Here is a 72,089-nt window from a genome sequence, read left to right on the forward strand (position 1 = left end):
TTGTCATGTTTTCAAGGTCAAAATGGTTTAAATCCTGATTATATGGAAGAGTCGATTATCCCCAAGGATTCTGTCCATTCATATAAGACAAGGTCATGTAGTAGGGGTGCCTTTTGCAATTCCAAAGGTCAATGGTTTTGGTTCCAAGTTCTTCTGCTGTCTTGGTTGTTCTTTGTGGAACAGCTACCAGCTGGCATACCCAGTATTGGAAGGTAACCTTCCTTCAAAATAGCAGTTAAGAAGTACCTGATGGACAGTTGATAATATTCTCATTTTTAGCTCGGCTGTTTTCGGATAAAACCCGAGGTATTGTCATAGCCAGCTTGTAGTGTCGTCCCCTGTTCGCGTCTTGCTAAAACCCTAAACATTGGCTCTAAAATCAAAGTGCTTCCACCTACAACTTTGAAACTTCAATTAGCTGCACCTTGATGAGTTTTACATTTCACACCCATTTTTAGGTCACTAGGTCAAAGGTCAAGGTAACTGTGACCTCTAATATAAACAAAAAATAATTCTTCTGACAAGCTTTCATTTATTCAAAACTGCACCCGCAGCCGAGCGTTGGCACGTGCTATGCGGTGCTCTTGTTATATCATTATTATCTAATATGTATCATTATTGTTTCGGTTCTAAAGGAATAGCTTAATCAGTTCATCTAGATCTTGATGATTTTAATGTCCCCCACCACTATATTGTGGGACATATTGTTTTTGCCCTGTCCGTTGGTTTGTTTGTTAGCTCCAACTTTAACATTTTGCCATAACTTTTGCAATTTTGAAGATATAAGCAACTTTATATTTGGCATGCATGTGTATCTCATGGAGCTGCTCATTTTGAGTGGTGAAAGGTCAAGGTAATTCTTCAAGGTCAAAGGTCAAAAACGAATCTAATGGAAGTAATAAATTCTAAGGGGAGATAATTATCTGAAACTGCCAAATGATAAACAAATATATATAATTCAAAGAGGCGCAGTAGGGGACAGTGTTTCTGACAAACACATTTTTGTTTATAATTGCTGAAGTACAGGTTGTTAGCGTGAGGCCATGATATTAATTAGTGAAAACATCATTTTGAATGATAAAAAATCAAATTATAGCGACAAATAAACTTTTCTGAAAAATAAAATGTTCACTATCAAATATATTTATAACAAGGTATTCAACTCAACATCACCCGAAAACAGGGTGCATCGCTTTGAACAGCCATGTCTTCGTCAATTATGCAGCGATTTTCATGAACCTGGTCTTATTCAACAAAGAAATGATTTTCCTTTCTGAAAATGGGCATATATTGTTATATTTCTACAAATGCTGGGTCAAATTTTAAAAAATAACACTATACACAACTCACATGACAAAATTTAAGTCTTTTTTGCAGTGAAAATACAACTTACTTTAATTGAATCTGTTGTGCACAAAATGTATCAGCTGTCATCTAAGCAAAAAATGTCGGTTAGATTCTAGTTTGCCTAAGCAAAGGAAAGGGTTTAATGACAACGGATTAAGGCCTATTCTCAGCTATTTTAATCAAACAATCTTTAAGCATAATTTAATTTACTATTGTGGCCAATTATGTTATTAATGTTTAAAAAAAAGTATAGCTTGACAAAATTTACCTGGCTATAATAAACTTAATTAGAGTAAATAAGACACTATGATTGTTTCCTATATTTGCATATGGTTGTGTTTGTGCACATCTTCCCTAATAGATTTTAATGTATTTCACTTCAACGAATATTTATAATAGTTTTGCTTTTATTAATTCATGCATAAAGTTCACTGCCAGGTCCAAATAAGAGGAGTAAAGAAAAAAATATTATTATCTTGCTTATCTATGATAATGTAATTCCGCATTGGTCTCAACCCTTTTCCACTTAGATATGTATTTTTACGCATTTGTAGTTCTTTAGAAAGTTGCATTTAATTAAAAACCTTTCTTATTAAAATCAAGTTTCAAAGGCTTCATTTCCAAACCTTATACTGATGAGCAGCAAACAGCATGTGTTATCGCAGACTGTTCCGGTTTTATGCTGTTTCACATAGCCATTTTCACATAGTTTCTAAGTGGGAAAGGGTTTAACATCCCTGTCTTAAGGGCCCTGCCACTTTTCCCCCGTAGATGAAAGAAAAGAATAGGAGTTAGATTTTTATAATAAGCATGTTTGCTTAAGAACATCCCAATCATGACTCTGTCCAAGTTTGCTGACACATCACCAGAAGGATTTGGCTATGTTCTCCTCACTGGTGTTGGAAGAAGTTTATTTGTGAACATGTGGATGGCTTTCAATGTTGGAAAGGCAAGGAATCAGTATGAAGTGAAGGTAAATACATTAGTTATGGTTAATCTGTTTCATACATTTATTCTTTGCACACAGATTAAAGTTGAAATTGTTAATGTTTTATGCTCTCTTAGGACTGTCCGGCTGGCTGTCATTCTCTTTTCGTTTTTCCCCAAACATTTTCAGATATTTTACATGAATTTTGGCATGTGTGTCTGCCTTCATTACTAACAGATCAAATTTGAGTGTTTGCCAGTCCAATGTTTTTGGCGAATTTAAATTACTGGCTTTGGACTTAAAGATTTTATCTACATCAATTTTGTTTTTAATACTTTCTTCCAAAACACTTGCAGATATTGAGCTTAATGCTTTAATATTTTTGGTGTGTAAGTCTACCTACAGGACTTACAGATTAAGTGTGAGTTTTGTTCAGGTCAATTTATTTTTGAGGAAGTGACAGGCCTTCTACTGATGTTTTTCAGAACGTTTCAACAGATCAGCGAAACATTTGATTCTCAGTTTCTGTGACAATACACCTTGGATAAATTGGCTTTTTATTTCATCATCGTTGTTAGAAAAGGTACAGTTCGTTGCTTTTTGACGGAGACGTGCCGTGAATTGATCTAACGATTTACCTTGCTGCTGCTTCAGGTTTCGAAATTAGAATTTCTCGAATTCCGTGTTCGTGTTTGACGAAAAATGTCGTTTTAGCGCCGCTTTCGTCTCATCGAAATTTGAATCGTTGCTTTCTAGGGAAAACTCCGAGTATAACACCCGTCCATATGAAAGTCGAAAGCATTGTCAGTCAATTTATCTAGAAGAATGTGGGTCCTGAATATTACGTAAAACTGCATCCGGCTGTGGCACTTAACAGTGAGGGGTTTATTGTAGGCAGGGCTACTATGGCAGGCGCAAATAGACTAACGCTCTGGCATTTTTAGCCACGGTGGCTCGGCGAAGGATCTTGCATTAACAAAAACGGCGAGGAACCCTAGCCCAGTATGGGAACGGCGATCCCCTTCACTCACCGTAAGACTAAAGTTGGGATAATAGCTATGATATGCAGCCCCGTAAAAACCTACGTCAATATAACGTGGCTAGAAATCTTCAAGAATCCACGATAGGCGGTACCGGCAGTGCGCAGTCGGTAGTTACCGGGCTTGGCTTCCTCTCGGGAAGGGTCCGGTCATCTCGACAAATCAAGTAAGCACCCAACCAAGTTCAGTGTCGCCACCTGGAATGCGGGTACCCTGAAAAGAAGAGGAGGAGAAGTTGTAGAGACACTGTCTCGTAAGAGAGTGGACCTGTGTGGCATTCAGGAGCACAGATGGGCAGGTCTGCTTACCTCCAACCAAACAAGATTCATCAGAGGAAAAGACACAACATACACGTTCTTCTTGTGTGGAAATGAGAAAGGTCTAGTTAGAGCGGTTGTTCTTTTTGCAGAGCGCTGGATTGAGAATGTCTCTAATGTCCAGCGTATCTCTGACATGATCATCTTTTTGAAGGAGTGGAGTGGGAATGAACTCGATTGAGCGTACCCAGTGCGAACTAATGGTGCACAAAAATTGCAGTGGCATCAAGGGAAGAATCACCCAGGCTTTTTCCGCCCTATGCCACGGGTCCGAAATTCGGCCCCATTCCCAATGCAAATCTGGTTGTTTTTTTCCCAATTGAAAAAAAATCCCAATTCTAAAAAAAAAAAATTTTTTTTTTTACCCTTAAAATATATAAGTTGACCTGATCAGGTGTAGAAAAAAGAAAGTATTGCATAACAAATTAACTGTTGCCTTGAATTTGTTTTAAAAACTGTAAAATATGTTAATGATTATTTAAGACTGTCCTTATTTTCCTCAAAATCCGGCGCTTCGCGCGATTTTTTTCACCTAAAAAAGGCCAAGCCTTTTCCCCAAATTCAGATTAAAAAACCTGCACTCATCACACATGTTCATGATATTTTGTAAAATTTTAATAATAAGTTATCCAAATAGTTGTTTTTTACCAGTTAACGGCTTCTTTGAAATATAAGAAACACTATTTACATGCGATAATTTTTCCCAATTGAGCCAATTTTGCGATTAATTTTTTTCCCAAAATGGGGGTTTTCACGACGCGAAATTCCCAAAATTCCAGTGTGGCGTTTTCCCAAAATGGAGCGGAAAAAGCCTGTCACCAGCATCCTGGACAATGTATATGTTCGAGATGCCTGGACCAGGCACGTCCAATTGATGGAAGACCAGTTACCCAGGTGGTCGTTGATGGCTCACAGCTTGATGTTGAGGCCAACTTCTGCTATATGGGTGATACGCTATGTGCTGGGGGAGGATGCGAACTTGCCATCATCACCAGATGCTGCACCGCCTGTGGAAAGTTTAAGAAGTTCCTACCAATACTGACGTCGAATCATGTTTCCCTTAAATTCCGTGGCAAAGTGTTCAATGCTTGCGTCCGTCCTGCCATGTTACATGGTAGTGAAGCGTGGGTACCATCCGCTTCTGATCTACAACGAATTCGTAGAAACGACAGAGCAATGGCCTGCTGGATCTGCGGCGTCAAACATGACAACGGAGTCGACACTGACACGCTGTATGGTAAACTAGGGATACCAGAAGTCATGGCATCACTGAAAGTCAGACGTCTAAGGTTGAATGGACATGTCGAGCGTGCCACTTTTTGCATCAAATCACGAAGATGGCCATCCCAGGTGCTAGAGGTTGAGGGACACCAAGAAAATCGTGGTCTGACTGTGTTAAGGATGATCTGCATACCTGCGGCACCCATGGGAGGCCGTCACTAAAACGCTTACGGATTATGCATACAATATAGATAACGTTGAAAACTGCATACGATATGAACAAAGAAGGAAATTGCATACGATATGGACAAAGAAGGAAAATGCATACGGGCTTTAATAAAATGGATTTAAATCATTATTTACACGTCACTAAGATGCGCAACACTTGTAAATGTGATATTTTATTAAATATAGTAGCATTATTATCCATTATTATCCATAGTACCGATAGTTTAATCAACAAGAAAATATTTAAAACCGGTTGAAGTCCGTGGGTAATATGTTACGGGTGTAATTTTTCGGTGTTTTTTTTTCTTTGCAATTTCATATACAATTAAAAAAGACAGGAAATGTATAGGTATTTCTGCGTTTTTATATAAATGACACGCAGACGATATAGAGAACGCTAAAAACTAATATATATTTCCACTTTTTTTAAAGAATTAACGCACACAATCCATGTTCTTAGAAACAACACAAAACATCTAACTTAATGATTAATATCCGGTCACACGTGTCATATGGCTCCAACAGGTGTTAACATTTTCTATACTGGTCTCGAAAAATATCCACAATCCCCCTGCGCGACACCATAGCAGAAGTGTAGAATATACTTACTCTGCAGTACTTGTGTTTTTATAGCAAATTTTTTTTCCCCACTTTTTGCCCTTTATACACAAGTTAAGTGTCAGCAGAGCTGGCAGGTGGACTCCATAGTATTCGAGTTAAGACACCCCATGCTAATTAATATCCATCAATTTCCGCAACAATTATCAGTTTGATGTGACGATAATCTAGAATGTGTTACAAATGCTGTCGTTTTTTAACAACTCGATTTGTATCTAAGAACAGAGTTTAAATGTATAAATAACTGTAAATCATTGTATTTATTATTTAAATAAGAACATAAATTAATTTTGTATATTACTCGCCGACGGGAATAAGTTAGATGTACATTGCTTATACATCTTCTCATTATGTATACACACACAATAACATTTATCTGTCAACAAAATAATTGGTTAGATTTACAGCCACTAAAAATAAAATTTTAACACAAAAAGAGAAGTGCCGTCTGTTCGGAAGTGTGTAATGACCGTACAATATGATTGTTTTGTTTAATAAAAAAATATGTGGTAAGAATCCGAGCACCTAGGACTATAAAACAACAGAACAGCTACGAGAATTTAAATTCCAGTTAGAGCATTATGTGCTATATGTTATAAGATATATGTATAATATAATATAACATTTTTAGCAGTATAGTTCTTACCCCGCACATTTAAAACGACAGTCAATATATATTTATTTAATGAAACAATATTAGAACGTTGGAATAAAATACTAGAGACTCGATCTGTGAAAAGGGGTTTAATGTACATGTGCGTAAAGTGTCGTCCTAGAATAGATTGTGCTGTCCGCACAGGCTAATTAGGGACGACACTTTCCACATAAACTCGACTTTTGCTTAGAAGAGACTTTCGTTAAACGAAAAATGTCATAAAAGCGGAAAGTGTCGTCCCTGATTAGACTGTGCGGACTCCACAGACTAATCTGGGACGAATCTGTACGCACATACATTTAAACTCATTTTCACAGAGCAGGGCTCATTATGTATTTGCTAATATTTATTTCAAATGTTTCGAATGTGCATTTTCCTGTTGCTCATATGGAATAATAAATATAATTCAAAGTTTTCAAAGTATATAGGCAAGCTGTTAGTTAACATGGTAACTAATAAGGGCGGTATCCGGAGAAGCGCCCCCCCCCCGGAGAACTGCCCCCCGGAGAACTGCCCCCTTATTTTAAAGGTGGCGGAGAGGTGCCCCCCTCCCATCAAATCGGTAGGGGCGGAGAACTGCCCCCCTGTCAGAATTTAGTAGGCGGATATCTGCCCCCCCATCAAATCTGTAGGGGCGGAGAACTGCCCCCGGTGTCATATTAGTTATTAGTTACGTAGTGAAAACAATACTTACGGGTAATTTTACGTTATCGCCGTACACATTTTATCCGGTAACAATTGAATTTCAGTACAACAATATTACCATTTATCGAACTGAATAACACAAATTGTCTAGAGGCATGTGATAATACTGTTTAAGGCCCTTGGTACGCATCTGCACCACTCACTATACATGAATGCCATGTAAAAGTCGTGTTTTAATAAGAGCGCGAAACATAGTCGAGATCCACACAGGAAACGCGTGCGTGTTAATACTGGCCAAGTGTCGCAACTAAATATAGACGTGCAACTCAGTACTTATGGAGGAAAAGTTACATCGGAATTAATTTACATTATAAAGATAGTATTGACCCATGGAAAAAAAACGTAAATTTACGTATAAAAAAGGAAATTAATAGGCAAAGCAAAGGCATTTTGACTTGAAGAAAAAAGTAGAGTGAAGTCGAATTTATAATCAATTTATTTATGTTGTTTAGTTAATTCATGTGTCATACAAAATAACATACATAAATACACACATTACACATATTACGGCAACAGTTTGCATTTTGAGCAGATCATGTCGACATGCCAAACAAACAAAATCGGTAACAGTTGCTTTAATTAGCAGCTAATTAGGCAGGCAGAGAACTTGTTACCGTTAACGATAAGCACCGCGATCGTTTAATCTTTTAATTGGTAGACCGGACCGACCTTTATTGTTAAGAACTTGTTAGCTTTGAATAAAGCCGCATACGGGTTTATTATATTGAACCGTCCAAATCTGTAATTGGCGAAAACAAACAAATAAATTATTGTTTTCAGCTTGCATAAGGATGGATTAAATTGCATGCTTATTGTTTGTTTTAATTACGGGGAAAACATCGAATAATTCAGCCGCGAAAACTTTTTATTAGCAAAAAGTGATTTGTTTTTCTTTGTTCACATAGACGAAAATCGCGTGATTATCAAGATGGCGACGTCCATGCCGAGGCAGGTATTTTTTTGCCGTTTTATAACTTTTATTACTTGTACAACTTTATATAACTTTTGAAATTTCACTCAATTTCCATACATAATAGCAAGAAAGTTACTGGCGTTATTGTCATTATAATACTCGCTGCGAAATTTCTTTAATTAGGGGGCACTTCTCCGGGTCATCAATTCTGACAGGGGGGCAGTTCTCCGCCCCTTATTAATCAGCAGGGGGGCAGTTCTCCGCCCTATAAAAAAACAGTGAGGGGGCAGTTCTCCGCCCAGTGAAAAATCTTTTGGGGGGCAGTTCTCCGGGGGGGGCACTTCTCCTAGAGCCAATAAGGGCATACTCGAAATGGTAAATTTTTTTCTTCATGTATCTACTTTAAAACGTTAAGCATTTGGTGTAAACTTTTATGTAAAAATGAGATAATTAAATAATAACTTGATAGAACAGTATCTTATTAGTGTTCACAGTTTACAAAACAATAACAATTTGTGATAACTTGTGAGCTTACTTATAAGAGAATGTCACAAATATCAAACAAACAGTAGTCTATACGATAAATCATCGTATATTGTGAAAAAGAGTTGTTACATGAAAAATCTCCAGTATAGGGTAGGTAACATAAAGGTGGGATAATGATAGTGATAATGATAATACTAATAATGATGATTATATCAATCACGGTGATAATGATAGTGATGATTATACAGCTAGGAAGGGCAAATAGTACGATAACACTGAACATTAGGGGTGGTACCTAAGTCATAAGTCTACAAATTCAGTTTATTTTACACGCTATGGCATTTCCTATGTACAATACATACATGCACATGCACTTGTGTAGTGATTAAAAACTATTGCAATATCCGTTTCAAAAGTGTAGTATGATTGAACGTACGTAGGTCCCCATACTATAAATAGGGTACTCGCCCATCGAAAGTTTGGGAAGGTAACCGTAGAGAAACGTTTAAGCGATTAAATAGTACGATTATACGTTTTATCGAATTCAGTTCATAAAATTGCTAAACGCTAATGTGTACAACTCTTTATGATAGAAAAAGTTTTACAAAATTAAACAAACATCTATATTATAGAACTATTCCGACAATTCGTAGAAATTCTGATGGGTATTTAGGCCAATCAATGTTATTAATTTCCACTTACAGAGACAAAAAGTAGGAGAGATAGGTCGTTAGCTTGTTTTACTATTCAATTGAATAAGAATTATTTATTAATATACAAATGACATGAATTCAACTTTCAAATCTCTGTATAATCTCTTTCGTCACTTGTTGGCAAATTACAATTATTAAATTTAGATAATTTGATCGCAAAATATACAGCTGGTTAATTAAGTGTAATAAGCAAAAATGATGAAAACTTAACATGGAATACCAAAATAAACTTTGGGGTTCGTTGGGGAACCAGTAACTTGTTAACCTCTTATACTCCTCGTAAAATTAGTGATAATTGACGTTTTTTAGGGTTCACTAGAAATAATGTTTTATCTGTCTAATTTGCAAATGTAATACTTTATGTGTATTAAACTTATTATAAACGTAAATGTTACCATTTGATATATGTATATAAAGTTTTAGTGTGTAATAGTAAAAGTAATTACCAATAATTGTGGCAAAAGTAATTTTTATGTACCTTATTTTGATACAACCTTAAACGATATGTATCTAGTGTCTTGTATTATTTTAATACTATTTTAATACCCGATATGTATCAAAAATAGACACAGCGTTTTTAAAGAAGACAGATAAATAAGCAGGAGATCTATCAAATTCAACTACAACATTTATTTCAGCAATGAAGCTTACAATAAAGCTTCTAGCATACAATAGTAAATGTCTGTTTTTAGATATATTCCGTAATGGAAAAAAATACTGATTGATAATGCTACAAAAATCAAAAAGTAAACTCACTGATCGCCTTCCCTAAATAATTCTGTAATTGTTGTTTTGAGAAATAAAATTTTGTGAGCTAAATGCTGTTACAACTTATGTACTGTTTTATGTGGCCTGTGAAACAAATTAAAATATATTCTGTTCCGTTCTATAAATATACCTCTGGTTAAGTTGATTGTATTTATTATTTGATAAAGGAGTCAGCAAACTATTAAAATAAAATTGGTAGATTTTTGTATGAGCGTTTACACGCCAAATTCGATTTTTTAAATACACGGAATAAAATTCTCATTATATTATTCATTTGAAAATGAGCAAATAAAGAAATATAGAAATGTAATTATAATTGTATATTTGGTAAAGATATTTCATTCTCCATTTATGTAATACCACTTATGATGTTGTGGTTGTTGTTGTTATAAAACCACTTGTTTACAATGTATTTAATATAAGAGAGACGGACATACTTTATTAACTTATCGTGTTAATCAGTTTTCAAAAATACAATTTGAAGATCAGACGCAATGGTAATATCGATTCTTTAAGCATTCTTACGTGATTTACATATCATCAAATATTTTATAAAAATATTAAAGTAATGTAAAGCTGTGTGATTTAAATCAGAATCAAGATGTATAACATATTCCTGTCAGTTGATATACTTTACAAATGCTTTTATTTGCCTTTATATATATATCAGCAAAAAGAGTTAATTAATAAAGTATCAATCCTGTGTATTATCTCCGTTCATTGAAAAATACAGCGTCAATAAATGACACACCCCAGCATATCCACATTATGCGTATAATCCTCATAAGCTCTCAACGGACCTACCACTGGGTTAATGCATTTTTTTCCTGCGCACCTGTTAGTTTTGATCACCGATAATGATCGCTGCTCTGTGACCACAGCAGGATATCAATGAACGGGGATAATACACAGGATTGGGGCCAATAGTGAACCAAATAAAGTACATTATTGTTGTAACTATGAACTGCATAGCTATTGAAGATTGCAAAATGGGTCTTTCGAACTGGGATTCATGTGTATTTTACTGTAAGGTAACTTCTAAATGATTTTGGGGTTTCAGATATAGTTTTATATTATAACAAAATAAGTAGTTCTTTGTCGTTTAAGAACATGTATACTACATATACAATATTATCACATTCTATATACACTTATACAATTACTATTGCCAATTCATGATTTTGCGATATGTTGTCTGAGGAAGGACATTTGTTGCACGCTTTAGGATTTTTGCATCCTCTTTAAGTATGAATATTTTGATTTTTGCATCCTCTTTGAGTTTCACAGTGAGTGATTGACTAATTATGCGATTTACTTTTCGACGGTGTGATCGACTGACTGCGCGACTGTTTATGTAAGCGAGTGACTGACTGTAAGAATGTTTGAGGGACGGACTCACTCCGCGAATGAACATGCGATTTACTGACAGTGCGAGTTTACAAGTGCGCGATTGAAATACAGTTACACTGATTGAATAATTTGGCTATAACTTTTTTCATCAAACGCCATAAAACTGATAGAATGTAAAGAATGTATGTGATCTACCGTAAATTCGGCTAATGAAAATATTGAGCCGGAGGAAACTCACTAATCGAATTACTGTAAGAATGGGATTGATGGACTGAATATGCGAAAGAAGCTGTGAGTGAGTGACAAGTGGGGTTACTAGATTAACCGAAAGCGCGCGCTTTCGGTATCGGTACCGAAAGCGCAAAAGAATTACCGAAAGCGCATTGAATACATGCGTCCGTCCGTCCCTTCTTCGTTAAGGCCGGGTTTCCATGTCTCCGCGTCCGCATTCCGTGTGTCCGTGTCCGCGAAAAAAACGAACTGGTTGAAACCTGTTGGAGCGATTCCATGTATCCGCGTTCCGCGTCCGCATTTTTCGTCCGCGAATTGCGTCCGTGAAAAATCGCTCGGTGAGCGATTTTTCACGGACGCGACCGAGCGATTTTTCACGGACGCGGACTCAGTACACGGACGGAAGTGAACATGAATGGTCGACTTTCAAGCATAAATATTAGTGAAAAAATAATATATTTAGTAAGGGATCACTGAAATATACAACCAACGTAAGAAAGAATACAAAGACAAAGACATTGCATCAAACAATTCGAATATATATCGTCTACACTCTATAATCGCTTTTCAAAAGACACAGTATATATTTCAAACAAGATATAACGCTGTAAGAAGTCGCTATTTATGTTCTTTTTGTCTATGCGGGTTCACATTCAAGTTTTAAAGTCTGTAATACGAATAATCAGTAATGTTTATCAATCTAACTATGCTAATTGTCATTAATTCAGCCTGTCCAGAGTGGCTTATCAGCTAGTTTCGGCTTTCTGTACTGTGGTGTTGGAGAAATTAGCTGATAGCGGTATGAAACACTGAGATATTTAGGATTTTTGTATACCTTGGGTTATAACAGTATTTAAATATTTTGTTAATAATTATTAATAACTTACCAAGGTCCTAAACTCTTCATCGTTCAGCTCTAAGTCTCTAATAAGATGGTAGTATGTACCGTAATTTTGACGGTTTCTTATGATGGCACGTGACAAGTACCTATGTCTGCGTTTCCGTCTACTAACTTGCAATGCTGCCGCAGCATAAAAAATGTGTGCTCTTCTAATAACGACATCCTAATCCAAGTACCACCACGTTTGGAATGAGCTTTTTACACGGAAAGGCTTAAATAATAAGCGGATGCATGGATACACTCCGTGTCCGTATACGGAACGCGGACACGGAACGCGGACCCGGAGCGCGGACACGGATGCATGGAAACCCGGCCTAATCCGTCCGTCTGTTCATTCGTCAATTCGCTAATCCGTCCGTTCGTTCGTTCCTTCGTACGTCCGTCCCTTCGTTCATTCGTCCGTCGGTCCGTACGTTCGTGCGGCCTTTCGTTCGTACATAACATAACATGAACTTTGTTCAGTCTGTGCGTCAATGTCACCTATCAGCCTTATCGTTACTGTCTCTCATAACGCCCCACTGTGGTGTGGTCTTATGTCAAATATATCTATCTTGGTCTGATGTGCGGATGTAGTATCTTTAAATGCGGCACATGTAATACAATAATTAATTCAAGCACTTACACTTAACAAAAAAAAACACGATATTTCTTTATTTCCGTTATCAGTTTAAAAATGATGGTATTACTAAACAGTAAAACAGATTAATGCACTTGGCCGCTAGATGAATAATGTTATACAATTAGTCTGGGCAAATTTATTATTTCAAAACATTTTTAGTTGGCAATGTTATTCACGTCCAATAAATTCATCAGTTCTTCTTATCAACCAGATGCCTGTTGTCTGCTACTGTTTCTTATCATAATTGTATATATTACAATACACCATCAGCGGCCGAGCGCAGAATACTGCGCTTGGCCGCTAATTTTTGTTGTGTGGATTGCATCAAATTAAAGGTCAAATTCCGATTAAGTGCGCGTGCCATTGAACGTTAAGTTAAGCGAGAGATGGGAATTAAATTACCGTACACATAATTAAGAACTGAAACTATTCTGTCAGCTTGATTTATAAATCATGTTTCATCGCGCCAATATATTCATTATTTCAAAAATTGTGTATAAAAGCAAAACGATTGAAATTATGTCCGAAACCCAGCTTTTCACATAAAATGACCTTGAACATAACGCCAGCAGACCCGATTGAATACACCTCATTTATTCCAATCAGGTAAATAACAAATACAATAATAAAACAGGGGAAGTCTACACTGTGTATTAGCAACCTGCTGTGATGATCCCTATCTTGTCAGCTCAATACACAGGCACCTGGCTACCGTACTGGAAAAAACGATGAACTGCCAAAATAACTGATTTCATTTATTGCTAAACTGTTGTGTACATTTTAAATTAACAACGAGAATGGATCAATATCACCGTTGCACATTTTAATTAATTTCACAGTAATCTGTTCTTTAAATAGTGATAGCCTAATGAAAGACGGCGCTAATAAAGAATAAAGTGTGAAGGTGGATATTAAGAAATAAGATCCATTTTCGCATGACACTGGCAGTATAGAATGTAGTCTTATATAAATAAAACACATTTAAGACATGGATGAAAGATAAATAAGACACATTTGAATCTCTCATTTCTTAAAAAAAATAAGCACGTAGTCCAAAATAAATAAGATACGTTTAAGAAACAGAAAAAAATAAATATAACATACATTTGCATATTTCATTTCTTAAAAAAAGCTCGTAAATCTGAAGCAATACATTTATTTCTTACACATTATTCTAAAAGTCGACAGACAACATAAGTTCAATGAGGGAACCACAATTAAATAAGATCCATTTTCGCATGATACTGGTCTAACGAATTTTTCAAACATTCAATTAATAGAGAGCAATATCTGGCTGTCATCATCGAACCTAAATTTGGTTGCAATGGAAGTCAAAATTGATGTGTAATGTTTTGTTTTTCAACTTCTTGCTCCAGAAAATGTTTTTTATTTACTTTCTCCATGTACATTAGTTAGTCCGTTTTAGCGTTATGATTAACTCAACAATAATGGTGAATTGAGTGTTTTTATCAAAGTTGTAACATTATGCAGTTCATAAGGAAGACGTTATACGAAATCTAGCAAAATAACGGCGCACAGACATTTCACTTAACAAACGTAGTAGGTGTACGTTTCGGCGGCTACTGCGTCTGACTGCACTAAAATAATTACGCTTTAATATCAAATGATCAATTATATTCAAGTCACATAGAAGCCGCTCATATTTTATTGAGACGCAAGGTAAAGGGTGTTATAAATGGGCTTCAGTTATCTGAATCCGTACCTATGTTGTCCGAAGATAAGAGTCACTGGAATGTGGAAAAATTAATGGAACCAGTAACACAGCCTGCTTGCCAAATTCACTACACCCATAATTACCATTGGGTCGTGTCGATTTTGCATGATAATCAAATATTTCTATTGGACAGCTTAGGTAACGATCGTTCTAGAGACAGATTAATACCACATGGCCTTCAAATACAACTTTCAGTATTATATGGTAAAGACAAAGAATACATAGATATCACAATTCCGACCGTGATGAAACAAAACAATAATGTTGATTGTGGAGTTAATGCCATTGCCTTTGCTACCCAGTATTGCCTCAATAAGCAATTGGAATTCGAAATAATGTTTGATTCTTCTAAAATGAGATCGCACTTGATGCACTGCTTCGAGCAAGAAGAGATATCTCTTTTTCCGGTCACCCAAAAAACGTTAAGTAAACGTAGTATGCTTCACGTGAAACGCGAACGGATAAATAACTACTGTTTGTGTAATCTTCCCGAATGCGTTGACAATATGATTCAATGCGACCGATGTCCTTCTTGGTATCATAGATCGTGTATAAAAATACCATTGGATGTGTCAATGAATGATAAAGTTTTTGTTTGCATTAAGTGCAATGTAACTGACTGCTCAACTGACATACCGACCGCCTCCAATTAATCTAATACCGACTAAATAATTGTCACCGTAAACATAAAAACATCATTTTAAAACGACCACATCAGTCTAGCGCCAGCAAATAAAAATACCAAAAAATCGCGCGATCTATATACTTATACAAAATATAAGTACAATCCTATCACATAGCAGGATTTTGGTGACCGGTTGCTTTCGGTATTATGCCGTACGCCGACTCGCCAACGTCCTGCACTATCTCTACAGGCTAGTGTACATAACATGTGACTTATAATTTAATAGTTGTGCAAAATAACTGTTAATGCATTTCCTTACTAACCTCTGTGTATCTATCCAGTAGTCGAACTCAAAATATCTAGAGTAGGGCGTACCAGTAGGCATTTGTACATAATAAGGATGTTTCAAGTTATGTCAATATTGTTTCAGTATATTTTTTTACTTAATTGTATCATGACATCAAGTTATACTGAAGTCGTAATTCTGCGTAAATTTCTTGTTCTGTACAGTTTTTGAACATTGTTTTTTTTCCATAGTAACGAAGTAATGGTTAGGAGAAATACAAACTTGTTAAAACACTGTCATTTGTTAGACTTGTACTCGCGCGTTTCTGTTATGTTTTGCAGTCAAACCCATGTGTTACTGTCGTGCCATTCCAGTGGTGTCACGAGATTTCGTCAAACTACAAGAATGCTACAGCACGAAGAAAATACCAGAACATTGTGCTCATAATTTTCATAAGACAATTAAATGATTTTCACTTTTTCCATTCACCTATATTTATACTCGAACTGTTATTGTTATTGTTGATGTTTGCTTACAGTTTATACTTAACGATTGTTAGTAGCATATATTACAATATATGTTTGTACTGACCGTATATTTTAATAAGACTAATACTTAAATCCAATAAACTGTTGCTTGTTGTTTTTACAGCTTATTATTAAGTTATCTTTATTGTCGATAATGAGCCTTTGCACACACTTTTTCGAGCCAATGTTTGAAACTTAAACGGAAAAAAACGATCGCTTACATCTAATTTTACTTTGATTGTTCGTGTGTTCATACTGTTAAATGACAAATGGTCGATAAAGTGAAGTAAGATCAACAAATAATACCCACTGTAAGAACGTGACCGTCGCGTTTAAACGTGAACTCAACGAACGTTTCTATTGTGGTTCGCGAACGTTATCTACATCGTATGCGTTAAAACAATTTCTATCAATAACTGCATTAACCAAAATTAAAGTAATATTTTCATAAAATTATAATAGTTGATGACTTATTATGCATTTTTCAAAGAACAGAATTTAAAACAAAGTACATGCATTTTTCAAAGAACAGAATTTAAAACAAAGTACATTAAAAAAATCTTCGTTTATATGTTGCTTTGAACCAAAACAAGAATCATTTGTGGCTCGGCACGAGATAAGGACACCACCATCTTGTCAAGAGATGACTTCTTCATTATAAAAGTGCAAAATCTGACAAATTAAAATCCGAAATTTTAGCTCTGACTTCTCAATAGGGACGAATTTGTGACACTTTTTATGTTTACTATTTAACACCGATTTTGATTAAAAGCAAAACAAGTATCATGTGTGGCTTGGAACGAGATCAGGACATCACCATCTTGTCAAGAGATGACTTCTTCATTATACAAGTGTAAAATCTGACACATTATAATCTGAAATTTGCGCTCTGAATTCCCAGGTGGGGACGAAGTTGCGACACTTGTGATGTTTAGTCTTTAACACCGTTTTCGCAAATTTTGTCAATAAAAGCCAAACGATTTTATGATATGCAGTGCATGTAATGACCAACCTTATGACTGTTAGCCTCGCCACAAATGCCGTTGTAAATGGTTAAACTGCTTAACACGTACATTGGGCCGCAAAATGTAACAGGCAAAAAAAACATAATGATATCATGGATGAAATGAAAAGACAAATCCAGCGTATTTCATAAAAAAATAAGATGATTGAAAGGCCATTACACATAACATAACAAGGTATGTGTTTGTAAAACACAATACACAATGTCCCTTTTTGAGCGATTTTGACCCATATATTTGACCTTTGACCTTGAAGGATGACCTTGACCTTTCACCACTCAAAATGTGCAGCTCCATGAGGTACACATGCATGCCAAATATCAAGTTGCTATCTTCAATATTGCAAAAGTTATGATTTTGACCCATATATTTTACCTTTGACCTTGTCGTTTTTGTTAAAAAAGTGTGACATGTGCATAATACACCCCATTTAAAATCAATGGATGCAATGTAAAAAAGTACATTAGTCACAGGGAGCTAGAGACAGACAGATTTGGAAACTAAAACAAGCAAATTCATTGACAATGTGTAAACAGTGCTGAGTGAACATAGAATTTCTTGTATTCAAAAGCTTGTGCAGAAACAACATAACATTTCTACATTATATTCCCTTAAAATACTTTATCATGCTTAATATTCATAATTATGGATGAAAGGCTGATTAAAAAACAGACACAAGATATACATCAATGCCATTATAACCACATATTCACCCTTACAAAAAAAACTGTATTTTTAAATTCTTTGATGAAAACTGACCTCTTAAGTCTTCAATTAAATACTTGATATGTTAAAAAGGTCCATCACAAGACAATTACTAGGCAATACATGTATATAGTCCGTGTTACCACCCACACACAGCTCAAACTGACGGTTAGATGTAAACATGGTAAGGTAAGGTTGCACCAGGATCTGCCAGGTTCATTTGTGAAGATCTGCAATGAAAATATATAACAATGACTGATAATTTATGACTGCAACGTTCCACAAACACATCAATAATACATCAATACAGTGGTAACCACATGTTATTTTTCCCTTCATTGTTGTTTTTCTTATTGAACTTAATATTTGTAAAAATAACACAACACATTATTAATCAAATGATACACTGTTATCAACATGAAAATAAGATTTTTGTTTTGTACATAATTTTATTTCTGTTCCCTCCAGATATGCATAGTGAAAAGAGCTAAGGCATTTTTGTTTAATAAATTCTGTTAGTTTTTATCTAAACATCCGCATACCATGGATAAGATAATCAATAAATCATATGTTGTTTTTCCTAATGGAAAAAATAGAATAAATAGTAAACACAAATGAGGTAAACAATACATGGTGTGAGTCATACCATACCTGCTAATTACAGTGTAAGCACATCTTTTGGTACTATGTCATTATTCCCAATCAGTATGTTATGATGTGGATCAGCTTTGGACACATGCCCCTACATGTATATCATTGGAGTTCTTCACTGAAACAACAAGATACAGGCCTTAATAAAATTATTGCAAAATATATATGTGTGGTTTTAATCATATTTAAACATAATATATTACAAATAAAAAAAATGCCCGCACAAGTATTGAATCTGGTAACAATCTTACCAATATTCCAAAACATATGAGCAGACAACCTTTAAATTGTCTAAAACTGGAAACTATAGTCTCTAAAGTGACTTCCAAATTTGTGTTGTTCTACATTTTTTATTTCTTTTTTGTTTTAACGAATCATTATCTTTGCGCATCACTGCTTTAATTTCAACTTGATCATGAACACTTAATTGACATTGATAACGCATTCATTAGTCCTTTCAGTGTGGGAACCAAATTTTGAAGGCCTTTGCAAACAGTTTGGATCCAGATGAGACGCCACAGAACGTGGCGTCTCATCTGGATCCAAACTGTTTGCTATTCTGATAGAAATGCTAATTGTAGAATTTCAGCAGACGACATTTTAGCAGACGACAAATTTCCCAGCATGTAAAGGGTTAATTCTGGTGTTACAAATAGAATTGCGATTGCTTTCAGTCCATTACAGGATTGCACACAGATTTTTAACACAAATTTTATAATACATGTACAGTCAAGTTACCATTACCGGATCAGTAGCGTAATAAAGTTGTTCTGGTGAAAAGCAATAAATGTTTTGAGACTTCTTTTACATCAGTTTGATTAAATATTACCTTTGCTCGCTGATTCAGCATATAGTCTTATTTTTAAACGCAGGCAAAATGTATTTGTGATACCATTTTTTCGCTGCAGAATTCATGCATTAACAGATCAGTTGTAGCCATAACGGATCACGTGATCGAAACCACTCAGGGGGCTTCTACCACGCTATTTGAACTGTCGAAACATGAACTGTGTTGTTTACAATGCCCAAATTACATTGCCAGTTGTAAATTATATTCATTTGTTTTTGTTATAATTGTTTTCTATATGTGATTGAAAATGCTGTGTTCAAAATATCATCCAAAACTGACAAATATTTATCGGGAAGCGCATTCTTGAACATGAAAGTGATCCTCTATGGGTAATGATCCGGTAATGGTAACTTGACTGTATCTACTACAACCTAATTCCATATTCATTTGACAGTCTTTCAGCTATCAATTGATCAACAGTTCTACAATCATCTTAAAAATAAATCAAGTGAAAGTAGAAAACATTGAAAAGCATATAAGCACTAAAATGTATCAAAGATGTGTTACTACAGTTGATGTCATTATAAAATCGTATAATAAGAAATGATTTGACAGATAAATTGTGAAGCGTTTTAGATTTTGACAACTGTGTAACCGACAGAAATATCCGCTAAAATCGTCATTATGAGAGCCAATACGTCTCATAAACACGTTATGATTGATGAAATATATTCTTTTTACAGGAAATGTTTTTCCACATACTACTTCTTGAAGCAAACAAACTGAAAATCTATGAAAAAATATACCTTGGAAAAATCCAGAAAGTTTATCCGAAAATTAACAATGTTGATCTGCCATTCCATGCCCTACTGTTTTGATTGTTATATTAACTTAGGTTAATCTACACCATAAAATATCAAAATAAAAAAGGTAAACATCAATATTTAAGTATCCATCGTGTATTTTTAACATCAAAAAATAAAATTAAAATAACTAAACCATAATAAACACCATAATAACGGACAGCGATTACCGTCTGCAATTTCCTTCTTTGTTCATATCGTATGCAGTTTTCAACGTTATCTATATTGTATGCAAATTCCGTAAGCGTTTTAGTGAGACCCGGCATGGGAGACACAGACCCACAGAACAGAGGATTGTGCAGATCAGGAGTTAGACGCTCTAGCCGCCTTCTGCGTGGGTTCAAAAGGTACCGAATGCGACGGAGGTTCCGTAGTTTAAAGTTTAAAACATGCCTTCGAGTCAACTATGTGTAAGTACAGCCCTACATGAAACGATTATTTAGTATGCCGTAACCTGCACACCCGAACGTTACGAAAATTGACCCCCCCCCCTGCATTTCACTTCCGCTTGAGGCTAAATATTTTGCAATTGTCGACCTTCACAAGTAACTTGAAAGACACTCGTTTCTCGTGCTTTGTTTCTAGCTTGGGCACATGTAAGTATTAGACACACACTTTTTGCATTTAATTATAGTCCAATAATTATGTGTATGTTGGTACATAGGCTTCGAGTTTTCCTTCTCTATAATGAAAATGTAAAAGCCACTTTTGTTTTGAAATTCGGGGGAAAAATTACTTAAAGTCCTTAGGAATTTTGCCCATCATCTGCAACTGAACGAATAAACTTAGCTCTGAAACAGATTATTTCAAGCAAAAAGTAATGAACAACAATTTTAAATGGGTTTGGGAATTAGCCTCAAGGTACCAATTCACGAACGAAAACAATTCTCGAACGATTTTTATAAATTATAAAATTTACTCACGTGGAATCGATGAATTTGAAATCGGGTCCTAGTTAAAGTAAGTCCAATTTGAACACATTCTACTTGCAAGCTTCCATTTTGACAGCCTCTTCTTCTAGTTGCAATAATTCAACTCTCAGCTTTATAACCCAAGGCGTTGCTGAGAGTTGCAATGCGCTCTCTCTTGTCCATGGGTGCAAAATGTTATCAACAATGCAAGTGTTAAGAAACGCTGAAACTTCAAGATCTTATTAAAGTTTACCTGTCTCAACCACGAACCCGTCCAAATGGTACCATTAAAGCAAAAAATAATTGCTTTTTATTGACTTAGTTTTTCTTTCGTACGCTGTATCCGCCATATTGGAAAATTGACCCAATATTGGTTAGGTCCCAGTTCAACAATATTTTGTACGTCTGGTTATGTGATGGAGCCTATTAAAGTCCATAACAATGTGTGGTATTCAATACAGAAATCACTGTTTCAAATTAATTCATAAACATGTCAGCGAGAAAAGTGTGTTGAAACAACGTCGTGTTTTTATAGGGTGCATGCAAAGGATAACATCCGTAGGTTGCCATTCAAGTAAATTTAACATATTCATTATTTTCCTCAATTTGTCTCGAACGACGTCTGTTTAGTGAAGCGCACGGATTCTGTGCGCTGAACTGCACCCATGTTTAAGAAGGGGTGCATATGGACTCCAAGAGCTGCCATAGCAAAAATTATCAAAGGCTCTGGGAGTCCGTTTATATGGACTACCACTTCTTCGTAAATGCAACTGCAGACAAACATTCATTGAACCAAGTAAAATTTTAATATTTGACCAGGTAAATGTCTGATTAATTCAGTTAGATCATTATAAGTCATCAAAATGTTTTGTTCTATAAGATTCTAACAATATGAGCAATGTTTTCATTCACCTTTTAGGCTTTTTACTACCTTTCACTTTGTTAACAACTGTAAAAATACGCGAATTACATTCTTGACCTTGCCCTGTTTTCAATTTTTATTTAAATAGATTAGGTTGCAAACAACTAAGTTGTTTTATGATAAATCCGTACTGAAGCCAACTCATTACTCGGTACCATTCAACCACATTTATTGAGAATCATTTTATTCATATATACAGAGGCGTCAGAGCTGGGGGGGCAGCCGCCCCAATATTTTCGGCAAAAATGAAATTTCGGCAAAGATCTTTTTTTATTATTTTAATACCTTAATATCTTTACCATGAAGCAATGTTATCACGCTATCGCAGTTATGACACGTGTATTGTTGATTGTTATCATCCGCCCGTGGTTATGTACATGTCAATTATGTTGTTAAATGATCTTCTCTTTTATAACGATAATCCCTTTACGCCAAGTCACACATGAATTTTTCCAGTATAAGGAAACAGGGATGTCTACATTTGGACAATTTTAAGTGTGATGACCTTGTGGTACCTATATGGTTATGGCCAGTGTTCAGTATTCAATGTAAAAATGACCTTGTGGTACCTGTATGGTTGCCGGTCAGTGTGAAAATTAAAAAGCAACTATATAGACAAATTACCATAATTGATTGCGATAGTGTTGCATTTGATTGTCCTGTGATATTTTAGTTGTATGTTTCATGCGACATGGTAATATTGTTACTGTACATACATGTATAAACAAATTAAACATACATCAAATTAAACTTAATACTAGCATCTTAATTTGACTTTTAGCAGTTTAGATAGTATTGACGTTACATGATCCCTTTTGTTGTGTCGCCTGCTGCAAAGTACAAACTGCGACATATAGGGATCACTTCTCCATGGTCTGTCTGTCATTCAGAATATGCCTGCAAAAGACGTGTATAAGGTCAGGTATCAGGCATAAAAAGGACCAGAATTCGCCATTTGCTGCTAAAATTTGAAAAAATTTCCGGGGGAGGCCGCCGCCAACGGGAGGGGAATACCCCTCCCATACCCACCCCCTCCGCTGCCCCAATGTCAAGTTGCTTCCGACGCCCCTGAAATATAATACATCTATTTAGATTTTCTTTTTTTTCTTTTAGACAAATGACACGAAAAAAATCAAATAAATACTCAGTCTGTGCTCTACAAGCAGTAGTTAGAGAAGTCAAAAAAACTTTAGTATAAATCTTTTGATTAAATGAACAAAATATATTAGTAATGATTATCCACGTCAGTTGCAATGTAAATGAATTTATTTTACCAGTTTATGTGTGTGTTGCAAATGTCCGATGGCTTGCTTGAGTGAACGCTCGATAATTGGTTCCAAATCGGTTGCAAAATGTAAACAGAACCAACTTCATTTGACCAACAGTAAGGTCGAGTTATTAACACTTGTTTTCTTTACATTTTATAGTTTCAGAAAGAGAAGTCTTTTACCTGAAATATCAGCTTAAATTATTTTTAAAAAATTGAAACAGTTTGACAAATTAAATAAAATCGGCAAAAAATCGTTCAAGAATTGGTACCCTGAGGATAGGTAGATGCATCTCAGCAATTAAAAAACCCATCTACATGATATTGGTAATTTGGGGTCAAATAAGGAAAATTACATGCAAAACAATCTTAAATGGGGAACACTAGAGTCGTGAAATCTTCAGATTGGGGATTATAAAACTTTTACTGTGGCTGCCTCATGTACTTAATAAATAGCTTTAAAGGGATCTTTTCACGGTTTGGTAAATTGACAAAATTGAAAAAAATTGTTTCAGATTCACAAATTTTCGGTTTAGTTATGATATTTGTGAGGAAACAATATTACTGAACATTTGCCATGGTCTAATATAGCCATTATATGCATCTTTTGACGATTTAAAAACCTAAAAATTATAAAGCGTTGCAACGCGAAACGATTGAATAATTTGGAGAGTTCTGTTGTTGTCGTTTAAATTTGTGAAACTACGAAGATTGCATATATAAAGTATAAAATACGCGTCTTATGTATGCTTGGCAGGATAGCTCAGTTGGCTTATGCGTTTTTACTTCAGGTTTCCGGGGGTCACTGGTTCGAGCCCTGCCGCAGGCTACTTTTTTTTCCTTTTTAAAATTTTATATTTGATTTTTTACTGGAGCTTTTAAAATTTCATGTTTACATTTATCAATATAAAGCATTTAATGACAAACTTCAAAACACGCCAGGGTCACTGGTTCGAGCCCTGCCGCAGGCTACTTTTTTTTCCTTTTTAAAATTTTATATTTGATTTTTTACTGGAGCTTTTAAAATTTCATGTTTACATTTATCAATATAAAGCATTTAATGACAAACTTTAAAACATGCCAAAGTCTGTGAAAAGGCCCCTTTAATACTTAAATAGTTAGTGTCAGGTGTCAGGAGTACAATTTTATAGCTGTTGACCGGTGGTCAAACAAGCTAGCTAAGTCAACTGGACCAAACAAAAAATCAGTGGATCACCTTTTTATTGTATTTCATTTCAGTATCACCTGTATACATTTATTTGTTTCAGAACACTGAACAAACACCCATACTGATTTGTGTCAATAATTTCAATAACTCAGAGCAATATTTGTTTACTTAGATATTTCGACTATATCAGTTAGTCTTCATCAGGGATGTGCTGGTCAGTTGAGCGAGTCACGTTACGTAGAATGGTCATGTGAAACTAGGAGAGAATTGTACACTGGCAGAAGTTCCAGCCCCTCGTCCTGGTTTAGGGACAGTCTTAGTTGTTTGATGTGAATTGCCTCTTTGGCTGGCCGTTTGATGTGCGAGTCCTCGGATGAAGACTATGTGATAAAGTTGAAATATTGGAGTAAGCAAATATTGCTCTGTGTTATGGAAATTATTGACCCAAATGATGAATCCAGAGCAAGAGAACAACCTTCATAGTTGCACCCATACTAAGTTTATATGTGTTTAATATAAATTACATAAAACACGAGACAAGAGTATTTTTCATTAATAAGATTAAGACAGACTCAAACTCTGATTGACAATCTAGATGGAAACAATAGTGTCCTCAAATAAAGCCATGTAAGCATTAAACACTTAATTTTTTATTTGAAAGAATGCCTTCATGCCAAAGTATATTATTTTATGCTTGCAATTTTCATTCATTATAATAATAAATTATTGAACTCTCTTCTCACTGTAACATTAGTTTAAAAAGTTCTTAATTTGAGTATTTTTTGCAGTGAAAATAAAATCTTCTTTTATTGAATCTGTTGAGTTGTGCATACCATGTATCAGCTGTCATCTAAGCCCAAAATGTCTGGTAGAATAAACTTTGTTTGGCAAATTTAGGAAAGGTTTCCATGACAACAGATAACAGCCTATTCTGAGCTATTTTAATCAAACAATGTTTGGGCATATAATTTAATATACTATTGTTAGCCAAGTACCGTACATTTGCGGCCATAAGTCTACCTCGGCCATAAGTCGAGGGGTATAATGTGGCTAGAAAAACTTGGTTTTTTGCCTTGACTCTGCCATAAGTCGGGGGGTAAATTTCCTCAATATCTCAGACATGTTTAAGTGACCTTTTAGTCATGGTTCTGAGGGCTTTTGCACTGGCAGTTGACATTTTTTGGGATATTAATAATAAGGATATATTTAAAACGAAACATTCAACGTTTCAATTATTTATTATCACGAAAAATATATTTTATTGTTCAAAAATCATAATAACATATCATTGATTATTTCGAACTTAATTTTTATTTCACAAATCAAAATTAGTTTCCCATTTAACGTAATAACTTTCAGCGTTTATATGATGAGCAGATATTTTTGTATTAAAGTGTTAGTGCTATTGATGTGAAAATTCGTTAAAATCTTGAACGCAGAAATGCATTGTATGGTCAAAATAATTGTAACTTGCTCTCAAATAATCAAAAACGCTTTCGCCATTATGCATGAAACACGTGAATTTACCAACACTCGCATCGCTCGCTATTCGACTGTTATATACATATTCGTAAATCACGAGATACCCGAGGAATATTTTCTGCATTCTGGAAAAACGTCTTATCTAATAATACTAAGCAGCTAATCGAAAGTAATTGTGTATTTAATGTGTCCAATTACACTTTTTAATAATCCAGGGTGAGTGCGTAATATTATTATAATCAAACAATGAATGAAATCATCACTCAGATTAGATCTATTGATTTACGAAACAATTATGCATAAATTGTGGGACAGTTGTGAATAAATCAACGAAACCACACCTTCATCCAATAAAAAAATATACCATGTGAAGTTGAACAATAGCGATTGGTTAAAGGCGTATCCAACGACAGAGTAATTAATTTTGATTGGTCAGAAGTAGTTTGTAGCAGAACCGTTGTGCATTAACGGATAACTATTTTAGGTGTGACGCAATAAAGAATACACTTTACACTCTGATCTTAGTCAAAAGGCCGAGAAGCGATAATTGGTGGCATAAAGACACCTGCATCTGTTGACAGTTTGTATTTACACGGATTAACTTTAAATGGGTACAAGTGTCAGCAGTCGATTTTCTATTGTTCTTAGCAGACAACGGACGATGTATCAATAGACAAATTGCTATGTATAAATTTCGCCACTTTACCGTACGTCACAAATGTTTAATATTTTCGAAGTTATTTTTACATGCTTTAATTTGGACTTATAACGAAGATTAATGAATTAAAAACCAATGTAAACATGCAGTATTTTGTTATCGGCGGACATTTAAGTAAAAGACGAGTCGGCCTTACCGTAAACAGTCATCATTCCTCCGCTTCAGAGATTTATTACTTTAAAAAAAAACGGCACAGAAATATGTGTTTTTTTAAATTTTTATTTAGTACCTCATCCATAAGTCGAGTTGACTTTTAAAGTCAATTTTGGGAGCGTTTTTAGGTCGACTTATGGCCGCAAATTTACGGTATGTTATTTATGTTTAGAAAAAAAGTATAGTTTAACAAAATTTACCTGGTTATAATGAACTAAATTAGAGTAAGTTAGACACTGTGATTGTTTCCTATATTTACATATGGTTGTGTTTTTGCACATCTGTCTTAATGGATTTTTATGTATTTCAGTACAGAAACAAATATTTATAATATTGTTTCTTTTATTAATTCACATATAAAGGTCACTGCCAGGTCCAAATAAGATTGTTTTAGAAAATAAGAATTTTATTATGCTTATCAATGATAATGAATTCCCCTTTTGTCTCAACCATTTAGATACTTATTTTTACGCATTTGTAGTTCTTTAGAAAGTTGCATTTAATGAAAAACCTTTCTTATTAAATTCAAGTTTTAAAGGCTTCATTTCCAAACCTTATACTGATGAGCAGCAAACAGCATGTGTTATCGCAGACTGTTCTGGTTTTATGCTGTTTCACATAGCCATTTTCACTTAGTTTCTAAGTGGGAAAGGGTTTAACCTCTCGGTCTTAACGGCCCTGCCACTTTTCTCCCTTAGATGAAAGAAAAGAGTAGATGTTAGATTTTTATAATTAACATGTTTGTTTAAGAACATCCCAATCATGACTCTGTCCAAGTTTGCTGACACATTGCCAGAAGGATTTGGCTATGTTCTCCTCACTGGTGTTGGAAGTTTATTTGTGAACATGTGGATGGCTATCAATGTTGGAAAGGCAAGGAAACAGTATGAAGTGAAGGTAAATACATTAATTATCGTAAATCTGTTTCATACATTTAATCTTTGCACACAGATTTAAGTTGAAATTGTTAATGTTTTTATGCTCTCTGTTGGACTGTCCAGCTGGCTGTCATTCTCTTTTCGTTTTTTCCCAAACATTTTCAGGTATTTTACATGAATTTTGGCATGTGTGTCTTCCTGCATTACTTACAGATCAAATTTGAGTGTTTGCCAGTCCAATGTTTTTGGGGAATTCAAATTACTGGGTTTGGACTTACGATTTTCTCTAGATCAATTTTGTTTTTAATACTTTCTGCCAAAACACTTGCAGATACATGTTGTATTGAGTTTAATTCTTTAATATTTTTGGTGTGTGAGTCTACCTACAGGACTTACAGATTAAGTGTGAGTTATTTTTGAGGAAGTGACAGGCTTTCTACTGATGTTTTTCAGAACCTTCAATAGATACATATATATAGCTGCTGTGCGGCTATAACTTGTAAAGAGGGTATTGTGTTTCACAAACACAACTCTTTTTAATGACATGAACATAATTTAAGACATAATTTTGGATTAAGCTTTCAGCAAATATATATTTTACTTTTAATAGATAAGAATTAAACAATATAGGTGTTATCTCAAGTGGTTTAATATCCATGCATCAGTAGTCTAGAACAGACCATCTTTCAATAACCTGAATTCTAACATGAACTGATGAACATTGGTCAATTCAAATTAGATTTGTATTTTTCTGTGCTGTTCTCTGTTAGGGCTTTTAATTGATAGTTTGGTTCTTTTTCTTTAGCACTGTCATGTAAAAACATGAACCAAATGATGACATTAATTCATGTGCAATTCTTGTGTTGTAGTATCCACAACTCTACCACTCTGAACCGATGCACAAGTTCAATTGCATTCAGCGGGCACATCAAAACAGGTAGGTTTAGCAGGGGTTTAAACTAATAAAAACAAGAATCTCTCCAACATTGTATATCAGTACAATGAATAAATGTTGTGTCTAAAGGCTCGAAGAAAGTCATGGGTTACAAACTGTCATATTAATGTGATATAACCATGGGCGTGAATGCATGCATGTGCATTTTTTTATATGGTAGTTAAGTGTTAATCCATGTGTTTTGAATTTGCTTCACTGAGTTTCTTAAGACCTGTACATTGTGAATTGATTCATTATGTTACTGACTTCCCTGTATGTTGACCCTTCAGTCTTGAGAACCAGTCAGGCTTCCTGCTCCTGCTGTTCACCAGCGGACTACAGTACCCCGTATGTATAGCATGTGCAATAATTACAGTGGCAATGATGTTTCAATTGATTAATAAACAGCAATTGTATTACGCATGGTTCATTGGAAATATTAAACATACAGTGAATAAACAATACTAATTTAAATTGTATTTAAAAATATATATTGGATATATAACGGTATGCATAAAATTTTGAATAATTTTTAATGATGTTTGCCTAAAATACCTCAATACACATATCTTGGAGTATATTGACTATATCCTCTTAGATCTTTTGACAAGTGATACACATGTTCTCTATTTTATGCAATAAACATGAACTATTAAATTCATACAATTGTGTTCTGCAGAAAATCTCTGCAGCTGCTGGCGCTGTATATCTGGCCGGAAGGATTGTTTATGCCCTTGGATACTACACTGGTGGTAAGTGTGCTTTTTGATACTGGCCAATAGTTGATTCTCTGTCTAGATCTTATGAAAATATCAAATATAAACTTTTGGATCCTGATCTATGCTAGGGTGTGTAGAAGAATGTATGCTTGCAGATGTACATTTTTACCTTAAATACATACTTGTTTTTACAACATGTGCATATAAATTGTTTATGTTTAGAATTCAATGTTGAGAGATTTTCAGATCCTGAAAAACGCAGATATGGAGCCTTTCATCACATTGGTGAGATAGTCTTGTTAGGAGGAACCATTTCCCTGGCATTCCGTGTGCTCAAGTGGTGGCCATACCATTAAAAACATCAGGTGAGGATTGTACAGATACGAGACCTCTTACTTGTTTACACTATCTAATTGCTCGTAAACGCAATACACAGTGTACAAATACTGATTTACTTAGCATAAATGTAAACAAAATGAAAGTTCTGCTAGGAGATAGCAGGAATAAACATTTGGTCCTCTATGGAAAGGAACTATTGCCAAACGGTGAGAGAGCCAAATTAATGTACATGGTAAAAACACTGATGCATAGTGAACAAAACCCAATGCACAGTTTACAAAACCCAATTCAAGGTGAATAAAGTCTAATGGATAGTGTATTAAGCCAAATACTATGTGAACATATCCAAGTAAACAGTGCACCAAACCACAATTAACTATTCACAAATGTCTAATATCATTGTTCAAAGCTCAGTTCATTGGGCACAAATGCCTTTTTAAATGCATTGCCAATAAGGTAAAATGTTTTATTAACCAGGTTTTCCAAAGGAAAAAACTGGTTATTAGATTGGCGAATGCGGGCGGGCTGGCTGGCTGGCAGGCGGGCGGAACAAGCTTGTCCAGGCCATAACTTTGTCGTTCATTGTGAGATTTTAAAATCATTTGGCACATTTGTTAACCATCATTAGACGGTGTGTCGCGCGAAAAAATTACGTCAATATCTCCAAGGTCAAGGTCACACTTTGAGTTCAAAGGTAAAAAATAGCCATAAATGAGCTTGTCTGGGCTATAACTATGTCATTCATTATGAGATTTTAAAATCATTTGGCACATTTGTTCACCATCATGGGACGGTGTGTCGCACGAAAGAATCACGTAAATATCTCCAATGTCAAGGTCGCCACGACTAAAAATAGATTCATTTTAAAACAAACTTACAAAGGGGGTTAATTTTGTTTGTTCATTTCAAAAGTTCAGTTTGAGTTGTCTCCCTTTATCAGATTTTTTTTCACAATGAAAACCTGGTTTTGTGACAATTTTGTCCCTTGTTTTTCCTAAATGACTATACTACAAATAGCATTTTAAAGCAAAAAAATTAGAAATGGCGCGGCAGGGGTCGACGCGTATCCCCATGCTGCATGTTTGACCCAGGGGTGCACCAGGGTTGGCAATGTGGCCATGCATAGTTGAGATTGACCGTATTGTCATAAGAGATGTTCAGATCAATTTAAAGTGAATCTGTATAGAAATGAAGAAGTTAATGTAAAATAACATAAAACAAGAGATGTGTTTGTCAGAAACACAATGCCCCCTTCTGCGCCACTTTGATTTATTTAAAAAATAATTATCATTTGGCAGGTTCATTATACTTACCTCCCTTTAAAGCTTCTTACTTCCCTTGGATTTGTTTTTTTACCTTTGTCCTTGAAGGATGACCTTTACATTTCACCACTCAAAATGTGCAGCTCCATGAGATACACATGTATGCCAAATATCAATTAGCTATCTTCAATATTGCAAAAGTTATGGCCAATGCACCATACCGGGGGCATAAAAATGAGTGAAAATCTCTGACCCGGCCCCACCCCAACCACCATAATTTTTTACCCAGGGGTCAGATCAAAATTCCAAATAGTGCAGGGTCGCACATATGCTCATAGCTACCATGTGTGTAAGAATCAAGGTTCTAGTGCTTATAGTGTAGTAGGAGATAGGGGCCAGGACGGACAGACGGCGGAGATAAAAATATCCCCACGCTTTTCAAAAGGCGTGGGGATAACAACACAGTTTCCCATTTGTTGTCAAAACAAATTGATTTTTCCCAAAACTATGACCCCTGTTCCCAATCCAAAAATGGTGAAAAGAAAAGAGACAGTCTTCACCAAGTTCAATGCTCACTCAGTATACAAAGTCTAATGAACCTTTCACACAGGCCAATAAACTGTTAACAAAGCCTTATACACTGTGTACAAAGCCCAATTCACAGGGTACATAGCTGAAAGCAAAGTTTGATTAGCCCTGTGCACATGGCTAAATGTATAGTGCAAAATACTCATTTTCCCATTTGTTTTCAAAACAAAGCCATTTTTCCTAATGCCAAGGCCCCTGGCCCCAGATCAAAAATGGTAAAAACAAAAATGACAGTGCCCAAAGTCCAATGACAGTGCCCAAAGTCCAATGCACAGTGTACAAAGTCTAATGCACCTTGCACCAAGGGAAATTTCAGTGAACAAATCCCAACTCACTATGTAAAAAGCACAATATTCATTTGATTAAGCACTCATTTCAGTGTACATGCACAGTTTAAAACGCCCAAAACACAGTGTAAAAAGCCCAATAAACAGTAAACAAAGCCCAATATGCAGTGTTAAAAACCCAAACCAATGTCTGATAAGCCCTGTGCACAGTGTTAAAGAAGAATGCATTGTGCACAAATACCAATGCAAAGTGGGGCCTAAATTTGCCTTTTCCTTATCACAAAAAGTATATATTTTTCTCAAATGACTGCCTTATATTCCAAATTAAAGGTTCCCAAATATTTTTTAATTGAAATGTTCAGCTCATCTCTTTTTTCAGCTTTAGAAAAAACTTGACAGTTGCGTGCACAAACTCTAATGCAACTTGAACAAATGGCAATGAATAGTGATGAAGCCAACTACTCAGCAAACAAAGCTATATATACAGTGGTCAAAAGCTGATGCACAATGTTCAAAGCCCAAAACACTGTGTTCATATCCCAATGAACACTGAACAAAGCCCATTATGCATTTTATAGAATCTGAACCAGATAAAAAATCTTGTAAGCACTTTTGGGCCACAAGCTGCCAAATTTATGACTCAGTCTTCAGGAAATATGGTCATGTTTATTTTAAGCTCACCTGAGCATGATGAAAAACATGGCTGCCAGTGGGCGGGGCATTTTTCATTGGGCTCTATATGGCTAAAGTAAAACCTTGATAACACTCTACAGGCCACATTTATTGTCCGATCATCATGAAACATGGTCAGAAGACTTGTTCCAATGATATCATGGACGAGTTTGAAAATGGTTCTAGTTGGATGAAAAACATGGCCCCCATGGGGGTGGGGTATTTTTTCCTTATATGGCTATAGAAAAACCTTGTTAACACTCTGTATAGTCACATTTATATTCCCATGTTCATGAAACTTAGTGAGAATTTTTTTATAATGATATCTTGGATGAGTTCGAAAATGGTTCTGGTATCTTGATAAACATGGCAGCCAAGCCAGGGTATATAGCATTTCTCCTTAAATGGCTTTAGTTAAACCTTTAAACAACCTAGAGGTCACATTTATTGTACGATCTTCATGAAACTTTGTCAGAAAATTTATCCAATTGACATATTGGACGAGTTCAAATATTGTTACCGTTGGTTAAAAAACATGACCACTAAGGGGTGGGTCATTTTTCCTTATATGGCTCTATATTGATGAAGTAAAACATTGTAAATACTTTAAAGACCACATTTATTGTCAAATCTTCATGAAACTTGGTCAGAAAATTTGTCCCAATGATATCTTGGACGAGTTCAAAAAATTGTTCTGGTTGGTTGTAAACCATTGCCACGAGGGTGCGGGGCATGTTTCCTTATATGGCTATAGTTAAAACTTCTTAACACATTTAGTCGCTTTTATTTACAATCTTCTTGCAAATTGGTCAGAATATTTGTTTTAATGATATCTTGAAAAAACTAGATCACCTGGTTTTCAAAAATGTGTGTCTATGAACTCTGGTGAGTGTTAAAGGGCCATCAGACCAGCTTGTCTTGTGTTTAAAACGTTATTATTAAACAGGATTTAAGATTATAGTTTCCAATTATTGATTTTCTTTATTTTAGGAAGTGACTTTACAGATGCGGAGACGTCTCCAGTGACATTAGTTAGTGATGTGAAATTTCCAAGGTTGTTAACAACCCGCACCCCAAAGGGGCATTTTTATTTACTGTATACACATTAAATAGTGTGTGCATACATTTTGAAGAAACTCATTTACGTCGAATGCCATACTTTCATGTACTATTATCTTTATACAGTTACTACATTAAATGAAATTACTTTTGAGTGTTATTTTTACAAAGTTTTATATTAAGATATATCATTGTCGAATTATCATCCGAGCATTTGATGTTTTTATGTTTAAAATCTTCATGATCAAAAGTGCATTTTTGCACACGGTATGGCCAAAATGCAAACAATCGTATTTAGTGTAAGCTATTAAATTTACTGCATGTCGAATTTATAAGCACATGTCTGGTTTTATTCGAAACGACGATACGTTGTATTTAAAAATGTGAATATTTGTTGAATAAAGGTCTGTCAAACCATTAATTCCTACCTTTCTGAGGGGATAAACGCCAATCAAGTCTTAGATTTCTATGTTTTTGTTTAATAGAACGTTGTTACAGGCATTGTCCGTAAAACTGTAGAAATAGCAGGATTTTTTAACGCAGCAACCATTATTCAGAGCGCGTTTAATTACCAAAACTTATACTGGACAAAATACTGTGGTTATGATGATTTCCCGCTGATTAACAACCCTAGGTATAAGATCTACATCTACAGTCCCATTAAACTTACACGCGCCTTAGACTGAGGGCGTTTCGTTTACAAAGGGATAATTACATAACGGGCATATGTCTCCAATGTAACATTCCAAAACACGTTCGAGCATCTATTATTTTTTATGTCCGGAACACGGCGCACAGCATTAAGATCTAAATGTGTGTTAGTCGGGGAGGTGGATTACAGCGGCTAACAAAAAACATTAAATTTAAACCGCAACTTGTTCATGCCGCCGAACGGGTTCGCCTTGCATGTGCGGCTCCATGTGTTGAAATTCGTGCGTGACACGGGATACCTCGATGAAATAAAACCCCGGTTACTATGAGGGCGTGCGCGGTGCCTTAAGAAGTAATAGCGATATACGCGTTAGATGCGTAATCAACATCGCTACTAAAATCGTATACAGATACAAGAACACCTTTCACTCCAGCGTGTAACTAAATATTGCATATATTCTTCAAAACGTTTTGTTCTTTCGATTGCGCACAAGTACACACCGTATTACGCGTCACGTCGATGGCAGAATGTTCCGTCGATGACAGATAGCTTTACTCGACCGCGTAAACAGGTAGGTTACAAATTCGTTCGATATAATTATATAAAGCAAGTAAGGCCAAAATCGTTGCTACGAACATATTGTCCATTGACTGAGGACGCCACAAGGTAATGTTGGACTCGTAGTTCAAGTTTTTGAAGAAATGTGAACGAGTTAAAAGTGACAGTTTCCGAAAAATCATTGAACATGACTGCATTTTCTTCAAAATATCTGAAGTTTGAAATAAATGACTTGATTTCGTGTTATATGCTTACGCATTTATCCCTTAAGGATACGTAAGCCAAATATCCGCCCTTTGAGTTGTTTAATGAACATTTTACAGGCGTCCAAATTGACCCCGTCGAAAAAAAATTGGTGCCGTAGTTGGCAGATATGTATTTTAAATGATGCCGCTGATGGCAGAAACGCTGTAGAAAATGCTAACGTAGATGACAGATTGTCAAAATAACTATTTTATTTATTTCTCTCTTCTTTTTGTTCTTTTATACACAATTGAGAAGCGAAACTGTCCTTTGTAATATATTCTTAAGAAAAGAAGGTTATGTGTGCAGTAAGTGTATGAATATTATGTTCAATAAAATTGATTATGATACCTATATAATATATATAATGATGCTATAATATAATATAATGAGGGTGTTTTTTTGTAGAAAACCGTCACCATGAAGAGGTTCAGGTGTTATTACTGTGACTCTGAGTTTGATGTCCACAAAGACACTGTACACAACCTCATAGAACACCACGAATCTTTAACCATTAAGTACAGGGAGCTGGAACTGAATGAGAAAACATGTCGTCAAGGCTACTGAACAAAGGATTATGATATTTATCCGGCAGAATGTTCCGTCTTAATATGTTCTAAGATATTTAACAATGACAATGAATAAGTACATGTATATTTAATGATAGTTGGAATCATATTTAGGGCTATTAAAATATAAACTATGTATCGCTATAATGTAACTGTCCATACCTGTTATATAGAAAAGCTTATTTAAATTTTTCAGAGACCACGTCTTTGACACTACAGAAAGAAATCGCAAGAAGCAGAAACGAAAGAAAGGACAGATATCGGCTCCAGATCAACTTGCGCATGGACAAAGGGGCGTGAGACAATTTCATGCATGCGATGAATCCAAGATTTTAGCCCATATCCGCAAAGGTCTTAAAGATATTCAACAACACATCACAATTCATCTGTTAAACTTTATTTAGAACTGTAACAGTAAAAACATGTAAACAAAAACATAACATCTGAAATCTCCCTGCTACAACTGTGTTACATTATTTTCAAAACAAACGTCGACTATGGACAGTTTAACATTATTGTTACATCTCATACACTATCGGGTTCGTCATTTTTCCTATATAACGTATACTGCGACTTTAAAATTCTGAGATATAAAATAACGTGTATGTTGTTATAGACATCGTTGTTTGTGTTAGAATGGCATGTCTGTGAAAACGTATAATGTTAGAGAGGTTTAGATTGTACATCTAAATTGTTACTTCAACGAATTATTTTACTATACGTTGCATTGAGCGTCTCGTCTTTAGTCATCTGGAAACCCACCGATATAGATAAATTGAGATTTTTTTAATTTTTATCAGCGTGTTTTCGAGTCCAAAACTTTTAGTTTTACCTCTATCGCTGGCTTTCCAGACGACTTAACAAGAAACGCCCGATGCAAAAAATAACCTAATCATACGTATAAGTTACAAGTAAAACATACAAAACAAAACCTCTAGATGACTTACCATCTCCATCAAAATACGTTTGACTTGTATTTATATTTTTAAACGTACTTGTTCAATAAAAGCAATATTAGATAATTATCATGTTAGAAATACAATTGTTATCATTAAATTTTAAATCAGATTATGTGTTTTGTTTTGTTTTCACTTAAAAATTGTAATGGTTATAATGCACGGACCTACAGGACTTACTGGTATACTAATATGACTTGACGGAGTTTAAAACAGTGTGACTAGCTTCAAAAGAACATTAACAATGAAAAACAATTAAACATTTGATAATAAACAAAAAGATTTCTGAAAACTCAAAAAATCGTATAAAGATTGTTCTGAAAATCTTAAAAGAGGTAAACATTATTATGTCGACGAACATGGCCATTTGAATTAATTGCGTATATACGAAATCATGATTCAACACAGACACTTGTTATGATAAATAAGGCACTAGTAAACATTTAAAGTTCATACCGCATCATTATAATAAATATCAAATACAGTGTATGCCACTGTGATGTATGGTCACATATATTTTTAACATATGGTCATAATCCTTTGTTCTGTAGCCGTGACGACCCATGTTCTCATTCAGTTCCAGCTCCCTGTACTTAATGGTTAAGATTCGTGGTGTTCTATGAGGTGGTGTACAGTGTCTTTGTGGACATCAAACTCAAGAGTCACAGTAATAACACCTGAACCTCTTGATGGTGACGGTTTTCTACAAAAAAACACCCTCATTATATTATATTATAGCCTCGTCATATATATTATATAGGTATCACAATCAAGTTTATTGAACAGAATATTCATACACCTTCAGCATACATAACCTTCTTTTCTTGAGAATATATTACAAAGGACAGTTTCGCTTCTCAATTGTGAATAAAAGTACAAAACGAAGAGAAAAATAAACGAAATAGTTATTTTGACAATCTGTCATCTAAGTTAGCATTTTCTACAGCGTTTCTGCCATCAGCGGCATCATTTAAAATACATATCTGCCAACTACGGCACCAATTTTTTTTCGACGGGGTCAGTTTGGACGCCTGTAACATGTTCATTAAACAACTCAAAGGGCGGATATTTGGCTTACGTATCCCTAACAGATAAATGCGTATGTGTATAACACGAAATCGTGTCATTTATTTCAAATTTGAGATATTTTAACAAAAATCAGTCATTTTTCATGATTTTTCGGAAACTGTCACTTTTATCTCGTTCACTTTTCTTTAAAAACTTGAACTACGAGTCCAAAATTACCTGATGGCGTCCTCAGTCAATGGACAATATGTTCGTAGCAACGATTTTGGCCTTACTTGCTTTATATAATTATATTGAACGAATTTGTAACCTACCTGTTGTACGCGGTCGAGTAAAGCTATCTGTCATCGACGGAACATTCTGCCATCGACGTGACGCGTAATACGGTGTGAAGTAACTAAAGATGAGTCTTTATGTGAATAAATGACCCGAACTGACATAACTTGCCTTCAATTAATGTAATACTGACTACGCTTCGTAGGCACATAACATACAGCAACATGCATCCAAACAACAGTGTTTATACTAGAAAATCTAACTTAATACCAGCTAAATCATGTTCACCAAGTACAATACTAATACGGAGCAGGGTTTTGATGACCGGTTGCCTTAGGTGTATGCCGACTTCCTGCTCCAATTAAAAAACGACCACAACAGTAACAAGGTGCCTGCACCACGTGACTTTTTCGGCTATGTGTGGGACAATCGGATGTCAACAAACCATCGCTTCAGGTAACGTTTTTGATAATTTCTTCATTAATTCAAAAACATTTAAAAAAAACAAAGACGAGAGCCCGGTCAATGTCAAAATACACAACTGTGTTAAGTTTGCGCAAAATTAATTTAGTATTTTTTTCCAGAAAGTGCAACCGCGCGTTTGAAAAGACACGAATTGAAATGCTATGTGTGGTATATTTTTTATTCAATCAACAAAAACGTTAATTATAATATTGTTATATATGCTACATATATTGTATGTTTGCGCATATACATCTGATTCGGAGTCTGTGTATAAAAATGCAATAATGCTATGTGTGGGGCACACTTTTGAAATGCTATGTGTGGTATGCAAGAATTTTCCCGTCAGTTCTGCATTTAATCTGAACACAGTTTTGTAAGAATCTAAAACATATACTTCAGTCTATACTGAAAATATATCAAATTAACCAAATGTTACATGATTGAATACTGAAGTAATTGTGTAATGTTTAAACAATTTATGTTTAATTGAACATACATTTTAAATAAAATACACTGCGTAATTGTTTTCCAACCAATGGTCTTTTTTAACAAACACGTTATGTTGAACTATAATATTTTCCTTTTTTTTGACTTATTGTCTTTAAATAAATATCATGATTGATATTTCTGCCTGATTATTAAATTCGGTCCTTTTTGTAAATGAATGACAAAGAAAGTAAAAGCACTTGCTTTAAAATGGGTTTTACTTCTGTTGTTTTTCAGACTTGACAAGGATAAGTCGAAGGATTTGTTACACTTTAAGGCGCGAAGCTGTGTTAGAATTAGATGAACACCATCAAACCACACGGAAGGTGTTATGCGGCAAGATAATTATCAAACCCACAGTGACAGAGACGGACCCAGCTTCATTCTGTGATATTTACGGAAGGCTATTTCAACTAACTATGCAAACATACCTTTTAATATGTATTTTGGCATAATCAAAACAAAGTGTATGTATTGATTTTTGTATATTTATGTCTATTGTATCTATGTTATTAATAAAATTGTTTTGATGAATATAAAATCTGAGTATATATGTTAATAAAACAATTGTTTCATAACAAATAACAATATTAATCCAATGATGATTGTTTGTGGTCTATTAAGTTCATTTAGTATCCAATATCATCTTCATATGAATATCTTAAGTATATCAAAATAAACACTTCATTAATAATAACATTGCTTTATAACCAGCATGCACATGTTACAATAGAAATTAAAGCACCAAGTACATAAAGAAGTACATCAGTATTCGCAAAGTAACAAATCTTGCTATACAAACATATAAATGATCTAATTAACACGTAACAAATGATCATCGCAAAAAAGTCTTGGCTTTGGGGTTTTTATACCAACAAACATATTTAATTGTATTAATACTTCATGAACTCAATTTCAAATGAAATCTAAATAACTGAAAATAGTGTAAGATGTTTAATGAAAATACTCATTCGACCCGGTCATGAAAGGGGCTGCAAGATCTTGTTACCACCGCACCAAGTAATAAACAATACATGTTGTTCAATTTGTTGAATTGTCAAATGTGTATTTAATGTTTACTTTGATTGTTTTCTTTCACTTCAATACTTGCACCATCTGGTAACAAAACAAACAGTCTTTTAAACTTTTGAATATTAACTATGACAACTTTTCATTGATCATATTATCAGTACGTCTCTTGAAGGTGCTTCCAAAGATACTTTAATCTCCCTGAAAAGAACAAAATACACATGAAATAAACTGTAAAATTAAAAAAAAAATGTCATGCGTGATATATAAGATAGCTCAATAGGATTAAGATACGAATACATGATTATACAGAAAAATAAGTTATTGATCCTTTTGTCTATGTGTTTAAATAATGCTGTTTTATCTCTTTATGCTTATTTAATAACTCTCGTTACGGTCTAATATGTTTACACATTCCTGATAAAAAGCACACAACCATAAGTTCGATAACACTTTTTGTAATTTTGTTACAATTATATTCACATGACACCTTGCACAAACAATCCTTACGATTTTGTGTATTAAACAAGTGCCTTAGTTGGAAGTTACAATTCAATGAAAATTTAACATTTTGTTACAAACAATTTTATTTAAACTCACAAGAAAAGGTTTGCCGCAACATAAATATTTTCCTTCCCGTGCGTGGGTGGCTTTGTGTTTGGAGATTCCCGACTGTGTTTTGACATCTCTACCACACTGTTCCCAAACAAATGGCATTCTAGAAGTAAAAAATATGAATATAAATTATCGACAATCATGATAATTTTGAGTAACATGAACGTCGTGATTATCATATTTTAAGCACGCTAAACAATACCAACAATGTTTTATTGACCCACTTTTGTTATTTAGACAGGCTTAAAATATTATTGATGTTTATGTCAATCTTTCGATTCTCTAGTTTAGTTTGTATACCACACATAGCATTTCAAAAACGTGTCCCACACATAGCATTATTGCATTTTTAAGCAAACACTCCGAATCAGATGTATATGCGCAAACATACGATATATGTAGTTTCTCTATAAAGAATTACAATGTCCGCCCTATTTTTTTTAAACCTTCAACAATATTATAATGAAAGTTTTTGTTGATTGAATAACAAATATACCACACATAGCATTTCACTTTGAGTGTTTTCAAACACGCGGTTGCACTTTTTGGAAAAAATACGTAATTAATTTTGCGAAACTTAACTTAACACAGTTGTGTATTTTGACAATGACCGGGCTCTCGTCTTTGTTTTTTTTGAAAATGGTTTTGAATTAATGGAGAAATTATCAGAAACGTTACCTGAAGCGATGGTTTGTTGACAGCCGATTGTCCCACACATAGCCGAAAAAAGTCACGTGGTACTGGCACCTTGATTAAAGCACCATCAAACAAAGATACATACACTCGCGCAATATAAAGATAAAACTGACTACGCTAAGAAAGCACCAAACATACAACAGCATAAAGCTTCCATACAACAAATATTACCTAAATCTCTCATAGTGCCAACAAAATCATGTTCACCATGTACAATAAAAACACGGAGCATGTTCTCGGTGACCGGCTGTCAAGGATGCATGCAGTACGCCGACTAGCTGACTTCCTGCTCCAGTTATAAAACGACCACAACAGTATAGCACCATCAAACAAAAATAACCTATAATCACGCAATATGAATATAATACTGACTACGCTAAGTAGGCACCAAACATACAACAGCATAGATCATCCAAACAACACATTGGCCTTTTTAATACAGTAATGCTTGTTGCATCATTACTCCTCAGTCCAGTCATTAAACAATCTGGCTCAGTTACATATTTCCTGTCTGTGAATGTATGTATGCTCTTTGTTAAGAAAATATTTCCGTCAAGTGAAAAATTTGGCAGAAAAAGAATTGTAAAAAAAACATTTTTCACATCATTTTGTCTCGCATTGCACACGACGGGAAAAATAAGTATCCCTCGCCAAAAGGAAGATGGAGATAGAAATGGTAGGCGGCATTCCCATTTTACGTCCCTCCATTAAACACTTATCTGTCCGTCCGATTAATCTGGGTCCTTTCATAATTAAAACAAGAAATATCTTTAAAAAAGATATACGGCGTTGATAGTTCAACGAATGAGATCAAGGATAGCGAATGTCTTTTTCTGTGCAGCTCTTAGCTGCATCACACGCAGTACTGGATGTTACGCGGAGTTTTCGCGGCTTATTTTCAATATTACATATTGCTGTTCATAAACCTATAGATACAAACCAGAAAACCAAAAGAAGAATGGAAGTGAATTAAAACATATGAGTCAAACCGCCACACCCGAAGTATAGGCGCGTTTTTCGAACAAACCTGTTTTAGTGGTTTGTCGGGCATTGCTATTTGATTCGATTATTAACAGTATCGAGAATCATCGCGCTCATGCTTAATACATAAGTCAATATGGTGGAATAATTATTGTTTAATTAATCAAAAATAGTATTTATCATTGTATTGTTGAAAACACATTTAGAATCTATTATTGACATACCATAATTATATTGCTGAATATCTTCATTTAACATATTTCTGGTCTTAAGAACATTGCAGGTCACGTAGTTCATGGATAGCGTCTTTATTATATAACGATTATTTTACTGGCCGTGAACTCCGGTGATGACCTGTATATAAACTCTGACATTCACACACTAACCGCGAATTGACCCGATACCTGGCGGGTTGAAATGCAATACATTAAAGTGAGGCCTCGCTTCCACTGCTCTTTATACTTTTACATGTTAACATGTTGACAGGAATATGGAATTCAGTACTAAATATGAGAATATAGCCTTTAAGTATGTCATGTATTGTAATGTAAGGGACACAACTCGTATTGTCTTGTTAAAGCATGCAGTCATGAGTTACTTGTATTGAGATTTATATATATATGTGAATCTATGAATAAAGCCAGTTGTGAGTTACCCACCGACGAGTTCAGAGTTATTACATGGTGTCAGAAATCTATTAAAAATCGGCGCAATCAGGCGATTGCATGACAATCGTACGTTGCAAATCTGTTGTTAAAGGTTCATTTTATACAACAGCGAAATGGCTTCGAAGGGAATCAGGCCATTACCGGAATTTAACCCGTCAGAAAGTGCATCAAGTTGGGAAGACTACAAACGGGACTTCATAATTCATTTGGACGCGCTAGGTCTGGACGACAAGCCTGGAAAAAGAAAGGTTGGTGTCCTACTTGCCAACATGGGGAGAGAGTGCGTAAAAATTTACGATTCGTTCGCCTGGGCGCCGGAAGTTGTTGCCAATCAGGATGCTGGAATCGCGGCAGTGCCAGCCGAGGATAAATACCATCTAGAAACAGTTTTCACAAAATTTGACAGACATTTCGGAGTGCATAATTACCGTAACATTAAAAGACAAGAGTTCCTCAACACAAAGCGTGGTAACCTGTCAATAATGGATTACATTTCGGAATTAAAAAGAAAGGCCGAACACTGTCAATATGGGGAACAAAAAGAAGGGTTAATATGTGACATGATCATTAATGGCGTGAATGACACAAAGTGTAGTGAAAAGCTAATGGAGATACCGGTTACACAACTTACCATCGAACGGGTCGTGCAGGTTTGTAGGCAAATAGAATTGACCACATCTCACATCAAATCACTGGGCGAAAGCCCTCACGTAAACATCGCTAGAACGCATCAAAACCCTCATAAGCAACAAAAATACTGTGCCAAGTGTTGCAGAAAACACGAAGTAAGGAAATGTCCCGCCTATCAAAAACAGTGTGACAATTGCGGTGAGTTTGGCCATTTCAAGGCATCCAAATTATGTCCTGCAGTCGGTGGGGCATCGCATCAACAAAAGGGGATATCACACAGAGGGGCACGTGGCTATGGACGTAGACTGCGTCATCACAGAAGTGATCGGGGAATCCACCGTGGATATCGGGGCCGTGGAGGTCAACGACGTGTCAACTACACCGAAGCCCAGGAAGACCAGGTCGAGGAAATGTTTAACCAGTTTGAACATGCGGATGTGAACGACGTATTTATCGCAACATCGAGTGAAGATAATCATGAATGGTCCGCTAACTTGAAAATAGGGTGTAAAACGATAAAATTTGAAATCGACAGTGGCGCAATGTGCAGTGTCATGTCATATGGAACAGCGAAGCTATTTGAAAAGGTTGCACCAATCACAAGGAGTGATGTTATTATTAGCGGTGTCAATGGGCCAGCAGTGAAGGCGCTAGGAATGATTACATTGCTGTGCGAGCATAAAAATATCAAGCGTTCGGTTAATTTCCAGATTATGAACACTCCAAGAGGCATAAACTTGCTTGGAAGGAATGATTCAGTTGATTTTGGGCTGATCATGAGAATACACACCGCAAGACTTGAAACAGAATCTATCATTGAGAAATATAGTGACGTCCTTGGGGAAGAGATTGGGTGTATACCGGGCGAGTACGAGATTAAAATCGATAAGTCAATAGAACCAGTAGTTCATGCACCAAGACCGGTTCCAGTCGCGATTCGTGAACAATTGCAAGCTGAACTAAAACACTTAGAGAAATGCAACATTATTGCTAAAGTAACAGAACCTACGCAATGGGTCAGTAGTTTGGTGTGCGTAAGGAAGAAAAACGGAAGAGTGCGAATATGCATTGACCCCACAGATTTAAACCGCGCAATCCGAAGAGAACATTACCCAATGAACAGTTTTGATGATGTTGCCACAAGATTGAATGGGAGTAAATACTTTACAACGCTAGACGCGAATATGGGTTATTACCAAATAAAATTAACTGAAGAGAGCTCGAAGCTCACAGCGTTTAATACTCCGTTCGGCAGGTACCGATACCTGCGGATGCCGATGGGCGTGAAGTGTTCGAGTGAAGTGTTCCAACGGTCCATGGAACAGAACTTTGGTAACATTGACGGGGTAGAAATAATTGTTGACGACATTTTGATTCATGGTAGAACACTGGAAGAACATAACAAGCGCTTGGAAACGGTGCTTCAAAAGGCACGTTCAATTAATCTGAAGATGAATAAGAAAAAGTGTATGTTTGCCAAGCCGGAGGTGGACTATGTAGGTCACAAACTGACTGGAGACGGAATTAAACCGACAGATCAAAGAGTGAAGGCGATAGCAGACATGAGAGAGCCAGAAAGCTTCAGTGAGCTGGAAACCGTGTTAGGCATGCTATCGTATGTTTCTAAGTTCATCCCAAATCTCAGTGAGTTGAATGCACCACTGCGCGATATGAAAAGGCTAGAAACGTGGAGCTGGGGTGACGAAGCGAAGCGCGCGTTCAATAAAATAAAAGAAGCTCTTGTTTCAACAAAAGTACTTCAGTACTACGACTTGAAAAAACCTGTCACACTCACAGTAGACGCATCAATGAGAGGCCTGGGAGCCGCGATAATCCAACAGGACCGTGTTGTGGCATATGCGTCACGTGCGCTCACACCGACAGAGCAACGGTACGCTCAGATCGAAAAAGAAATGCTAGCCGTTGTATATGGCTGTGAAAAATTCCACAAACTGCTATATGGCCGAGATACTTTCCTAGTGGAATCTGATCACAAACCGTTGGAGTCGATTCTAAAGAAAGAAATACATAAAGCTCCGCTAAGGATTCAACGAATGATTTTGAAGCTTCAACCGTATGACTTCAACCTCGTGCACAAAAGCGGCAAGGACATGGGTCTAGCAGACTGCCTCAGCAGATTACCGTTAGAAAATCAAGATGAGAAAACTATCGCTGAAGAGTTGATGGTTTTGAAGCTCGACACGTTGTCGTGTTCAAACCATGACAAAATTGCACGCGCAACGCAAGCGGATGAACAATTCCAAGTACTGGCAAAGGTTATCATTCGAGGATGGCCAGAAACGAAGTGCGAAGTTCCAGTTGAAGCCGTTCCATTTTGGGATTACCGCGATGAAATATCAATTTACAATGGAGTTCTGTACCGAGGGGAACGCGTGTGTATCCCGAAAGAAATGAGAACAGAAACGTTGAAAGCGATACATAAGTCGCATTTAGGGGTAGAAAACTGTAAAAAGAGGGCGAGAGAGTTAGTATTTTGGCCCGGCATGAACAAACAAATTGAAGATCTTATTGGCAAGTGTAGTGCGTGTTTAATGCATCGCAAGATGAGCCAAAAGGAGCCAATGATCATCCAACCAGTACCTGAGCTACCCTGGAGCAAAGTTGGAATGGACTTATGCGAACTAGAGGGTAACAATTACCTAATCATTGTAGACTACTTCTCCAACTTCATTGAAGTAGCACCATTGCAAAGAGACACTCGAACGAGCACCATCTTAAAACACATCAAGCAAAACGTGGCTCGTTATGGAATCATGGACTCAATCATCTCGGACAACGGTCCACAGTTCACCAGTGCTGAATTCCGAGAATTCATCGAAAAATATGGCATCACCCATATTACGTCGTCGCCTTTGCACCAACAAACAAACGGCCTTGCTGAAAAGGCTGTACAAACCGTTAAAAATCTAATTAAAAAGTGTAGCGAAACAGGGGACGACATCTACTTAGCCCTGTTAGAACTAAGAAACACACCACGCGATAACATCGGATCACCGATGCAACGTTTGATGGGTCGACGCGCAAAAACACTAATACCTATGAAACAAACATTGCGACAACCAGAAGCAACCAATGAAAATGTCGCACCGAAGTTGTTAGAATTTCGTGAAAAGCAAAAATTCTACTACGACCAACACGCGAAGAGCAAGGACAATCTTCAGCCAGGGGACGCAGTAAGAATTAAAACCCCATCTGGTTGGAAACCGGCAGAGTATGTGAAACCGTCCGAATACCCACGATCACATATCGTTAAGGCAGGCGAATCGGGGCGCGAATATCGCCGAAACACGGACATGCTAATGAAAACAAAGGAAAGACCACACATTATCACCACAAACAATGACGTGTACATACCGGCACCCACAGCGCCAACAGAGACGGTAGCAGAACAACCATCAACAACTCCAAATCACGAAAACAGTGCTAGTGCGAGATCGAGCGAAACTCGAGACAAACCGGGGAAAGAGAGTGTACAAGACACTGTTAGAAAGAAAACGAGGTCAGGAAGAGAAGTTCACAAACCGATACGGTTAAATGACTATGTGTAAGATGTGAAGTGCAAAACATGTGTCATATGACTGCCTTATTGTAGTGCAAAATAAACTTATTAATAAACTGTTTAATAACTATCATTCGGTAATATTGGTATTTGTATAAGTAAGATGTATTGTGGTGGTAAATGCATCATGTTCTTGAAACTGTACTATCATAACGAGTAAGGAACAGTTTGTACATATTTATTTTTATCATATCAAACTCTTGGTTAAGGTTTAAAGATTCAGTGCCTTCAGCGCTTTGATTTTTCTTCTAACAACAAAATGTTCATGAAATTTTCTTCTCACAAAAATCCAATATTAATTATTTTTGGGTGTATCTACTTTCTAGCTTGTTTTCGGTGTTATAACAGTCTGTTATCATTTCCTAGCTGAAACCCGACATTTACTGTATCTGGCATTTGTCATTTTGTCCTGAATAAGCTTGAATCCGAGATAACAGAGACAATTTTTTGGAAAGTTAGCAAACATGTATTTTAGTGAATAATTTTGTCTTACATGTTGTTTTATTGTCAATTTGATTTTATGAAGTTCAATTGCATATTTAATTTATAAGAAGTTCTTCATTACTTAGAGTGCATTTTATTCATATAGAATATTCTATTTTCAATAACAATTTAACACTCAGAGGTTTAAAAGAAATTCCCACTATGGTTTTATAAAAAGAACAGTTTATAATGTGTTACTACAGGTTATGTTATTTGCTTTTTTTCATAAACCTCTTCGCATATGTAACGATAGAGTAGTTGGTGTATCATGTGTTTATATTTAAAAAAAAAAGAAAGAAAAGGGGATGTCATGTATTGTAATGTAAGGGACACAACTCGTATTGTCTTGTTAAAGCATGCAGTCATGAGTTACTTGTATTGAGATTTATATATATATGTGAATCTATGAATAAAGCCAGTTGTGAGTTACCCACCGACGAGTTCAGAGTTATTACAAAGTATAAACGCTTTTGCGCTGGTAATTCTCTGAAAATAAAAGGTGCACGCACAAACTGTATTGATGTCGAGAATTGAGTGTAAAACTGTTCTATCTATTAAGCCTTTTCATAAGAGATAAAATTGTTTCATGCAGTAAAACAGTGTTACAAACACGCGGATATGTTTCCAATGTTCTGGTGGTAAACTCAAATCAGCCAATGGAATAAATAAAGTGTATTCATTCGTACCTAGCCGCGGGAAATTTTATTTGAATTTTATTGGACACTTACAAAGGTCAGGTAAAGGTGAAAAGCTGGCTTAATACAGCTTACGCCGAAAAAGTAATAAGGCTTGGTTGATAATTCTCTGTGGATAGAGGACCATATGGGGGGGATATTCAGGTTACAGAAGTCATTGAAAACTATAATCTTGATCCTAAACTACCTCTGCAAGGTGATTAGTAACACTGACAAACAATGGTGCGTGTGTGCTTCGAGGGCCATGTGTAGAATATGCAAGCTGTCTCAGCTAATTTTTTCGTAACATTAAATAGTTGTTGTCATGATAAAGAAGTAATCAAAGACAAAAATCAAGATCATGTCATAATGTTAGGGTACATGTGCTATTAAAAACAAACACAGCATATTAAATGTGTAATTTCATAATGAAAGTCTTAATTAGGTTATGTTATGTTGTAATGTTTTTTCTCGTAAGACTAAGTATGGAAGCGTATATGGTACACCCTGATACTGTGATGATGTCAACATTCTATGACTTGTCGTCAAAAATAGCTTATCGTGTCGTCTAAAACTACGATGGCAAGTCATTTTTATAAGAGCATGACGCCAAAAATTATGTTCGTTTGTCGACTGAGATCATGTCGACCAAATATTTTTTCGAGAAAAGCCGGAAACATTTACGTCAAGACTTTTACTTAATGCCTTTATGGCGAGTAAATTTTAGAGGGAAAACCTACACAACTATGACGACATACCATTTTATTTCACAGTAAGTCGATATAAACTAATCCGGCATGACCATATTATTGGGGTGTACTATATACGCTTCCGTAACTAAGCATTAAAACGTCGTATTATTTGCATCTGTTTTTTATGGAAGCGTATATGGTACACCCAGATGCTGTGATGATGTCAACATGCTATGACGTCATGATATGAAAAAGGTGTTATGGCGTAAAAAATAATTCGTCGTGTCGACTTAAACTATAATGGCATTTTCACAAGAGCATGACGCCAAAAATTATGTTGATATGTCGACCAAATATATTTTCGGGAAAAGCCGGCAACATTTACGTCGAGAGATATAAACTAATCCGGCATGACCATATTATTGGAATGTACCATATTTTATGACGGCATGTTATGAAAAAGTCATGGCGTAAAAAATAACACATCGCGTCGACAAACAGTATGATGGCATGTCATTTTCACAAGAGCATGACGCCAAAAATTATGTTGATTTTTCGACTTAGATCATGTCGACCAAATATTATTTCGGGAAAAGCCGGAAACATTTACGTCGAGACTTAAACTTAATGTCGTTATGGCAAGCACATTAAGTGGGAACAAGCGATGTGTCTGTGAAACACTATGTCCCCATATATATGACCTTTGACCTTGAAGGATGACCTTGACATTTCACCACTCAAAATGTGCAGCTCCATGAGATACACATGCATGTCAAAAATTAAGTTGCTAGCTTCAATATTGCAAAAGTGACATTTAAAGGGACTGTCCAATGGATTATGGTTTGAACAAAACATAAAATTATTGTTTTAGATATTAAAAACGATTATCGCCTTTGATTTAAGGATATAAAAACTCAAAGCAGACAAAAGGAAGTATAACACAAACCATCACATAAGCCCAAGCGGCTGGGAATTCCATATTATATTTCAAAAACGCCGCTCGACGTTTTTGACCTAAAAATAAATGTAGCTGAAAATCAGCTGACAAGTCACGTGGTACATGGTACCGTCATTTATTTTTGGCATAGAAATTACATTGTTTCTAAAGAAAGAGATTTAGCTTGTTGAGCAAATAATTAATTTTCATTGAATATTTTTGATCAACCAATAAAATATACTTCATATTTAAATCAATATTTTTATTGGAAAATCACTTTACACAAATATGAATATGCGGTCGAAAACTGAAAGCCATCAGAATTCAAGATGGTTCAGACAAAAACAAGTGCTAGCGCTAAGAAAAGACTAAAAAAACAAGAGATGCAAGGTACAGGTGTAATTAAAGGGAAAGGATACTAGACATTGGTATTCAGTGTGATCGATGGAGAAGAGTTAAAGAAGCTACTGGGATTTAAAAGGACGAGAAAATGATGGAAATATTGATCGATGCGTAAGTCTTCTTCATTTTCAGTTTGTGTGTCAAAGCAACTTTTCCGTTATTATTTGGCTACATAATGAACACGATTTGACTTAAACACACACAAATCCTTTAAGTATAAAAGATTTGTTTTAGAAATGAAATATGCTTTTACATTTCAGAACTACAGTCTACTTCTGAACTAGAGAGCTTCAACAATCATCTTTTGATGTATGCTCCAAAGCGAAATGCTTTCAGGTAAATAAAAAGTTCCATGTGTAAAGTGTTTCTTTTTTATTTCATGAACACATGCTCATTGAACAAAGGAATGTATGCTCTTTCTTTTCGAGAATTTACATTTTAATAATGTAAAAATGATGTACCCTTTGTGATAAGTCTCGTAATAAACTGCCTGAATGACTAAAATACGAATATTTTTAGCTCGGCTGTTTTCGGAGACAACCTGAGGTATTGTCATAGCCAGCTCGTCGTTGTCGTGTCGTCCGCCTGCGTCGTGCTAAAACTTTGACATTTTGCTCTACAATCAAAGTGCTTCCACCTACAACTTTGAAACTTCATATGTAGATGCTCCTTGATGAGTTCTCCACGCCACATTTTTGGGTCACTAGGTCAATGTCACTGTGGCCTCTAAAAAAAAAAAATCTGACAAGCTTTCGAAGCCCAGCATGGCACCCATTATGCGGTGCTCTTGTTTCATCATGTGATAGTTAAATTATTTGTGAACAGGATTTTTGTATTTGTTCACAGGATGTTTAAACAACTAGTAGTAAATCAAGAAATGAATTCTGGTTATGAATATGTCAAGTCATTGGTGTTGAATTAGTTCATATCTAGTGTAACATCATCAAAGTCCTAAAGGCAGATTTTCACATGAGTTGCGTTATATTTTCTGAGTTTTATTTCTAAAATTATTTTTTTTTCAGCTATGCTGTTTATAGATGCAGGTGTCAGTTAGCAGCAATAGATTATTCAAAACACTTGAATCGTCCTGTTTTGTTGGACCAAGAAGGAAATTAGAGGTATTTATATTATTGTTTTTGCCCTGTATGTTTGTTTGTTTGTTTGTTTGCGTCAAACTTTAACATTTTGCCATAACTTTTGCAATATTGAAGATAGTAACTTCATATTTGGCATGCATGTGTATCTCATGGAGCTGCACATTTTTAGTGGTGAAAGGTCAAGGTCAAGATCATCCTTCAAGGTCAAAGGTAAAAAAAACAAATTAAAGAGAAGTAATAAGCTTTAAAGAGTTCATCTGAAGCTGTTAAATGATAATAAAAAAATCAAAGTGGCGCAGTAGGGGAGATAGTGTTTGTCAGAAACACATTTCCTGTTTTTATTAAATTTTGAATTGTAAAGATTAATTTACAGATTTATGTTTACTTTTTGAAAGTTTTTATTATTAACAATTCAACTGAATTAACAAACATGATGTATTTAAGCTCAAATTTGACACATTCATGTGATATGAATAATAAGTATACATTTTGCAAACAATGCTCCTGGCATAAAATAACTACTGTAGCATGGTATGCACTGAATCAGTAAATTTATATTATGGCATATATATTGTCTATAGATCTTAATTCTCGGTTTTGATTTAGCAATTGTCATTTCATTTTTCCAAACATCATGTCAGTTATAAAACAATCTTTCAGGGGAAAGAGTGCACTCAAAAGCTGCTGGTAATTGGAGCACAAGACCTATGAAAAAACCCAAAGAGTATACATACATAACCGGTTTGATCACTGAAGTTACAAATGAATTCACCATAGGCAAGAAAAGAATAAGTGGCAAATGTGAACAGCTGTCTGAAGACCCCAAAAGAATTAGGTCAACTATAGCCCCTGTCACCCGTCCACCTACATCGATACTTAGTGATCAGCATGTCTCTAGATTGAGAAAAGCGAAAAAAATGAATAGTTGCCCAAGACGTGTTTGATATTCATTTGAAATTGAGGCAGAAGTTAGATAACTATTAAGTTTCACATCTTTAGTGTTAATATAATTTTAGAAGTGTTTTGAAAATGTACAATCTTACATTATGTTATAAATAATGAATGCTCTTGGTTGTACAATGCAATGACATTTTTCAGGAAGTTTTAATATTGAATTTAGCATAATTTATTATTTTTTTAATATATTTTGTGCGATTTTTATCAATACATTTTTACACATATAAAGAACACAATTTTTCTTACAAAAAGTTTCTTTTTTTGTTTGATTATCGATATGTGTTTTTCATTGTCTTCTTTATAGCCTGTATTTAATAAACCATTGTAGTCAATGTCTCTAAGCCTCTTATAATTGACCTTGAGAGTAGTTTCTTCTTTAATTATCGATACTATGAATGTGATAGTGTATCCAGATATGCCTCACTCAGTGTTCTATTTACACATTAACATTTAATACTTTTTAATGGCCATACTCATTTGAAATGCAAATCACCTAAATAATTAAATGCCAGCATCATACACTCGAACCAACTCCTGTCACATTTCTATATGCATGTATTGAGTTCGATCCATTTTTCAGATGAATATAATACAAAATTTGTTTAAAAAAAATCAAACTTCCATGCATGGGCCAACAAGTTCTTATCACACTGAATAAAATACCTCAATTGTATATCAATTTAATAGATATGAATGACTCGGCTGAGCTAAAATGTAGACGATCTGCACAGATTACTACATAAAGAAAGCACACAAGATACAAAACATGGTTGAACAATAATAAGATACTATTTTTCAAATTTTCAACAGCAACTTGTTGCTTTTTTATTGATTTCGAATTGTTTATTCATGCATTAGCATATGTCATAGTTTGAAATGTTATTTAAGAAACCTAATCTAACAAAATATCAAGTGTGAAACAAAATGACTCGAAATAAGTATAAACAAGGGCTGTTTGTAAAACTTGCATGCCCCCCATATGGGCTGTCAGTTGTAGTGGCAGCCATTGTGTGAATACGTTTTTTTGTCACTGACCTTGACCTAGTGACCTGAATATCAATAGGGGTCGTCTGCCAGTCATTATCAATTTACCTATGAAGTTTCATGATCCTAGGCGTAAGCTCTTGAGTTATCATCCGGAAACCATTTTACTGGTTCTAGTCACCTTGACCTTTGACCAAGTGACCTGAAAATCAATAGGGGTCATCTGCGAGTCATGATCAATGTACCTATGAAGTTTCATGATCCTAGGCGTAAGCGTTCTTGAGTTATCATCCGGAAACCATTCAGTGGACGGACGGACCAACAGGAGCAAAATAACATACACCCTCTTCTTCGAAGGGGGGCATAATAAAAAAATCCAAATGCAAACTTAAAATTGAATACAAGCAAAAGATATAAAAAATCAGAATACAAACAGGTAATACACTATTGACTGTTTTTTATGAAAGGTCTTTTCAAGCAAACGTTACCATTTTCAAACTCATCCAAATTATCATTGAGACTAATCTTTTGACCAAATTTCATGAAGATTGGACAATAAATGTGGCCTGTAGAGTTTTAAAAAGGCAAATGTAGAGGCTGCACGACGGACAAAAGGCGATCACAAAAGCTCACCATGAGCACATTGTGCTCAGGTGAGCTAAAAAGTGTAAAAATCAAACTATTAAGTTCAAACAAGAAAATAAAATAAGTATACAAGAAATGAATTTTGATATTCAATTAGTTTATTTACATAGTATTTTTAAGAAATATGTCATTGCTACTTTTATTTCTTTCATCTTACAATCCAGAGTACTCATGGCATTTCATTCAAATGACACCAAAGTAAGCATACAAATGTAAAAACTGCTGTGCAAGTTTTAATAATAAACTAGCACATTTCACACAAATTGGTATTTCAAAACAATATGCATAGAACTGAAAAATTCAAATGATTAAGCATAATTCTAATGATTTGCATAAATATAAATGTTTCAAAAAAGGAGCCAGAACAAAAAATAATCAAAACTAAGAAAGTTCTATGTCTGATAAATGAAAAAGAATAGCAACTAGGCTGTTTGTAAAACATGCATGCCCCCCATATGGGCTGTCAGTTGTAGTTGCAGCCATTGTGTGAATACGTTTTTTGTCACTATGACCTTGACCTTTGACATAGTGACCTGAAAATTAATAGGGGTCATCTGTCAGTCATGATCAATGTACCCATGAAGTTTCATGATCCTAGGCCTAATTATTCTTGAGTTATCATCAGGAAACCATTTTACTATTTCGAGTCACTGTGAGCTTGACCTAGTGACCTGAAAATCAATAGGGGTCATCTGCCAGTCATTATCAATGTACCTATGAAGTTGCATGATCCTAGGCGTAAGCATTCTATAGATATCATCCGGAAACCATTTTATTGTTTCCAGTCACTGTGACCTTGACCTAGTGACCTGAAAATCTAAAGAGGTCATCTGCCAGTTATGATCAATTTACCTATGAAGTTTCAAGATCCTAGGCGTAAGCATTCTTGAGTTATCATCCGGAAACCGTTTTACTGTTTCTAGTCACTGACCATTGACCTAGTGACCTGGAAATCAATAGGGGTCATTTGCCAGTCATGATCACCAGTCATGATCAATGTACCTATGACGTTTCATGATCCTAGGCCTTAACGTTCCTAAGTTATCATCTGGAAACCATCTGGTGGACGGACCGACGTGCAAAACAATAAACCCCCTCTTCTTTGAAGGGGGGCATAAATATGCAAAATTGTTAGAACACTAGGCCTTCACCTGGTATGAAGCCTGTATACTGGCCTGAAAGACTAAGAAACTTCTCCCTTATTAATTTAACACAACATGCTGGGACAGTTCTTCTGTCTCTAGCAGTCAGTTTCCCATGCATTAAAATGGTAAATTGTCTGTATGCAGCATGTCTGAACAATTTATAGACATCTTCTAGTGTCTCTGCATAAAAGGAAAACACATCTTGTCGATACTGCTGCTGACTGTAGAGGGTCATCCTATCCAGCACCGATAGTCATCTCCTACAAAGAAATTATTGCAGATTTTACTATAAATTTCTTGCAAATGTAACTCCAATCAGCAGTCAGTGAGACAGCACACTAGATTATATAGCCTTGTTCTGAGAAAACAGGACATAATGCATGTGCGTAGTGTCATCCCAGAGTAGCCTGTGCAGTCCACACAGGCTCATCAGGGGCAACACCTTCCGCTTTTATGACATTTTTCGTTAAAATGTCTTCTTAGCAAAAAACCAATTTAGGCGGAAAGTGTCGTCCCTGCTTAGCCTGTACAGATTGCACAGGCTAAGCTGGGACGACACTTTACGCACATGCATTATGCCCAGTTTTCTCAGAACGCGACTCATATTAAGGGGTGGAAAGGTGTTGATGGTATCAATGCAATGGATCAATGGAGTACAAAAATTGAAATGGTATGCAAACTTAACAATTTTTAAGAAAAAAAAAGAATTCCTTTATTTACTCATGTAAAAACATAAATTGTATTGAATAAAATAGCAAGATGAGAAACAACAACACAATGTCTTAGAACTTAGCATCTTTGTTGGCATTAGCTGAAATTCATTTTAATAAGCCAATAATGATTCAGTAAATGATTTTCCCACATGACAAAATTGCCTTTATAGCAGGATTAATTTTTAAGATGGGATATTTAATAGGTTTGCATGGTGGAACATTATTGACCCATTTTTTGTCCTTGTTATAAACCAATATGACGCTGCAAAACTTCAGATATTCAGTTACAGAAACTCATAGGTAATCAATTAACCCTAAACATAAACTGATCTTGAGAGATTGGATATTAATAACTAGTGCATAACTGTCACTGAAATTCAATTATAAAATCCTCAGGGTAAAAATATGACCACATGAAATAAACTTATGATTATTTCAACATTTACCCTCAATTAAGTATTGACTTGATATCAAAATTTAAACAAGAGCACCGCCTTGCGGGTGCAGACCGCTCATCTATTTTCTTTTTAAAGGTGAAGGGACTCTCATTTTCAATCACAAAGGAGGGAGGGGTGGAGTGAAGAGGGGTGTATAGTGTGGGGTTGTGGACATTTATTACATTATCTTCCAAAAAAGCGAAAAAAAAAAAATTGGGGGGGGGGGGGGTGGGGTATAGTGTGAGGGTGTGGTGGTAATTTGTGAGATAATCTTAAAAAAAAAAAAAATTAAACAAATTGGGGGGGGGGGGGTGGGGGGGGTATAGTGTGAGGGTGTGGTGGTCATTTGTGAGATGATCTTAAAAAAAAAAAAAAAAAATAGGGGGGGGAGGGCGGGGGACGGTTTGGGTGGAGTCTATTGTGGTATGTCAGGTAAGAGTAGTTTCGTCAAAGTATCAATCAAATCTAATCATAAATAAAGAAGTTATGGCAATTTTAGCAAAATTTAATAATTTGACCTTGAGAGTCAAGGTCATTCAAAGGTCAAGGTAAAATTCAACTTGCCAGGTACAGTAACCTCATGATAGCATGAAAGTATTTGAAGTTTGAAAGCAATAGCCTTGATACTTAAGAAGTAAAGTGGATCGAAACACAAAATTTAACCATATATTAAAAGTTACTAAGTAAAAAAAGGGCCATAATTCCGTAACAATGACAACCAGAGTTATGCAACTTGTCCTTTTACTGTACCCTTATGATAGTTTTTGAGTGTTCCAAGTATGAAAGCAATATCTATGATACTTTAGGGGTAAAGTGGACCAAAACATAAATTTTAACCAAATTTTCAATTTTCTAAGTATAAAGGGCCCATAATTCCGTCCAAATGCCAGTCAGAGTTACATAACTTTGCCTGCACGGTCCCCTTATGATAGTTAATAAGTGTTGCAAGTATGAAAGCAATAGCTTCATATCATATGGACTGCATAGAATGTGTTTTCATATAATACTGTAAATGATTGAATGGACAAACGAAGGAGCGAAAAAAATGAAAGATGCATTTTAAACAGCACTGACACTTATGATTATGCATGAACTGACTTTTTAGGATTTAAAACAGCCATACCACTCTATTGATTATTCGACAAGAAACATTTTCAGTACTATGTATATATGTTTCTCTAAAACACAGAGAGGAAACAGTAAAATTATGATTTTATAAATAATTGTAATTCAAATTATTTAAGTTACCTCTCTCTCACTGAGTGTTTCTCCTTCAGACTCATCAGAACTTGAAGGAACAAAAGCCAGTACAGGTTCCTAAATATAAATAAACATCCAGGAGTTACATATTGCAATGCAACAAATATAAATAGCCAAGTAATAAGATATAAATAAATAACACCTCATCAGAAAAAGATGTAGAAGTTTGGACTTCCAACTTCATCAGGTAGTGAAAGTTTGTTACAAGTTTGTATTTCCAAGAAAACCTTATAAAGATATGAAGTATAATTAGTGCAAATATTCTGCTGTGATTATTTATAAAAGTGTTATGTTGAAATAAACAAAAAATTAATCTAAGCACCCACTTAGTTCCAGGTGAATCACTTAAAAGATGAGGTTAAATGTTAGAATGAGAAGTATAAAATATAACACACTAACTGCACTTAATCATCAAATAAAAGCAATCTTACATTGTCAGACGTGCTATGGTGTTCCAATGTCGCCTTAGTTGTTGTTGCTAATGTATCAACTTTCTGGCAGGACGTTTTCCTTTACCCTTCTGTAGACTTGAATCCTGAGTGTAACAAATAAAACATCATGCATTTGATAAAAACCAAGTAATGCAGAAAATCTAATAAATAAGAGCAAAAAGAGTAACCCTAAAATGACAAAAACATGATGTCAATGTCATGACCTAATCACATGAGTTGTAGTGCATTTCTTGATTTACTACATGTTATTTGCAACCACAGCCTACATCCACAGATTTCAGACCTAAATATTGTGAAGAAAAGCAAAAAGTCCTACAATACTAAGCCAAGGTTGCTGTTCAACTCTCAGGCCTTTACAATAATAGTTCTAACTTGTAAATCATGAGTTATAGTCAATCCTGCATTAATCAACACAGAGCGGACAAGGGTGATATTATTATTTCTTCTTAGTTCGGCTGGTCACAAATAGATATACATAATTCACTATACCCCTCCGGTTGACCAGGTGGGAGAATTTATCAAATAACTGGCATATAATTAAAATGTGTACACACAACAGCATTAAAATTAACTTACTGAATCTGTGTCCTGAAAATACAACAACATTCTCTTAGATGGCTGTCTCACACGTTTACTTCTTCTCATCTCTCCCTCTGTTTTGGCCTAAATAAAAAAACATAAACACAAATTGAAATACACTGACTTATTTGTGCTTTAGGATCTGGGTACAAATTTACTGTGGAAGAATCCACTGGCTTCTATTAGCAAAATTTAAAAGTTAATGAAAATCGTACATTGCAAAATAAACTACACACAATTCAAAAGTCAAAACGAGAAAATCATAAAATCAAAATACGTTAAATTGATTCTCATGTTCATGCATTCGAGTCGTTTTCTAAGTACTATCGTCTAATTTGCAAACCAGCGACATTTAGCATCGAATTGCAAGGTAAAGACCAACAATTCGCTACCATTCAACGGCAGATAAACTCATCTTGTTGAATTAAATAAAATCAGATCGGAATTTTAATAAATTATATTTTATTAAATCAATAAAACCATATTTTCTTACTGGTTCGCTCATTGTAGATTTCGAAGCCTCCGCCATTTTGTTTGTTTGTGTCTGAATCACGTGACACCAAGCGCGAAATACAAATAGAAAGGGATTTCCTAAGGTAGACGCAAACGTCGTAATACAATTTGGCTGTTGCTCTTTAGTTTTGTAGTTTTTAGCAAAAGGTTGAGTTGGATATGGTTCAAATTAACGAATGTTATTAATTAATGTTGGATATGGTTCAAATTAACGAATGTTATTAATTAATCTCAAAATAATAGCCTTCTAAATTCAGTAAACTAATCCATTGGACAGTCCCTTTAATGAGCGATTTTACCCATATATTTGACCTTGAAGGATGACCTATTGCAAAAGTTATGGCAAATGTTAAAGTTGGGACATTAAACAAACTAACAAACAGACAGGGCAATAACAATATGTCCCCACTATAGTGGTGGGGACATAAAATGCTACAAAGCTATGTCGACATTACGTGAATGATCTACCCTTAAAACTAACATCAGAATCTGACATGTATGCTGATGATGTAACAATCCACTGTAAAGGGAATAATATAACTATGATAAATTGCACACTTCAAGACGACTTACTAAGGTCACAAAACTGGTGTATGATAAATAATATGGCAGTCAACCCAGAAAAAACTACTTGCATGACTATAGGATCACGCCAAAAACTTAAACATTCAGAAGATCTAAATTTGTTTGTAAATGACTCAAAAATAAAACATGTTGCAACCAAAAAACTTCTATGTATCCATATTGATAAACATTTAAATTGGAAGGCACATGTTGATATAACTTGTTCAAAACTTGTATCGAAATTATCACTATTCAGGCGAATACAATATTTTCTAACACCTGAGATGAAAATTATGTTCTATAATGCGTATGTAACACCAATTATTGATTATGGATGTGTCACATGGCAAAATGCAAATACTAGAGACAAATACAGAATATCAAAACTGCAAAGAAGGTTTTTAAGAGTAATATTACGTAATGACTTAAATATAAATTATTATGATTTATCACAAAAAATACAATGGCTTTCGTTTGAAAACAGATGTAAATATTTCACAGGTATAATTATTTACAAATCTCTTCATAATTTAACGCCCACATATATTGACGACTTGATAAAACTGGTGAAAAACAATAATTACAATTTAAGATCGATATCAAACAATGATTTGACGCATAAAACACCTCACTCAAACCTTTTAAAAAAGTCGTTTAGTTACTCTGGTATGGAAATATGGAACCACATACCGGTTAGTATTCGCCAATCTCTCACTCTCACCACTTTCAAACATAGTCTTAAGAAATATTTCCTCTTTGAGGCGCAAAATGAGTCTCACGCGTAGTAACATTTTTCTGTTTTCCTCTTATTCAAAAGTCAAATACTCCTCCATAAGTGTCGTAATGATTACTGCAGATTTAAAATCTGCAATCAAATATACATATTGCTTTTTCAAACTATTTTTATAGCAAGGAGGTGCAGGCTATTCTTCATAACAGTTGTGTAATTTCATATCCTATTGTGAACAACACTGGTCATGAATATGGTTTTCTGTAATTATAATATTTGTGTACATCAGCCGCTTCTATCAATCGTTAACTATTTCAAGAATTATGTATTCCACGTTTTTAAACTCTGACTTTGTACAATAATGTACGCGGCTGTTTTGTTAACTTTTTGTTATTGATATTGGTCGTGTTAATTAAGATATGGTAATTGTATAAGTGTGTGTGTGTGTATAGGTGTGTGCGTGCGCGCGTGTGTGTGTGCGTGCGTGCGTTAGAGTGTGTGCATATGGGAAAATGTAATCAACAATACATTTATATTCTTAAATACTTTCTATTTATAAATATTTGTTCCTTGAGACCATTTCATTATCGGAAGAGAAATTAATAGTATAAGAGAAGTCATATAATATACTTGCTTTTTATGACACTTCTATTACACTGTTACAGTACTCTTATGTCCGTCAAAGTCTACATGTTTGCATTATACTGTAGAAATGCATTATACATACCATAGTTGTTTGAAGTCCTCATTGAAAATAAGATTGCCATTGTTAAACTGTCTGCATGACTTTGTATCAATGCGTTGTCTTAATGAGTTACCTTCGGTAAATAAAGAGATTATTATTATTATTATACCATGTTATTTCACAGTGAGTCGATATAAATTAATCCGGCATGACCATATTCTTGGCGTGTAAGATATACGCTTCCGTAGTTTTTATCATATACATGGTCTTGTGATGTGAGCATACCGCTAAAGTGCCGATCTCAATTGGAGTTGCCTTTTAAAAGGACGTTGATGCTAGTAACAAGTTATGTATGGTCATCCGTAAAGTTCGCACGTAAGGATAGTTGACCCGCGTTATGCGAAAATGCTTCTTATTCCATATACGCACAGCCCTGCCTGGGCATCCGCCCTAAGACCAAAAAACAATGCGTGACTTAGTAGCAGACGGCGTTGCTCTTGACCAGACTGCGCGAGTAGCCAAGCTGGTCTTGGGCGACGCTTGGCGCATATGGCATAAGACCCATCTTCGCCTTGCGAGGGAATATGTTTTTCTTTCGCTTAAGGTAATATATATTTTAAAGAAGGTTACGGAGAATCAGAATCGTCGAATGGAAATTCGACGTTTGTTGTTTATTCATTGTCAGTACGTGAGCGATCTGCGTGTAAATGTTCAATAAACCGTCAACACTATTCGAAAGCACTTTATTAGGATACAATGTGATTAGATGTGGTGCCATAAAACGAACTAAAACCGTATCGACCTGAAAGTTATTAAACTAGGAATAAACATCGACCAGGATTACGCCAGCAGCACGAATGAAAACATTCGAATATGTCATAGGCTGATTCGAGAAATCCTCTGAACTTTGGCTACATCACTGTGTATGAGCACAGCGCAAAAGGTTGTAACACTGTTCAGTATAAGGAATTCCGGACTACTCTCTACATGTTCAAACGACACATAGACACAAATTGTGGCCCAGTTACAATGAATGATAATCGTCAGGGGAAGAAATAATTGACTATCAATAAACACAGTTGTGCTTTCAAGATGAGAAACTACCGAAATAGTATAGGGTCACGCATCTTGCAGTCTGGCCAGGAATAATTTGGAGAGTTCTGTTGTCGTTATATTTTGTGATACGACGAGGATTGTTGATATAGAGTATAACATACACCACTCATTTATGAGTGCGGCTGGCCGAGTGGTCTCAGCGTTAAACTTTTACGCCAGGGTACAGTGGTTCCAGCCAAGTTGAGGGTTCAACGTTTCCTGGTTTTGGCCCAAGTTTGCACAAATTAATATGTGCTTGCGCAAATATATATATGAACAAACTAAAATCTTTTATCAACTGTTTGTATTTTCCATCGTTAATATGTTATGATAATGTCAAGAACGAAAACGTGTCAGGATATTTTCACTTCAATAACTAAGAACAGTTACAACAAGAAACCGTCGGAGACGGGTGATGCTCCCCAAAGATTTTTTTTGTCACAATATTGCACTATATATTCAGATAAAATGAAACGTCTTGAGGGCACAAAAGTTGGGGGACAAGATTTTTTTATAGAAAATTTCAAAGGGCCATAACTCTGTGAAAAATCATCCGACCAGAACCCGCTGATAATATGCACATCTCATCTTGGTAGTGAAGCTTCGCATAAAGTTTCATTAAATTCCGGTCAATAGTTGCTGAGAAATAGCCCGGGCAAAAATTGTGCACGGACGGACAGACGAAGCGGCGACTATATGCTCCCCATAAATAAATTTTGGGGGAGCATAAAAATACATAAAATCAGTTTATCTACAGCTATATCTCTCCTCGTGAAACTGTAAAAATACAAATTTACATTGACCTGAAGGTTGCGTGACTATTTGCACATTGTCTCTGTCTTATAATAATTTATACTATAAACATATAGGCACGTTTCATTCAAAGTACATGAAAATGGCACACCAAATGTTTTTTTAAGAGCTGACAAGAAAATACTCATTCTATCTTCAACTTTGCAATAAACTTTGAGTTTATGTGTCTAGTTTACTCCTTCTCCACATGGACGCACTCAAGGGTCATAACAATGCTTTTAAAAACATTTAAGATGTATGGAGAAACATAATAAAGACCGATGGAAGTTTATAGCACCTTGAAATTGTGCATGCTGAAAAGCCTGCTCGCATCATTTCTATAGACAGAATGACAACTGCATTCCTATAAAGCCCCTACGGATTTTAGCCAGGTATTAAAATTAAGCATAGACTTAAAATAAATCTTATTATTGATTTAGATAATAAACAATAATAACAAGTATGATAAAAAAAGATTGATCTAAGTCAAATTGTGCCACTGAACCTTTTAAAAGAATGCTGAAGAATATATATATATATATATATATATATATATATATATATATATATATATATATATATATAATATAGGAGAACACAATGCATAGTAAATAGGAACTAAAATGTACCAACATTCAAGTACTGTTTATTTATTAAAATACATAATTAAAAAAAAATATGTAACAATAAAGACTTTAATTATTAAAAGACTTTGATTAAATAGACATGATGAGAACCTACAAATCTTTTTTGTATGATGCATCTCTTATGTAAAACTGAACTCTTAATAAAGAAGCCTCTAGAGAAAACAACCCATTAGCTATTGTCAATCCACTTATCTACTAGTAACAATAACATGGTATCTCTATAACAAGAGGCCCATGAGGGCCTGAATCGCTCTACTGCTATAAAAACTAAGTTTGGAAAGAATAACATGGAAACTGTGTACTTAATCGCGCAAACAAGGAGAATTTTATCAAATTCAAGGGGAGACTATTGTGTACTAATTTCTCCGATACTGCTCCTATTCAATAGGGTTCAAGTCCTCATTGATAAAAAGATACTGTGCAAATTTGGAAACAATTGGATGAAAACTGTGGAATTAATTTCGTAAACAAGCGGGATTTCAATATTTTCTCATATTCAAGGGGAAGTCATTCTGGACTTATTGCTTCGATATTGCTCTTTTTACAAAAGGGTTTAAGTCCTCATTGATACAAAGACACAGTGCAAGTTTGCCAAGAATTTGATGAAAATTATGAACTTTATCACATTAAAAAAACTGAATTTTCATTTTTTTCTCAAATTCAAGGGGAGATAATTCTGGCCTTATAACTCCGATATTGCTCATTTTTAATAGGGATTGACTCATCATTCAGATAAAGACACTGTGCAAGTTGGGAAATAATTGGATGAAAACTGTGGACTTTATTGCGTAAACAAGCCTTATTTCACAATTTTCTCAAATTCAAGGGGAGATAATTCTGGACTTTTTACTCTGATGTATCCCATTTTCAATACGGTTCGAGTCCTCATTAATATAAAGACACTGAACAAGTTTGAAAAGAATCGGATGAAAACTGTGGACTTTATCGCGTAAACAAGAAAAAGTCTAACGCACGCAAGCACGGACGACGGAAACCACGCCATGACATAAGCTCTTCAGGCCTTCGACCAGTAGTGCTAAAAACCAATCAGTGTATACGGACTTAACTAATTTAATAATATGCATTGTAATCATACAGATCATCGGGCAACTGGTTGTGATTTCGTCTCCTGTAAGAACCCTCGTTGTAACATTGTGGGTTGTCATAGCGATCACCAGGGAAGTACCGCAAATGAAGTCTCTCAGATGCTGCAGTGTAGGTACTTCTAAAACTACTTCTAGAACTGTATGAGGGAAACTCATTGTCATAGTCATCGTAACAAACTGATCTCGTGTAGTAATCTCTGTCACCTCTAAAATGTTGAGAGCAGCTCTCGTATGCATAGTCGGTGTCAAAATATGATCCTTTATAGCTGTTAGACCAACTCTCATCTGACTTAACTGATGCAAAGTATTGGTTGGTCCTTCTCTCATTTGACTTGGTTGTATATTTCCTGTTGTAGTCTCTAGAACCGCCATGGTGGTCATCACCTCGGATGCTGAACAAATCATCCTGTCTACTATATGGCTTGTTTGTGTTTCTTCTGTTACGTTCCCGTCTTTTCTCCAAGGATTTCTTGCTGTAAACATTCTCTTTTCCTTTGTTGAGGTCAGGGGCTCTAAGTCTGTGGATGCAAAGTACAAAGCAAGTTTAGCCATTGTCTAATCTTATTCTAGCACAGGTTTTCATTTTTTAAATGTGCTTATTTATTTCTTACAAAGTTTTCATTAAAATCCAATAAATGTGCATTTAAATAGCCACATGAATGTACAAACATTCCTTAATGTCTAAGACACGTGTATTTCAATAAGCTAAAACAAACGAGTGTTGCAGGATTCTGTACATGCTTGTCAGTTCTACTTTAAGATGCCATTATTATGTCATGATTTATGTCAATTTCTTGCAAAGTGTATATCTTTGTATTGCAATCAATACAATTGTTTGAGATACTCTATATTGCTGATATATATAATGAAACAATATTATGGAAGAATTAAAACATACAGTAGGGTTTAAATGGAACCTGCCTATGGTACACTAAAATACATTAAACAAACATACGGTATCTAAGTGTATACTTCTATGGACCTAAGGACTCAAATTCCCTTTAAAGGTGCCAATAGCTTCTTTTACTTCAATAGTTATTCAAAAAAGCTTATAAATACTATTAAATGCTAATAAATGTAAAACTATAAATAAACACTATGCCTCATTCATAAAATATTGAATAACAAGCTAATTTGTTAAAATGATATCTCTTTCAAAATTTTGTTTGTGGATAGGTGCAAATACCGTTATATATGGTATAAACATTATTACAGGGTGTTATTTTTATGAATAGCAATTCACATCATTGATATACATGAAGTTTCATGTTGAAATCTTGTAGCGTATCTAAGATATAGCCATGAATAGTTACATCATACAACAAGAGATGTCACCATAGGATGACTTATGCCCCCTATAAACGCTTGATAGATTATTATGAGCTTTTTTCGAAACCTAAACGCAGATTTCGAAACCTAAACACGGACCCTTAGTTCAAGGTCAAGGTCACAGGGGTCAAAATTTTTGTGCATATGGAAAGGCATATCCATATACACATGCATACAAAATATGAAGGTTATATCTCAAGGGACATAAAAGTAATGAGCATTTTTCGAAACCTAACCGCAGATTTCGAAACCTAAACGCGGACCTAAAGTTCAACGTCAAGGTCACAGGGGTCAAAATTTTTGTGCGTATGGAAAGGCCTTGTCCATACACACATAAATATCAAATATGAAGGTTACATCTCAAGGAACATAGAAGTTATGAGCATTTTTCGAAACCTAAACGCAAAGTGTGACGGAAAGACGGACGGACAGTTCGATCACTATATGCCCTCCTACCGGTGGTCATAAAAACAAGAAAGGGTAACAACTCTTAGTTAAGAAAGTGTAGGGTTATGTTTCTTGTGCATGGCACTTCTTTCCATTGATTTCTACACACCCATGTTGAAATGGTTTATAGTTTCTGATAAATAGCCCTGAAAAGTTACATCATACAAAACCAAGAAAGGGCAATAACTCTTATTAAAGAAAATGAAGGATTATGGTTCTTAAGCATGGCACTTCTCATTAATATCAATTTACCCAAGAAGTACCATGTTTAAGTCTTGCATGATATAGCCCTGAAAAGTTTTATCAAATAAAAAAACAAAGGGCAATAACTCTAATTTAAGAAAGTGAAGGGTTATGGTTCTTGTGCATGGCACTTCTCCTCACTGATACCTCACCAGAAAAAAAAGTTTCATTTTGAAATAGTGTATTGTATCAGAGATATAGCCCTGAAAATAGACAGCATACAAAAATAGCCAAATGCAATAGCTCTTATTTAGGAAAGTGATAGGTTATGGTTCTTATTCACGGCACTTCCCCTCATTGATATATATTAACCCATGATGTTTCATGTTAATGTCTTCTATAGTTTCTGTAATATGGCCTTAAAAGGCTTTGTGATAAACAGATGGATAGACTTACGGACGAACAATACCAATACTATATTTCTATGTCTTTGGCAGGGGATACTAACTCAGTTTTAAATTTTGAAACAGTTCACACATACACATTTGTTTAATAGAGATATAGAGTATGAGTACCTGAAGAAACAAGAGCTGTCACCAAATGATGACTTATGCCCCTATAACTACATGAAAGAAATTATGAGCTTTTTTCAAAACCTAAATGCAGATTTCCAAACCTAAACGCGGACCCTAAGGTCAAGGTCACAGGGGTCAAAATTTGTGTGCGTATGGAAAGGCCTTGTCCATATACACATGCATGCCAAATATGAAATGCTATCTGAAGCGACATAAAAGTTATGAGCATTTTTCGAAACCTAAACACGAAGTGTGACGGACAGACAGACATTCCGATCACTATATGCCCTCGAATTCGAGGGCATAAAAAGCAAGTTTAAAACCAATTTAAAAATAATTTGTAAATTTGAAGTGTTCTACTGACCTTCGTTTCACACCAGCGTCCTTTTGCTTGCTGGGATGACAATTTGAGGGTTGCTGACATCTTGCATAGCTAACCAACATTGTTTTCTTGATTGGCGTGACCTCGTCATCAGTTGCTGTCAGGTCTATGATGCTTCTATTCAGAGACTTTCCAACTGATGTAGAAAGTTCAGTATACATATGTATAAATATGTAACTACATGGCAACAATAGGAGCAATAAATTATGTTTGGTTAAATACATTTGATTTTATTCAGTATTTTTATATCCCATCCAATTGACCACATGCCGGTATTAAAATGCTTACCTGATTGGCCCCCGTTGTTTTCTTCGCCAGTGTATGACCATGATCCATCCATTGCAAAAGTCACATCTGTCACTACCTCTGGGACAGCAGTCAGGATCTGTTGGAACAACCTGCCAACACAGCAACCATATCAACAATCAAAAGGATATTTTAGAAGTATGCTTCAACATATTTCATTTTAGTAATGGGCCCCAATCTTAAATCAGGCATGTTTATTGATAGTAGAGCATTCAGACTAGTTAAAATGACCTTTGATAAATGAATCATGCTGCATGGTGGATTACACACAATATACAAGTCATGTATGCAACACATGTGCTCGTTTCCAGCTATAGGAGGAAAACAACATTGAACATTAAATATACAGTTATATTTGTTTGGAAAATCATTACATAACACTTCTTGCAATGTATTTTGCAATATTTATAATCAGTCTTTGTGCAAATATGTGGAGATATGCCAGGCCCTTGATTGTTATCAATCAAAAACAATTCCAAATTGTAATTGACCATTACAACTTATCATTGTGCTCACTTTAGCTTACAGTGTAACACTATATGAAGTATTACTTGTTAGGTAGTTCTTAACATCATTCTGTGTAACCAATAACTTTTTTAAAGACTTACGCATCAATATAGATGGTTGTCATTTTGACAGGCTTGTCACACAGCGGACATTTTGCAGTAGGACGGTGCATTATCAGGCCCAAAACTGTCACTACATCCATGCACTGAACATGGGTGCAATGTTCACCCCGACAGGGAGTCACTAGACGGGACTTGCCAATCTGGAACAAGAAAGTCCCAGCATGCATCATAAGAAATTGATTATCAAATATGCAACTATAACAATTACTATTTACTATAATCAATTACTCAGGCACATACATTTTTATTAATGTTGTTGCGTGGCATTAAATATTTTAATTTTAAGGCAAAATTGAAACCCACTGAAATTAGTATTTTAATTACAAACACTCCCATAAGCAATTGTCGTATAAACAATTATTAAAAGATTTTTTTTTAAGTCTTTATATGAAGATTCTATGCTATTTTTTACTTTAACAAGAAATGTGTTTGTCAGAAACACTATGTCCCCTTCTGCGCCGCTTTGATTTTTTTTTAACCTTTGACCTTGAAGGATGACCTTGACCTTTCACCAATCAAAATGTGCGGCTCCACGAGATACATATGCATGCCAAATATCAAGTTGGTATCTTCAGTATTGCAAAAGTATTCATAAAATGAGCGATTTTGGCCACAAATATTTGACCTCTGACCTTGAAGGATGACCTTGACCTTTCTCCACTCAAAATGTGCGGCTCCATGAGATACCCATGCATGCCAAATATCAAGTTGCTATCTCCAATATTGGAAAGGTATTCATAAAATGAGCGATTTTGGCCACATATATTTGACCTCTGACCTTGAAGGATGACCTTGAACTTTCACCACTCAAAATGTGCAGCTCCATGAGATACACATGCATGCCAAATATCAAGTTGCTATCTTGAATATTGAAATACTGCAAAAGTGTACATTAAATGAGCGATTTAGACCCATATATTTGACCTTTGACCTTGAAGGATGACCTTGACCTTGCACCACTCAAAATGTGCAGCTCCATGAGATACACATGCGTGCCAAATATCAAGTTGCTATCTTCAATATTGCAAAAGTACTCATAAAATGAGTGATTTTGGCCACATATATTTGACCTCTGACCTTGAAGAATGACCTTGACCTTTCACCACTCAAAATGTGCAGCTCCATGAGATACACATGCATGCCAAATATCAAGTTGCTATATTGAATATTGAAATAATGCAAAAGTGTATATTAAATGAGCGATTTTGACCCATATATTTGACCTTTGACATTGAATGATGACCTTGACCTTTTACCACTCAAAATGCGCAACTCCATCAGATACATATGCATGCCAAATATCAAGTTGCTATCTTCAATATAGCAAAAGTTATTGCAAATGTTAAAGTTGGCGCAAACCAACCAAAAGACCAACAGACCAACCAACCAACAGACAGGGCAAAAACAATATGTCTCTCAGTATATACTGGGGGACATAAAAATCATCACATTATGGCCACTTACTGGACAGATAAGGCTGGCTTTCAGACTAGTAGTTGAGACCTCGCTATCCTCTGCATCAGTGAAGCTCTTCTTGACTGAAAACCAAATTTATCAGTTATGTTTATTTTTATGATAGCTTTAAAGTTTAAATTCCAATCCGCTAAACCTGTTTCAATTTATAGAAGACTTTAAGAATTATTCTAACTGCAACTATTTTTTCTTATTAGTTAGAAGTAAATCAACTTCACCTTAATGGTTTTGATTTAAAATAAGTATTTTTTATTTCATGCGCTGGTCTCAAGTTTCTCTCTAAATATACTAGTTTATCACAAATACTGTAGATACATTTTAACCCTTTCAGCGCTGGAACCAAATTTTAAAGGCCTTTGCAAACAGTTTGAATCCAGATGAGATGCCACAGAATGTGGAGTTTCATCAGGATCCAAACAGTTTGCTATTCTGATAAAAATCTTTGAAAAAAAATCGAAGAAAATGCTAATTTTAGAAATTCAGCAGACAACATTTTAGCAGACGTCAAATTTCCCAGCATGCAAAGGGTTAATTATTGTTTGTTATACAAGTGATGTATGGATAGTGTTTAGTGCACCAGATCTAACTTTATGTTGTAATTAATTATTTATACACTAAAACAAGATGTGTTTGTGAAACACAATGTCCCCCTATATGATGTTTGACCTTGAAGGATGACCTTGACCCTTCACCACTCAAAATGTGCAGCTCCATGAGATACACATGCATGTCAAATATAAAATTGCTAGCTTCAATATTGCAGAAGTTACATAACATGAGCAATTTTGACCCATATATTTGACCTTGAAGGATGACCTTGACCTTTCACCACTCAAAATGTGCAGCTTCATGAGATACACATGCATGCCAAATATCAAGTTGCTATCTTCAATATTGCAAAAGTATTCATAAAATAAGCGATTTGGGCCACATATATTTGACCTCTGACCTTGAAGGGTGACCTTGACCTTTCACCACTCAAAATGTGCAGCTCCATAAGGTACACATGCATGCCAAATATCAAGTTGCTATCTTCAATATTGCAAAAGTATTCATAAAATAAGCGATTTGGGCCACATATATTTGACCTCTGACCTTGAAGGATGACCTTCACCTTTCACCACTCAAAAATGTGCAGCTTCATGAGATACGCATGCATGCCAAATATCAAGTTGCTATCTTCAATATTGCAAAAGTATTTATAAAATGTGCGATTTTGGCCACATATATTTGACCTCTGACCTTGAAGGATGACCTTGACCTTTCACCACTCAAAATGTGCAGCTCCATGAGATACACATGCATGCCAAATATCAAGTTGCTATATTCAATATAGCAAAAGTTATTGCAAAATGTTAAAGTTGGTGCAAACCGACAGACCAACCAACCAACCAACCAACAGATCAACCAACCAACAGACAGGGCAAAAACAATATGTCCCCCACTTTTTTTTTTTTAAATCAGAGTTTATTTACAGGTCCCATATGTCCCCCACTACTATAGTGGGAGACATAAAAAGGGTTAACATGGTCTGAGGCTGCTCACATTAGTTTTAGGAGGATCATAATGGAACGTGAGAACATTTTGCATTATTGCACAAACCAGAGAACATTTATTTCAGAATCATTTTTAAATTCTGCCAGTGGCACGTGAAATATAATATTCAAATTTAAAGGGATTTAAATTTGTGAAAAGTGAAATTGTTGGCTGATGATTCTCACTGATTTGCTTTGGCCTTTCATCATTTACTTCCATCTGTTTGACCCTTCGACTTATAGCAGCACTAATACTGATGCTGCCTCTCTTCTCCCAACCCACAATCTGACAGCCTGGTGAGTCCATTTGGATACTGGAAAACTATAATTATCCTATTTAAGCAATTATTTTCCATACAAAGAAGACATTTATCACTGTCTAAATAATAAATAAACAATACAGTCAAAAAGTCTTGATTCTCAGTAAACCACTTTATTTCAAGTTCTGATTACAATAGCAAAGATAAGTGCAAGAATCCTGTTACAAATTATTATTCCCTAAAATGTTTTTGTATATCTTACATGCAGCTAAAACTCCTATGCATCAGAAATCTCAATCATTGATTGGCTGATTAAGCTGATAAACAATATTCAGGACTGTCTGATAA

General features: G+C 35.3%; 3 protein-coding genes and 3 long non-coding RNA genes across 11 annotated transcripts in view; 3 read left to right on the forward strand and 3 right to left on the reverse strand.

The window, feature by feature from the left end:
• Nucleotides 1–13,782: 13,782 nt before the first annotated feature.
• Nucleotides 13,783–20,396, reverse strand: LOC127871424 (uncharacterized). The gene is made up of 3 exons (XR_008045330.1): nt 20,188–20,396; nt 18,592–18,709; nt 13,783–18,170 (listed from the first exon to the last, which is right to left on the reverse strand). It is a non-coding gene; the product is annotated as an uncharacterized LOC127871424 (long non-coding RNA).
• A 282-nt stretch (nt 20,397–20,678) lies between these two features.
• LOC127871422 (microsomal glutathione S-transferase 3-like) lies at nt 20,679–33,757 on the forward strand. Its single transcript, XM_052414342.1, has 7 exons — nt 20,679–20,840; nt 27,616–27,762; nt 28,613–28,680; nt 28,968–29,025; nt 29,357–29,429; nt 29,643–29,761; nt 33,535–33,757. Exons 2-6 carry the CDS (start codon nt 27,628–27,630, stop codon nt 29,750–29,752), a joined length of 444 nt encoding a protein of 147 aa, XP_052270302.1. The 5' UTR covers nt 20,679–20,840; nt 27,616–27,627; the 3' UTR covers nt 29,753–29,761; nt 33,535–33,757.
• Nucleotides 33,758–43,995: 10,238 nt separating this feature from the next.
• LOC127872588 (uncharacterized protein K02A2.6-like) lies at nt 43,996–47,022 on the forward strand. The gene has a single exon (XM_052415914.1). The coding sequence runs from the start codon at nt 43,996–43,998 to the stop codon at nt 47,020–47,022; it is 3,027 nt and encodes a 1,008-aa protein (XP_052271874.1).
• A 2,914-nt stretch (nt 47,023–49,936) lies between these two features.
• On the forward strand, nt 49,937–52,611 carry LOC127871425 (uncharacterized). Its single transcript, XR_008045331.1, has 4 exons — nt 49,937–50,332; nt 50,482–50,557; nt 51,244–51,339; nt 51,979–52,611. It is a non-coding gene; the product is annotated as an uncharacterized LOC127871425 (long non-coding RNA).
• A 432-nt stretch (nt 52,612–53,043) lies between these two features.
• Nucleotides 53,044–59,170, reverse strand: LOC127871428 (uncharacterized). Its single transcript, XR_008045333.1, has 5 exons — nt 58,984–59,170; nt 58,488–58,574; nt 57,891–57,994; nt 57,448–57,516; nt 53,044–55,309 (listed from the first exon to the last, which is right to left on the reverse strand). It is a non-coding gene; the product is annotated as an uncharacterized LOC127871428 (long non-coding RNA).
• Nucleotides 59,171–62,366: 3,196 nt separating this feature from the next.
• Nucleotides 62,367–72,089, reverse strand: part of LOC127871421 (uncharacterized) — an 18,708-nt gene continuing 8,985 nt past the window's right edge. For 5 of the 6 annotated variants that reach the window (XM_052414338.1, XM_052414339.1, XM_052414340.1 and 2 more), the window contains exons 2-7: nt 71,668–71,803; nt 69,938–70,011; nt 68,453–68,613; nt 67,827–67,936; nt 67,521–67,674; nt 62,367–65,140 (exon numbers count right to left, since the gene is read on the reverse strand). In XM_052414338.1, the coding sequence (XP_052270298.1) occupies nt 64,588–65,140; nt 67,521–67,674; nt 67,827–67,936; nt 68,453–68,613; nt 69,938–70,011; nt 71,668–71,803 (1,188 nt within the window). In that variant the 3' untranslated portion in view covers nt 62,367–64,587. The remainder of the gene's footprint in view (nt 65,141–67,520; nt 67,675–67,826; nt 67,937–68,452; nt 68,614–69,937; nt 70,012–71,667; nt 71,804–72,089) is intronic. The other variant, XM_052414341.1, reaches the window with a different exon arrangement.

Source organism: Dreissena polymorpha, chromosome 3, assembly GCF_020536995.1.
Source record: "Dreissena polymorpha isolate Duluth1 chromosome 3, UMN_Dpol_1.0, whole genome shotgun sequence".
Lineage (NCBI taxonomy): Eukaryota > Metazoa > Mollusca > Bivalvia > Myida > Dreissenidae > Dreissena > Dreissena polymorpha.

Excerpts from the sequence above, each read along its gene's own strand:
- LOC127872588 (XM_052415914.1), top strand. The coding sequence starts at position 43,996 with ATGTGCAGTGTCATGTCATATGGAACAGCGAAGCTATTTGAAAAGGTT.
- LOC127871422 (XM_052414342.1), top strand. The coding sequence starts at position 27,628 with ATGACTCTGTCCAAGTTTGCTGACACATTGCCAGAAGGATTTGGCTAT. Across the intron at positions 27,763-28,612 it reads GGAAACAGTATGAAGTGAAG|TATCCACAACTCTACCACTC; the intron begins GTAAATACATTA and ends CTTGTGTTGTAG. Across the intron at positions 29,430-29,642 it reads CCTTGGATACTACACTGGTG|ATCCTGAAAAACGCAGATAT; the intron begins GTAAGTGTGCTT and ends AGAGATTTTCAG.